At 47.0% G+C, this 60,948-nt stretch overlaps 2 protein-coding genes across 3 annotated transcripts in view; one reads left to right on the top strand and one right to left on the bottom strand.

Moving 5' to 3' along the window:
- Positions 1 to 4,951: 4,951 nt before the first annotated feature.
- STEAP3 (STEAP3 metalloreductase) lies at positions 4,952 to 27,367 on the bottom strand. 2 transcript variants are annotated; one of them, XM_005153779.4, is made up of 5 exons: positions 27,294 to 27,367; positions 15,163 to 15,646; positions 14,181 to 14,708; positions 12,466 to 12,630; positions 4,952 to 6,535 (listed from the first exon to the last, which is right to left on the bottom strand). In XM_005153779.4, the coding sequence occupies exons 2-5, from the start codon at positions 15,643 to 15,645 to the stop codon at positions 6,245 to 6,247; spliced, it is 1,467 nt and encodes a 488-aa protein (XP_005153836.1). In that variant the 5' UTR covers position 15,646; positions 27,294 to 27,367; the 3' UTR covers positions 4,952 to 6,244. The 2 variants fall into 2 exon arrangements, with proteins under 2 accessions (XP_005153836.1, XP_030909276.1); XM_031053416.2 differs by lacking the exon at positions 27,294 to 27,367 and adding an exon at positions 22,721 to 22,771.
- A 33,073-nt stretch (positions 27,368 to 60,440) lies between these two features.
- C1QL2 (complement C1q like 2) overlaps positions 60,441 to 60,948 on the top strand; it is a 2,019-nt gene continuing 1,511 nt past the window's right edge. Inside the window, exon 1 of the mRNA XM_034062130.1 lies at positions 60,441 to 60,948. This exon is cut by the window's right edge and continues 346 nt beyond it. Within this exon, the coding sequence (XP_033918021.1) occupies positions 60,656 to 60,948 (293 nt within the window). The 5' untranslated portion in view covers positions 60,441 to 60,655.

The raw sequence follows: 60,948 nt of genomic DNA, 5'->3' as shown, positions 1-60,948 counted from the left end.
TCATCTTCCTATGGATATGGTATTTTTAGTCAGATATGGGTTGTACCTTTTGTTTGCAAGCATCCTCTCTGTCTGATAACAAGAGATTCTTCCCTTTGCAGTGGGCCAAAAGCAGCTAGCTAGAAGAGTGGGAGTTTTAATTAGTAGTAAATACATTCAAAAGCTCAGTATGACAGATTAATATGAGACTTTACCTTTGTATGTCCATTTCTGCTCCCTGGCAGGTGACTTAGAGTCATGTACCAGGAATGCAACCAAGTACTGTAAGAACTACTGCTGTCTGCTGTCATTTCACATCTTGGCAAGGTTTAATCCTTCTTTCTAACCTAAAGCCTAGGCAACATATTATTTAAGGGCAGTTCGGGAAGCCTTTTTTTTTTTTTTGTTCCAGTGAACAGAGGTGTTTAAAATGGAAGGTGTGATATTGGTCTGTTTTTCACACTACGTTCAAGTCACATCTTTGGTTCTATACATGAATTTGTGTCCATCCAACTGGGAGACATCAGTTTGTTTTAGGGTCATAGCAGCAAACTGGAAATGAAAGGTTAATATCCTAGCAGTTAGTATCGTGGCCATTTCTTCACACTACTCCCCTGATCTATCCCTCACAAATCAAATAATCCTGGTTAGGCAGAAAGCAGATTTGAATCTTGCAGGGCAACTTTGTTTTCTAGAGCGCTGAATGAGACAGCTACTTAAAAGCAGACATCTGATTGTAGATATCTCTTTAAGCCAGCAGGCCAGCATGCAGCAGCTGAAGCTAGCTAATTGCAGATCAGATACAGGAGACAGATAACAAGAGTAACTAACCAGCTGAAGAGCAGCTGTAATGGATCCTCCAGTGTTGAGGCTTCTAAATCTAAAGCAGATTATCTTTCTAGGAGTACAGTAGTGCCACGTTAAGTCTTTGAAAGGTTCCAATAATACTATGGCTCATATGATCCTCATGACTGACCAAACACAATGGTTATTTTTAGTCTTTGATTATGAAAGTACTGGACATGCTCTGCTAACAAGAACTGTCCCTAATCATAGATGGTATCTTCCTGCTGTATATTGTATGCTCAGCTTTAAAATAAACATGGTTCTGTCTTGCACTAAAAAACCTTTTGCAGAAATTCTGTGAAACTGACGCTGCTTATTAAGGCAGAAAATAAACAGGTAAAAAGAAAACCTGTGCGGGAGTAAGGTATCTTGTTCCCCAAACCTGAGGTGGGGCCTGCAGGTCCTGCTAGCCCAGTGCACGAAATCTGAGCTCAAGGATACCACTAGGCTTCTCATGCTCTTTGTAGCAGGTCATGGCAGCAGTGCTGGCGATGTTGGAGGGACTGGAGGAAATACATTATGTTGAGGTGCTGAAGCAAGTGCATCCCCCTAAAGATTTAACTGTAGTTTGATATATCATTTTGTAAGTAAGTCCCTGAAGAGCAAAAAAACCCCAACTGCACTGTTAAAATCTTTGTATTATAAAACAGAAGGAGCGAGAGAACTGTACCTACAGAGGTTAATCTTCAGTACAGGAATTTAAATGAACTCATTAATATCAGCTTACAAATTAGCTCATTAAAATGCAGCACTGCCGATCCTGAAGTTGGTTGATTTGGTATTCCACTTCTATGGAGCAGTGACTTAAGAAACAGAGAACAAATTTTTAGTACTAAACTCCCTTTTTCTTTCCAGTCCCATAAACCCTCATCTGCAACACCTTCTTGCTTGAACTCTGTACCAACAGCACTTTTTGTTCAGTGAATTAGGCTTGTTTGATCCTGTTCTACAAGCACTGTGTAATATCACTGCTTCAGGTGATGTAGTGTATGTCTATACCCTTGTGCCATACCACAGGCACAGGAGCTCTGTAATTGAGGCCCTGGCACCATAGGTCACAGCAATGGTTTGGGTTTTTTCTTTGCCGAGGTGAGCAGCTCCAGAGAGGAGCCTTCAGGCCCGGAGCCAGGGGCAACCCCGCGTCCCGGAGCCTCCGTTCTGAGCGCCGGGAGCCACCGAGGGAGCCCCGACCCCCGCCAGGCCCTGCCAGGGGCGGGCAGCTCCGCTGAGGGGAGCGAGGACTCGCAGGGGGCGGAGCCAGGAGGGACGGCCCCGCCCTGAGCGGGGAAAACCGCGCGGGGGAGAGAGAACAGCGCGGGGCGTGGCAGTCAGGGCGGGGTCGGCAGTTGACGCCACAGCGTTAGTGGGCAGCGGGCCGGGGGGGGGGGGGGAGCGCTCGCCTCAGGGCCAGGGCCCAGTGTGGGAGCTCTGTGCTGCTGCCCCGGCGGTGGCAGCGTGGGCACCCAGACAGAGCCGATCAGAGGGGAGGCTGCGGTGCAGAGCTCGGGGTGTAGAGAGCGCCTGCACTGGTCTGGCGAGGGAAAGGTGGAGAATGGGCAGGGCTGCACTCGGTGAGCCCTGGTGGAGGTCCTGCTGCAGCAGGGGCTGAGCTGTGGCACTCAGTAGCTAAAAGATGTCAGGGGAGCTGAGAGGAAGCAGGCCTGTTTGCTCCAGGCCTGAGCTGTGCAGGGGCTACAGACACCAATCATAGCGCATACAGAAAAGGAGGAGGGCAGTAATCCAGAAGGCTGGGAGCTAGTTATGAAAAATAACCCCAACAAAACAACAAAAAAAGGAGTCAGAGGACAATTAAAGGCAAGGGTCTTCAAAAATCTGATGTCCTCACCCAGAACTGCATGAAGAAATGCACACCGCACCAAATGAACAAGCAGCTGATGCACTAGTAAAGAGGATCACTGCTGGTGCCTCCAGGAAAAAGCAGTGGGTCATAGTAGTGGGTGACTCTTCAGGAACCTGCTTAGTAAGGTTCCATGGGATATAGCCCTAGAGGGCAGGGGGGCCCAAGACTGCTGGTTGATATTTAAGGACCACCTGCTACAAGCTCAGGAGTGTTGCATCCCAACTAGAAAGAAGTGCAGCAGGAGGGCCGGGAGACCTCCTTGGATGGATATGGAGCTGCTGAGGAAACTTAGAGGGAAAAAAGAGGCTTATAAAAGGTGAAAGCAAGGACAGGTGGCCTGGGAAGAATACAGGGATGTTGGCTGGGACGCTAGGGACCAAGTTAGGAAAGCTAAGGCCCAGTTAGAATTAAATCTGACAAGGGATGTGAAAGATAACAGTAAGGGATTGTATAGGTATGTAGCAAACAAAAGACACACTAGAGATAATGTGGGCCCTCTCCGGCAGCTATCAGAAGAACTGGCTACCCTGGATTTGGAGAAGGCTGAGGTTCTCAATGACTTCTTTGCCTCGGTCTTCACTGTCAAAGGCTCTGACCACACCACCCAAATCTTGGAAAGCGGACACAGAGGCTGTGAGAACGAAGACCTTGGACCCACTGTAGGAGAGGATCTGGTTGGAGACCATCTTAAGAACCTGAATGGGACCTGACAAAATCCATCCATAGGTCCAAAGTGAGTTGGTGATTGAAGTTGCTAAGCCACTGTCCACATTTTAAAAATCATGGCAGACAGGTGAAGTTCCTGACGACTGGAAAAAGAGAAATATAACTCCCATTTTCAAGAAGGGGGAAATGGATGACCCGGGGAATTACAGAGTAGTCAGTCTCACCTCTGTGCCTGGCAAAATCTTGGAGCAGATTCTCCTGGAAAGCATACTAGGACACATGAAAAACAACAAGGTGCTTGGTGACAGCCAGCAGTGCTTCACTAAGGGGAAATCCTGCCTGACCAATTTGGTGGCCTTCTATGATGGGGCTACAGAACTGATGGACAGGGGTACAGTAGTTGATGTCATCTACCTGGACTTGTGCAAAGCATTTGACACTGTCCCACATGACATCCTTGTCTCTCAATTGGAGAGACATAAATTTGATAGGTGAACCACTTGGTGGATAAAGAACTGGCTGGATGGCTGCATGCAAAGAGTTGTGGTCAACGGCTCAATGTCTGTCTGGAAATCAGTAACGAGTGGTGTCCCTCAGGGATCGGTGTTGGGACCGGTCTTGTTCAACATCTTTGTCAGTGACATGGACAGTGGGATTGAGTGCGCCCTCAGCAAGTTTGCCGATGACACCAAGCTGTGTGATTCGGTTGATAACGCTGGAGGGAAGGAATGCCATCTAGAGGGACCTTGACATGCTTGAGATGTGGGCTGATGCCAACATCATAAAGTTCAACCAAGCCAGGTGCAAGGTCCTACAGGGCAATCTCAGGCACAGCTACAGGTTGGGCACAGAGGAGATTCAGAGCAGTCCTGAGGAGAAGGGCTTGGGGTGTTGGTTGATGAGAAACCGAACATGAGCCGGCTTCAGTGTGTGCTCGCAGCCCAGAAAGCCAACAGTATCCTGGGCTGCATCAAAAGGAGCGTGACCAGCAGGTCGAAGGAGGTGATCCTGCCCTTCTGCTCTGCTCTCATGAGACCTCACTTGGAGTATTGTGTGCAGATCTGGTGTCCTCAACATAAAAAGGACATGGAACTGTTGGAACAAGTCCAGAGGAGGCCACGAGGATGATCAGGGGACTGGAGCACCTCCTGTGTGAAGACAGGCTGAGAAAGTTGGGGCTGTTCAGCCTGGAGAAGAGAAGGCTGCGTGGAGACCTCATAGCAGCCTTCCAGTATCTGAAGGGGGCCTATAAGGATGCTGGTGAGGGACTCTTCATTAGGGACTGTAGTGACAGGACAAGGGGTAACAGGTTAAAACTTAAACAGGGGAAGTTTAGACTGGATATAAGGAAGAACTTTACTGTAATGGTGGTGAGGCAGTGGAATGGGCTGCCCAGGGAGGTTGTGAATGCTCCGTCCCTGGCGGTGTTCAAGGCCAGGTTGGACAAGGCCTTGGGTGGTATGGTTTAGCGTGAGGTGTCCCTGCCCATAGCAGGGGAGTTGGAACGTCATGATGTTAAGGTCCTTTCCAACCCTAACTATTCTATGATTCTATAATGGTAATTTTCACTTATTACCTTGATAATGATACTCTACCAGCTTCTAGCAATAATGAGCTTTATTTCCATAAAATTTAGGTAATCATACAACTCTACTACTGCCATTAAAGTAATAGTATTGTTTAAGGGGAAAAGGGAAGAAAGACTCAAACGAGATCAGATATAATTATATAGATCGGTTCAGAATATCTTTTATAAACTATGGATGCCAGTGATTAAAACTGGCCTTACTTTTACAGCTTTTCAGTTGGTTCTTACATATCCCAGAGGCACATGGTAGGCAATACAGAAAGTAAAAATATAAAGAGTTTACATTCCAGTTATATATTCTGCAGTAATATATATATCTCTGTGTACATATATACAGAGAGAGAGAAAAACTCCAAGTGCAAAACCAATTTTGGTACATTTTAAGCTAACTTCACTGAACCCCCTGTCCATGTTAAAAATGTGTAGGGAAAAGGTAGCTGAAAAATTCCTCAATCTGCTTCTAAGTGTTCCAGAATCAGAAGTTACATGAACGGTTGTGTCAAAGGTTTTAAGGATCAGTCGCCTACAGAGCCCATTTGAAATGCTGTTCTGCATTTGCAGGAATTGGTTTCAGTCCTTCAAAGGGATGGTGACTGGCTGGACAGTATGTCGGCACAGGCATCACCTGGAGACACTTGACCAGCGTTTTTCTAGAGGCTGTGAAGCTGCAGTTATTGTGGGGATGTTGAGCTGTTTCATCTGTCCATCTGGGCTTGTGTCCATCTGAAAAGCACCATGCTGACTCACTGACAGAGCCAGCTCCTCAGGTAGGTCCAGGTGCCTGACTGCTTCTGCTCATGAAAACCATCCCTCTGCCATTGATGGGAAAGGGTATGTGGGTGTGAAAGTCAAGTAGGCAGAGCAGAGATGCAAAACTAATTCTGCTGGGCAGAAAGGTGAGGTTTTAACCTTGCAGTGACTGTGCCACTTCATATTAAAATAATAAAAGGCATTGAAATTTATGAGAGCAGCTAGGGAATCAGCTGAGAAGTACTGGTCTGGGGAGCTGCCAGACAGCACCTCAAGTGACTGATCTAACTAACAGTCCATCAGTTTCCCATGTATTAGTGCTGCTAGCTCAGCTTTCATGGTCATTTTTAAGGCAATAACTGTCCTAGCAAATTGGCAATATAATTTAACTACTACTGTCTAAACTAGTTTCATGGTCATCCATTTTTCTAAAGTCACCAGATTTTATTATTTTCCCACAATTATACCAAAACATACACATATATAAGAAAAAGAAACATCTTTATAGAAATGTTGATAGTGCTTTGTAATCCTCTGTCACAGCCAGGGCTCCTTTAGACATTGCTGGAGTTCTCCTTGCTTGAATATTCCCCTGTTGCACTGGGCAGAACAAACTTCACATATCTCCCCTTCTCCCAGCCCCTCCTTATTCGCTGAAGTCTTTGCTGGATGCAGGGCAAATTGAAGATGACTTTTGCTAGGATCACAGTACATGGGACAAGTAACGTGAGCGTGTAGGTTGGAGGCAGGTAGAATTTATACTGGTTCTCATCGAAGGCCCTTGACCATCCATATGTGAGTGTGTGCAGAGTGCTGATTACCAAGGCAATAAATCCAAGGGTGGACTAAAGGGAAGAGGAACACATGTTAGTTAGCAGAGAATCTTGTGCCTGGCTATTTTCCTATATTTTTTTTTACATTATTAGTAAATGTACATAGCACAGAGAAAGCAATGAGTATTCCTGCATTTCTCAAACAGAATAAAACACGACTGGAAGCCTTTCCTGGGTAGCACTCCAGACTGCAGTTTTCTTTTTCTAATCAGACGTTAAGTGTAGTATTAGAAACGCAGCAGGAGCTTCCCAGAAGATGCTGCCAACCTGGCTGAGAGGTGGGCTCTGCCTCTGTGTGAAGCAGCAGCCCCCAGCTCCTGTCAAGCACATAAGTGTGGGCAGCTTGCAAATGCTCCTCCCAAGCTGCAACTGCCAGCTCCACTGCCTGCCGGTCCATGGCTGACAAGAGGCTGCTGATTGGCAGGGTGAAGCTTCAGCATCGTGGCTCTGGACCAGCAGTTGGCGCTGTCAGACACTGGTGAAGCTGCAGCTTCACACAGAGCAAAGATACCTTCAGGTAACTGCCATCATCTACAGGGAAATGAGATTGTGGAGACAGAAGTGCTCTGTTCTGAGGTGGGCAACAGCCCCGAAGGTTTTCCTTTTCTGGCCTAGAGATCTGTGTTGGTTCATGAGCCAGTCTGTCACGCATCAGGCTGTGTGATGGACTTGATTCTTGAAATAAGGAGTAAGAGCCCTTTATCATTCAAGGAAGCAGCAAGAGCCCAGCCCCTGTTCTGCAGACACAAATTTACCCCATTTTCAGCTGAGACCATGGTTCCCAAGCACCCAGAGACAATATTTTGCCTGAATGGTTCCAGCTCCCTTTAAGGGTTGCTTGCAAGAGGGGTTTTAATCTGTGGTCCCCTCACTGGTGGTTTCCTGCCACCATCAGTGATGGTGGCCCCTGAGCTTGCCTGCTGGCACTCAACAGGAGCCACATACTCAATTCTGAAGGCATCTTGAAGTGCAAGCCTTTGGTGCTGTGTTTTCAAATAAAAGCTTGGGAGTATTGCTCTGCTGCCCAACTTTGAATGATTGGTCTAGGCCTGCAGTAACAACCAAATTTCAAGATGCCTAGACTGGGAAAATTTTGCTGCTGATGTCCCTAACTTAGGGAAGGAAAGCCTTTACAAATCAAAATACTTAGCTTGGTGTACCTTGGCAGAGATCAACAAGAAACATGGTCTTTCTCAAGGTATGTCCAGGGAAGACATATTGAGGTGCTCTGAGCTTCTCTGCAACAGGCAAAAAACAATCCCTGGGTGGAAAAAGGCTGTAAATACCAGCTTGAGCCTCATCTGGCAGAGCAGAGATGTAAAGCAGAGCAGGAGAAATGGGACAGAGTGAAGTCCAAGGGAACAGATGCTTTCTGCCCTGGGTGGAGGCTGCTTTTCAGCCCGAGCAGAGCTCTATGCATAGCAGACATGTCAGAGCTGGAAATAATTTGTTCCTCTACAGTTCCTCTTTCAACCTCTGCTGGTACTGGGGGAGAGTAGGAGTGGGAATTACTGGGACAAAAGGTGACAAACCATCATGGGTGTTCAGCGACCCATCTTTGTGTGCAGATGGCAGGGTGCATGAAACTAAAAAAGCTAATTGTCAAAAAACGTGGATAAACTGCTGGTGGCTGGAAACAGTACTGACAGCTCCTCAGACAGCAGCAATGGCAATGACAGAGGGGCTGTCTGGTGAGAGCAGAGGGTACCTGGGAAGGGTCCCAGTGCTGATGTTGGCTGAAGGACCTGTGGTCAGCAGGGTCCCATGGCTGCACTCACCAAGCAAGCTGTCGGCCATGTACAGGTTGGACTCTAAGTGCATGAGAAACAAAAGTTTTGCTGATGGCAGCCTGGCTTAGTACATATAGCTCAATATATATTCTGTGTAGTGCAGTGCAGAGCCTGCTGAGCACCCCACAGGAGCTGATTTGCCAACATGCTTAGCCCTGACACCACACTGAGTTTTGAAGCTCTGCTCTTGTTTATCCTCTGCATGCAGATCCTGGCTATGAATCTTACTTTTTTTTTGTTTTAAACAGTGGCAGGGCTTTCCTTTGCACTTTCACAGCATGGACAATGTGGTGCCACCACCCATGTAAGGTGTTACGGCCCTCTGCAAGACAGCTGTATAGAAACGGTATCTTCCTAATTCAGGCTTTGCATGTGTTTTCTATTCTGTATTAACTCTTCCATCTTCCCCATCTCCCTGGTGACTGTGAGGCTCCCTGTGAAGGTGATTCAGTCACATGTGCCTCATTTAGAAATGTCTAGGCAGCATCCAAAGCAAGCAGCCCCTTCCTAACGTAGATACATTTCTGACTTCTGCTGTCATCAGTCCCATGAAGTCATTACCTCCATGGAAGTGGCTCTGGCTCACACTTCGTTGACAGGAGGGTTAGGAAAGGTCTGATGACAGATTCTTTATATCTTGAAATACATAAGCTAATAAAGAAACGAGGTCAATTCAACCTTCAAATTCCAGGAGGATTTCTCAGAATGGGAAGGTGAAGGCAATCATACACATTTTTGCTTCTCAGCCAATTAGAGTTGATTTGTAAATCATTGGGGAACATTAAAGATGTCTCCTATAAGTTGAATTACATATGAATCATTCCTGTTATCTGATGTCTAGATTCTGTACGTTTTCTGTTAAAACAGGAGATACAGGGGAACAATTTAACAATATTTAATTGAAATTTGTATATGTGCAGAAACTACTATAAAAATTAATCACTTTTGTTTCTAAAACCTTAGCAACAATCCAAACAGGATTTTCTGTCCGCCAGGCAACAGATGTGTATTTTAAGAGCATGGCAGTATCCCATGACACTAGTACAGGCACATACACTGCTGCTGGACAATGTCAGACTTGGGAAGCTTCAAATAAGAAGGGAAACAAAGTGGCTCCTGAATTTGTATTAAGGCCCAGCCCTCTCTCAAATGTGGCTCTTGGTGCAGTGTCTCAAAAACTCCAGGCTGTTCAACTGAGATGACAATGAATTGCTGTATTTTGGGAAACATCTGATTGGGGCAGCTGTGCTCTGCATTTTCCCTCTCTTTCACTTTTCCCAGGCACAGGAAGCTATGATGCCTCTGATGCACTGTAAACAGATCAAGTGCTAGACATCCCAAATATTTGAGAAAGCAGCCTCACGCTTCACCTTTTGTATTTACATGCTGCTGCTGTGCATTAATTCAGGGAGGATCACATCGCACTATGTGAATATTAACCTCTAGAATCTGTGAGCAGTAGCTTTATCTGCTTTAATTTCTTCAAGAAACTTATTGAAGAGTAAATACTTTAGAAGAGTCCTCATTTAAAAAAAGCAACCAAATAATAATAAAAAAAAACAACCAAAATTGGAAGCTAACATGCTAAGAGATCTGTAACCTGCTCTTTTGATATGACATTTCCACAGTAGGACACAATACCAGCTGTGCCTCTCCTGCATATGATCAGCTGGAAGCTCATGTTGCACTGTCACACTTCATCCCACAGGGACAGAAATAGGCATGAGTATCTTTCCATGAACTAGGCCAGCCAGTTCCCATACATGGAAGCCAAGAGCTATTTTGGAGCTGACCATCATGTATTTGGTCCCAGTGCTGACATACCCTTAGAAAGATGTAGGAAAAGGTCCCACAGGGCAGATGCAACAGTTGTGTTACATGCACTGGTAGGAGATGGCAGCACTACCTGCCCCAGCAAACAACAAGCAATAGTCCAAGAGGAAATGGCCTCAAGTTGCAGCAGGGGAGGTTTAGATTGGAAATTAGGAAAATTTTCTTCCCTGAAAGGGTTGTCAAGCACTGGAACAGGCTGCCCAGGGAAGTGGTGGAGTCACCATCCCTGGAAATATTTAAAAGATGTGTAGATGTGGCACTTAGGGACATGGTTTAGTGGTGGACTTGGCAGTGCTGGGTTAATGGTTGGACTTGACAATCTTAAGGGTCTTTTCCAATCTAAATGATTCTGTGACAACTTATATATTACATGACACGATGCCATCACCCTCCAGGAGTGCTGCCAGGCTGCTAGGGTAACCAAAAAGAAATGCAGGGGTTTTTAATGCCTCACTCCAGGCTGCAAGGAAAGACTGGGATTCCTGGTATGGGATGCCTAAGCCAGGATCAGTTTATCCAATGACCCAGCAGCTGCAGCTCTCCCCTGAGACATGGCGGCAAGAATTAATATGCTCCTGTTGTCCGATCTGAAAGAGAGGGTTAAAGCTGGGTCTCCTGTCTCCCTGAGGGACAGTCTCCTGTGATCAAACTCTCCTGGTGAGGCTCTTCTACTCAGTGTAAATAATCACTTACTAGCCCACAGCAGGAGAGGAAAAAAGACAAAACTGACTTGCTTGTTTGGTGATCATTTGTGGGGGAAGTGGAGGGAGCAGGCTTCAAACTCCTGCTCTAATGAGTACTGAATTATTTATATGCTGTGGAAGAGCTTCAACAGGAGAGGCAGCATGATAGATATTCACCTCTGCACCCGTGAGCCCTGCCCCCTCTTTTGAAAGTGAGTGCTGGTGTGATGCACAGAGAGGGTCTGCATGGAAGATACAGGGGGATGGGGTCCCACGGGGGCTCACACATGTTGGGGTGTCTCATGGTGTCACTGCTTCAGAATGAGAAGCCTGGTGCATGCAAAGCAGCAGTGATGTAGGAGACACAACAAGGGATTTTAGGGCTATGGGATATGACAGTGACATGGTGAGTGGAATGTGACCTCAAAATCCTCTCTAATGTGCAGGTAATACTTGAGGAGTCATTCCCTGCTATCCTTAGTTAGCTGTAAGCCTGGTTCCAAGCACATGCCTTGGAATGCTGCAGTTAGGGTTTGTGAATGTCCCGCATGGTGGACTCAGGTCACTGAGGGAATTTGGCCCTTGAGAGCTTGGACATTGCTGCAAGTGGAAAGAAGGCCCCTAAACCACTGAATGGTTTTTTGAGAAAGAAAAATTCCATTTCTAGTTTACTTTTTAGTATCAGACATGGTCTTTTCATTCAAATTGAACTCAGTTCTCTGTGCTTCTTGGGCTCTGGCACTTTTATAGACCAGCCTAAGCATTTTTGAACCTGTCTATTGAGTATCTGTGTGCATGCAAGCTCCGCCAAACCTGACCTTCCCCTGCTCTCTCTTCCCAGGTGCATTCCTTTACAGAAACTCACTCTGTCTGAAATGCAAAGGCAGATCCGTGTCTTCCAGCCAACCATCTCCATGGCAGGTTACCTGTCTGCCCTCTACAGCCTGGTGCAAACTCCCCACAGTAGCTCCAACATGTTGTGCATGACTGATACACAGCTGGCTCCAAGGGGGATCTTACCCATGGAAGTGAACAACCCTGCCCTCTCAAAATAACCCAAGGCTTTCTGCCTTTCTACTTTGTGTGACTTAAGGAGGTTTTTAGCTATGAATGGCAGTGCTGCTCCCAGCCACTGAGTGAGGGGTAAAAGGATTCTGCAGGTGGGTGCCACACAGGAAAAGCCCATGCTGTTTTTTTTCTCGAGATCTCTTAGTAATACTGCCAAATGCAGGGTGAGAAACCAAGACATTAAAGACTCCCTACTGCTAAGCCTGCCACTAATCCTCATGTGGGTGCCCATGGCACATTACATTCTACCTTTCCCCCTGAGAGAAGCACCCCATGAAGACAGGGTGAACCCTCAAGGAGAGCAGCGTGGCCCTCCCTGGGACACCTACATCCCTCTGCTCTGCTATTGCTTCTTGGTGTCACCTCCTGAGTAGGGTGTCCATGGCTCTGGGGTGCATGGGGAGGTGTGGAGTGACAGGTTTTGCCCCCGACACTGGTGTGCAGCTTGTACTTGCTGTGCTGGAGCAGGGATGTACTGGGATGACAGGTCAACTTCTACCCTCTGTGGTCTGTGGGAGGGCCAGACTCTGCAAAATCACTCTCTGGCATCAGTAAATACCAACTTTACCTGAATGAAACTGAATTCTCTCCAGTTAAGAGAGTTCGCGATGGATGGAAGTGAAGTGATGGCAAGCAACGACAGCAAACCCAGGGCAATTATTCCAACAGAGATATAAATCTCCATCCTCCAGACTTCCTCCTCTACCCAGATACTCATCTTCTTCTCCACCGCCTGGAATGACAATGAAGGTTTGTTAAAATGGAGTGCTTAGGAATAGATGAGCTGAATTTTATCTGTATTTGTTTTGGTTTTGGAAGCAGGTTTCCTTGATGAACACTTGATCTTATTCATGCCACCAGCACTATTTGTCTGTCTGGGAGGTGTGGAAATGCTGTTCTATCCCACCACCATTTGGCCAAAGTTAGACCTGATTCAAAGCCTACTGGGAAAAACTGCTGAATGCTTTCAGCTCCCGTAGCCTGTAACCACAGCAGCAAGCCCCAAAGTTGCATTTGGAAATAATCAGAATGAGAAGTCAGTTTAAAGCCATGAAAACAAATACAGATGCTTGAATATGCAGTACTCTCCTAATAACTTTTGTTTTAAGTGCATTTAGGGGGGAAATTGTTCATGCTAATGGAAGATGGGTTTTATGCTGCATGGCAGAGGAGCATTTAGAACTGTCCTCTTCAGCCCATTAAATGGGCTTAATTTACTAAACAAAGATGTTGCTACAAAACAGGAGGTAGAGGGAAATGAACACAGGATGTTTGGGATTAATGTGTGACTGTGGCAGTGAAGAAGGACCTGCTCATGGCTGGAGCTGAGAGGTTGGAGATGTTGTTTGATGGATGCTTTGGACAGGTACTGCTGCCAAAACCAGCCATCCTGCTTCTCTCTGCACCCATAGCCCTTTCCCTCTTCCTGAGGCAGGTATCCCAGTAGAGAAAGCAGACTGACTGTAGGGCAGTTCAGTCATTAGATTCCCCACTCGGCTGCACAAAGCTTGTGCCATCACATGAGAGAGTGGGGTAGAGCAGAAAGAAGCCAGGGGCAGGAGAAGGGCCGAATGCCATTTCCTCATGACACTGCTGAGTTGCAGAGCTGGCCGAGTTGCCTGCAGGTAGCACTCTCACACTGGATGAACACTGACAAGAGTCTCAGTAGGGCAGTAAAGTCCTTTTCTATTTCCTCCTTCTCTTAGACTATGACCAGTTCTTCACCATCCTATCGTGAAACACCTGGAGGCATGTTGTGAAGACACACCTTCTACAAAAGAGCTCTCACTCCCCTAATTATGACTTGGTCACTCCAGCAGGTACCTACTGTGAATGTCAGTGTGAGCAAACAGGGCTCTCACAAAATCTAGGCATAAAATTTGAGGAGTACTCTGCTTCCTGCACTACTGGATTTCTCCTAGCATTTTTCCTGCCTCTGCACCAGTCTCAGACATGCTGGGTGCCAGGTACCTCTGGTTTCAAAGGCTTGCTCATGCTTCTGGGGAGCTATGGCACAGGGGAGTTTGATCCTGGTCCTGCTAAAATGCTTGTGCAGCACCCTGCTAAGATGGCTGGTTCTCAGTTTGAATAGGTGCATGCCTGATGCATGGTGTGCGGTTGCCCCATGGAGGAAGAGCTCATAAGATAACAGCTTATTCCCACTGTCCCACCCATACTTTGGAAAATGAATGCAAAAGCCAAGGTACTAAGCCTATTACCCTTCTACACTGAATATGTGTAGAAGATTACTGCAGATGCTGACCTGAAGACTACCCACATTACCTGCTTGACGGCTGTCTCAATTAACTGGTAGCGGTGGGAGCGGCGCATGGGCAGACAGAAGCTGTACACAGCATGCAAAGCTGCACAGAAGAAGCTGAGGAGACCAATCTGCTTTCGGTGCTGGAGCCACTGGTCGAGCCAATCTGGAAAGCGCCTATATTTGGTGCCATAATAGAGCTGTGAGCAGGCTGCCAGCACCCCAGGCAGGTAGACAAGAGACAGCATGACATAGGCCACGCAAGGCAGTGTTGTGTTGACCACCTCGATGGGGATCTTGTACAACTTGTTCTTCTGCTCCCTGATATAAGGGTGGATGACCTGCCGGATCAGGTTGTAAGTGAAGAAGCAAATAAAAAGCCCCAGAGCCAAAAAGATGGGGATTTTCCAGGCTGGCAAGAGGCGCAGTGGAATGTTCTCAATCTCAGAGGCTGATGACATGCAGCCCATATCTACAGGGGTGAATCCCATGACTTGCGCAATTTCTGCTACAGTGCGCTTGGCTTCTTGGTTATTTGAGCAAATCAGAACCTGCAATGAACAGAAATATAAACACAGGACAAAGAGAGATCAGGCTGCTGGGAACAAGTGCGGCAGGAAGGATACTAAAAGGAGCCTATGTTAGGAGCACCATGCTTCCTGGCCGGCTTTCTTATGGGAATTTACCATGGTTGTCAAAGCCCTCTCTCCTGTACAGGCTTCCTTTCACATGTGCATCACCTGTTTGTTTTACTGGTTGTGTTTAGATAAACAAATAATTAAATAAATACTTTTCACTTAGGCAGAGGCTCCAAAGACTACAGAGCATGAAGTAAGTAAGGGTACTTAATTTCTGAGCAAAGAAATGTGGAAGCTATGGGGTGTTCTCTGGATGCCACAGCTAGCACTCAGGCCCCTTCTGCTGGAGCCTAAGGCCATTTGCTGGTGCTACCAGACCTCAGCTGCTGAAAGTTGGGATTTGGCCCTTGTCAGAAGAAAATAGTACCTGTTTATTTCCATCCCTGGCACCTGACTGCAGTGTCCATGCAGAAACCACATTAAATCCCTTGACCACAGTGCAGGCTGGGAACAGGGAAGCCAAGTACTCGGCATTGGATTCTTTGCAATGGTTGATCTCGGTGTTGTTACTAACGTCCACCAGGATCTTGCCCACCAGCACATCAGCCAGGTCACAGAGGGTAGAGTAATGTTCCCTGAAAACTGCCACAAAAATGACATCCGTCTTCTTCACCGCCTCAGCCTGCAAGGTAACTTCTGCTGCGGAAGGGAAGAGGCCAGCTTTTCTCTTTGGATTGCGGCTGCCAACCACCACCTTGAACCCGGAGCACACTAGGCGGATGGCCAACGACCGTGCAAAGTCCCCACTCCCCAGCACCCCAATGGTGCGGCCAGCTGCAGGTGTGATGCTGGGGTCACCTTCTATGGTCTGACGGCCCAGGAGGGGTTTGGCCATGTCTCTTCCAGACATCCTGGCAGGAAAACAAAGGGAAATGCAAGTTCATTGTGAAGCTCTAACAGAGATCCAAACCACATCCGTGGTCATGGGGAAGAACATCACTTGGGCCACTTGAACAAAAGTGCGTGTGGTTTTGGTCCCAGTAGCCCAGGACCCACCATCACTTGGTGGGTGCCAAACCCACCAGCAAGTGAGTGATAATGTACAAGCACCACTGGAGTGGCAAAAAACACCACGATGGGTTGGAAGGCAAAGGGTTTTAGGAGGGTTTCAGGAAGGTTTCTTGGATTTGTGTGATCCAGCACCTGCTGGATACACTCATCCATTCTTTGCTGTTCTTCATGCTGGCATCTCACATTGCAAAGCCAGGGCAATGCTAAAGGCGACCGGGACCAGCAACTCTCAGGCCCCATGAAGCTACCAGGCATCTTTCAGAAAGCCCAGAGCCAGGGGTCCATGGGGATCCCTGAGCCTGCATTTGGGAAAGCCAGATGGGTTGCTTCTGATTTGCAGAAGCAGAATCTAGGCAGGGTGTTTCAGTTGAAATGAAAGTGTCCTAAAAGAGGTAAACGAAGAGAGCTACAGCCTTTGCTTGTTTCAATATTTGGGTCTGGCAAGTGCTGTTTGCTTCAGCTCCTCAATGAGTAATGAGAATTTACTCATGACATTTAAAAATATATTAAAATATGATGGGATTTGCCCATGAAAGATCTTGATGAGCTTTACAAACATTAATGAATTTTGCCCTGTAACACTCTGCTCTCCTTAACGAATTAGATATTGAGCCACAGAGAGGTTTAAATCAGATCAATAAATTCACAGACAGCACACCAGGTAGGCCTGGAAGTCAACAGAAAGTCAGGGAAGTGCCAGGCTGCTGCCACCAGGTGTTCAAATCCGCCCCTTGGCTTAAGGAATGGCAAATTTGCCCTTAAGGAGTGGGAAACAAGACAACTTGGTTTTGGCAGAGTACAGTCTTGCCTTACAGCTAGTCAAGTTCTTTCAAAGTGAAGGTGACCACTTTGATGGGGTGACCTGGTCCCTGGCACAGGCTATATTTTTCACTGGCTTTTGGAAATGTTCTTCACCCAAGGCTTTTCACCATTGGCACAGTAGTGGTGCGAAGGGGAAGGATGTTTCTGCATGAATGGTTACCAATGGGAAACAAAGGGTAAGAAGAAATAAATAATTTTCATCATGGGAATGGGTTGTCAGGAGATTTCCCTGAGGATCTGTGTTGTTCAACATGCTCACGAATGATACTGGAAAAGGAGTAAATATTGAGAAGATGAAGCTTTTGCATTATAATCACTTAGGACAGTCAGTCATTATTGATGAAGAATGTACAGAACTATCTTCTCATTAAAAGTGCCCGAGCACCAAAATTCACTACTGACACATGGCAAAAGCTGCCTATGGGCATAAGCCTCATACCCCTAAATATATGTGCACTTTAATGAGCTGTAAATCTGTTAAGAACACTCAGAAAAATGATCTGAGGGTTGCATTACTCTGAAAATACAAGCTCAGTGCTCCCAGGCAGGCACACATCAAGCAGAGCTTGAGTTACTGGAAGAGAAGATCTCTTGCACAGGTATGAAAATCTCTCAGTCCTGCTCCTCATGAAAAACCTACAAAACACTTTCAACACATAGAAGGTAAAACTGTATGATTCACTATCCTGGATACAAAACAATTCACAGCCTCAGTGACAATAGTGTTTCAGTGGCAGAGGTTTGCCTGCTCTCCTTACCTCTCTCTTGTCCCAGAGACCAAAGATATGTGTGCTTCCAGGAGAAAAAAAATGCCAAAGAAAGACATGCAGACTTCTCCCCTTTAATAACACCTTTCCTCTGCTCCTCACACGTCATGTAGACTTTCTTTCATGCTCTAGATAAGAAAGTCCTGTTAAACTCAGAATTACTCATACTTCACTCTGAAGTATGTTCCAGACCTGCAGAAGGGTTTAAGTGCTGCAAGGTTGATTTGGTGATGCTGGCTGTGTCAGGTTGGTTAACCCAGGCAGCTGCCTGTGCACAAACCCCTGCCAGTCACTAGGATGTTAGTCATCTAGGAATTAGTAGGAAAGGCATACAAAACAACACAGAAAATGCTACTATACCACTGTATAAATCCATACTGAACAGCACACTGCAGTTCTGCTCACTCCACTGCAAAGAAAAAAAAGGGAATAAGCCTAGAAAAAAGCCATAGGGAAAGAGTGGGTGTCACTCTTTCCCTGTCTGGAAAAGGGCTGTCAGCCTGGGAAAAAAACACATGGGTGAGGAGGCAGAAGGGACCACCTGAGCCCTCAGAAGGTGAAGAGCAACCTCACAAATGGAGCTCTGGTCAGTTGCTGGAGTGCGTCATGGAAACACCAGTGCTTTTTGTCCACAACCAGCTGTGCTGCAAAACCTCTAGTGTAAAGTAAAGCAGCACTATCTGAAAATATGTTGGGTTGTTTTTCCTGGCCCCTTATTAAGGGTCTTTATCAAAACCTTGCTGCTTTACTTCTTAGAAACCTTCTTGCTGCGCCTAAATTTATTTGTGACCAGAACTATTTGTTCCAGGGCCAATTCTATTGTTCAGCCTAATGAGCTTTCTATCCTACACACTTCCCCACCTCCTTTTCCACCACCTGTATATGCAAACTGTTATCCCAAAACAGAGAGATGCATCTCTGGCTCTCAGCCAAGGGTAGAGAAATCAGCATTCAGGGTGACAAAGTGGTTGTTACCCGCAGACACATTTCATAATCGATCTAAAACACCTCAGAAGCGCTCCCTGTGCTCCCACCGGGACATGAATTTTGCTGCAAGCTAATTTTATTGTAGTGTGTTTTCTCTGTCCTGTAACTGCCACTGAACATGTAGAGAGATGTTGGCAATGTTTGGAGATAAACAGCTTTGTTGTCTCCAGTTATTTTGATTACAAAGGATGACAGAAGTAAATGGCCTTTGAAGTCAGCAGGATAGTTGAAAAGTAAAAACCCTCAAAATCTTTTATGTGGATTTTGGTGTGATTATTTGTGATGCCTTGACTGTTGGAGCTTTGGAACAGGATCCATTCCTGCCGTACAGCCCTTGGTAGGATGGCAATGTGGTCCCTGCTGCTGCCTGCCACCTGCCATCACTGCCATGCACCAAAATCCTCCCAAGGAAGGAGGAGAAAATCCCTTTTTCACTGTAAATGCACATCACCAAGATAAATGCTGTGGTCTCTGCCTAACAGATGCCTGGAAATGGAGTGTCTGATTAGGCAACAGTTTCTTTCACTTCCGTATCTCTGCAGAGCAGGCAGACCCCCTATCTCATGCTGCTGCCCCTGGCTTACCATGTCTACACTGCTTTTTCTGCACCTATGGGTAATGTGGTACCTGCTTAAAACAAAATGCAAAGCACTGTGGTCAGGATGCTGCAGAGCCACCTGGAAGCAAAGGAGGCCAAGAGTGAATACCCTGGTGTTCAGACACATCTTTATCATGCTGCAGCCTTAGATAAACCTCATTTACTGATCTTCCCTATCAAGGATACTGCAGGCCTTCTGAGTTATGGCACGTGCAATTCAAGATTGGTTTCTCACCAAGGAAGCAACAAGATTATTTAAAGCACAGCACTGGAAGTAAACTAGCTTCAAGACTAACTGGGAAGCAGTACCCTAATTAAAGTATCTAATGCAGTGTAAAGCTGCCCTTCAGCTAGGCTATTAACGACACCCTTGTATCAATGCATGGGGGTGCTGTGTCCAGCTCTAGCTTGCTTGTTGCTGTATGCGGTTCACTGACTGCATTGCAATTACTGCTGTTATTTGCAGGACAATAGCAGTAATGGCAATGAGCAAGATCGGGAGCTTCCCTCTGCCAGAATCCCTACCAAAACTGGCCAGAAGGCTGCGCCTGCCCCAAAGAATGGGATCAGACAGACAAAAGCTGGGTGAAAGGAAGCAGTCAAATCTCTGTTGCCCAGGCAGAGGGAGGGAGGGGCTCTCACAGAAGAAAAACACGGATAATTCGATGTGTTTTGCACCTGAGGCTTGGCCGAGGCTGTTAGCTTAGGCTCAGTGCCAGGCAAACAAGGTTTTTCTGCTTCCCTGCTCACACTGAGGGCCCTCGCTCAGGTTTTGCAGCAGGACAGCAGGATGGGATGGAGCTGGGCTGCAGGAGCCCACTCAGGTGTCTTTGAGCTCACAGTAGAGTCAATCTGCCAAGCAGATCATCCCCCACGGCTAACGGGGAACTAGCTGTCGTTATCCTCTTTTGACAGACTTGGGGGACCAAGATACTTATGACAACAGCACTCCAGCAAGTTTGCCTGGGAAGACCCAGATATCCTTGACCACATCTTTAACAATGAGACCACCTTTTTTGGGCCCCTTTCACTTCCTCTGGTACAACAGGATAGCCTAGCTGTCTCCTGCAACTCGCAGTCTGGAGGTGCTTGAGTTACAAGCCCTGAAGAAGGATGGACTTGTGGTGGCAAGGCACAAGCTTCAGTTCTGGCCAAAAGAAATCAAGACCCATTTCACTGTCTTGGTTTTCAGATTTATCAGATAAAAGACAATGTTACCCTAACTCCAATAAAAAAGGCAGTGTCTTAAACATATAGCTGAGTCAAACTGTGCCAAAATACATAGCAGCAATCTCATAGGGAGCTCCATGTAATGGTCCTGCCCAGTACAACTGGCTCCTGTTTGCACAGAAGCCCATCTCTGAGCTCAGCCTCAAGCAGGCAGACAGACCCAGAAGTACCTTGGCTGACACAATTGCTTTTGTCTTCCCCCAAGGTTAGCTTCTGTTTAGTCTGACCACAACTGAGTCTTGAGTAGCTGTGAATTCAACCTGATGCAGGTCATCATAGAGCCTGCTCTGTGCTTCAGCTTCTGCATTGGGAGTTACTTGAGATAAAGTACATAATTATCACCTACATCCCCTAATGAGCACATAGGTTGAAAGACCAACAAGCCGCATGAGGAATCAGCTGATGTAGCAGAGCACTTGGTTAAGTCATTGCAGAGGAAAGTTGTGCTTTCTGCACCGGGATGGTCCCTTTGGGTGCTGCCAGCCATGACTGCCATCCAGCTCCATGGAGCATGGCCCCACAAACACACACACTGGAGGAACAGGAGTGATCTTTGCCCCCAGGGGACTTTTGGTCTGCATGGAGAGACCTTTGAACCATGAAGCTGCCCTATAGCTTCTGTTTGCAAAGCATCTCCTGCTGTGTTAACCCTTGAAAAACCCCAGCAGACAAGGAGCACTCAGTGCCTAAAGTCTCAATTCAGGTCTTACTGTGAGCAGAAATACTCACTTTTCTGTCTACAGCTGTTTTGTTTCTAGGGAAAATAAAAACATTTAAGACTCTTTTCCACACTGGAATGCCCCTTCAAGGAGTACAGCAAGTACTGTGTACCTGTTGGGACTGGAACAGATTAAAAAAAAGAAAACGGCTTATCCAAAGCTGCTTTAACCCCAGCTCTGGTGCACATTTCAGGAAACTTTTCGGTCCTGCCAGGCTGACTGGAAATAACTCCTCTGCTCTGCAGGAAAGGGAAGGAGGAAGAAAACCAGACTTGCTGCCCCTTTCCCTCTTTCTCATTCCAAAGCAGAAGGAACTCCCCAAGGGCACAAACCAGGAACTGGCAAAGGGAATAAATCACTCTTCAGTATTCAGTCAGAAAAGCCGTGTTGCAAACCTACCCAAGACACCAGCCAGGCCTTAAGAATGAGGAAATGATGGCAGCTGGGCTCCTCCTGCCACTATCCTTTGTCCCCTTCGATAGTGGGGCACATGGGGCATGGAGCACTGGTGAGGAACAGGTGGGTTCACCCTGCACCTGTACTGCAGGGTGGGGAGGTGGAACAGGGAAGACAGTTGTACCATGACTGCTGGGTGCTGAGGTTGTCCCCTGTGACACAGTGGGGACAGATCTGCTGCAGGCTCCCAGGGTTGCTGTGACCCCAGACCTGCTGTGGGACCTGTTGGGTTGCTACATGCTCCCCTGACAGCGCTCTCCACCCTGATGAACTTTGCATTCCCAGGTCCTTATTCCTTCCCCTGCCCAGGGAAAGTGTTTCTGTTAAAACTGAAGCTCCTACAGAGCCCAGCTTTCTTCCCTCTCTATATGTTGATCCAATTAACCTCATTGGTTCCTCTTGTACCCCCAAAGGACACAGCAATTTGCCCCCTTCTTCTCTGCAGACACATTCTGCATCTGGAGAATGAGTTTCACATCTCCATCAGTTTTTCCTGCACAAGTGAAACCCAGCTCTTTCCTCAGAGCTGTTATTTGCCAAGTGTCCAAAACTCAGCCTCTCTTCCTTGTTCTCATTTTTCTTAGAGGACTCCCAGAGCTGCATATCCCAGTCGAGCCACTGAAAGGCACCAGCTGGAGCAGAGATGCCACTTTACCGAAGTGCCACTTCTCTTTCTTCACCCCAGCAGGCTGTTTGCCTTTGCAGAACTGTGTGACACTGTTGACTCATGAGCCGTGGTGCCCATCACCCCACTCTTTGGCTCGTCATGGCCACTGCCTGGCTGGTCACTCACCCAGCGTCCACATGATCAATCTGTCCTACCACACAGGGCATAACACATGTCCTGGTTTTTTTTTGGATCAGATTTCCATTTGCCACAATCTTTAATTCTTAGTCTCTCTAAAGTATTTCCAGTCCCTCACAGCTCCGTATCACCTGTAAATTCAGTACGTGCCTCCCTTCTCCATCACCTGCTAATGAAACATGGGCTGACAGGCGCTGACCTTCCCCCCTCCATACACCTTCTGGTTTAAACATTGATAAATACTGAGGATGTTGGTTTTGGAAGCCAGCAATAAGCCAAAGGCATGTCCTTAAACATGAGATGTTCTTCACCATCATCAAAATTCAAAACCATCTTTCAAAACAGGGAAAGTGGAGGAGAAAGGGCTACCAAAGTTTCCCATGGGGGCAAAATAGCCTCTTTTCCCACAGATATTCAGACATTTTGGGTACAGTTTTCCTATAGAAATATATCAGACTCTGGTCACTTCGCAGGGACAATTTCCCAAGGTTACACAGGCAATATTAATGCTGAGCAGAAAAAACACCCACCTGTGACGTGGAACTGGAAAGCAAACTTTTGGCCTGTTATTTTCAACAAAACTAAGCAGTTACCCAATGATAGATAGTCCCCAAACTCTCCTCTCCCACATTTGTCTCTGAAGGCCAGGGGCCCCTCTTTGCAGTACCACTTCCCTGCAGGAAAGTCCTTGTCTGAAGAGCTTCCTCTACTCTTCCACACAAAGATCTTGCTGCCTGTGCCTGCTGTGTTGACAGACTAATGAGAAGCCTGAGAAAGACCTGCCCTGTAATCAAACTTCATAAAACGGGAATCTGAAAGTGTGGGAAGCCCAGAGTCTTCATTGTAAGACCATGGAGAGCACACACCTGAACCAAAACAGGGAAACAGGGTTTTGCTACAGCAGTGCTGATGCTGACGTATGGGTTATTTCCCCTGCTTGTCATCTCACAGTTATCAAGTGACATAAAGTTGTGGTTTTACAACTTCAGGTGTTCTACTTAAGTCTTATGTGGCTTCTCTTGCTTTCTTTTGGGGTCTTAATTCACTTGCTGTTCTCACCAAGTTAGCGGCTATCTCACTCATTTCTGAGCATTCCCCTCCCTGAAGTGCAGGGAGAGCAGGAAAGCAGGCAGAAGGCCAAGATGGTGGAGGCTTCTCAGGTAGATCTAATAATGCCCTGCAGCCAGACAGGATGGGAGGAGGTGCTCATGACTGAAAGAAGCTCCTGAGCTGGAGAAAATCTCTTCTGCTCTCTTCCGGGCAGTGTGTGTGCTGTTCTGCCAGGAGCTTGAGGGCTTCAGAGATGGTGAAACCTGACTGCAGCAGTCACTGCAGGGAGCTGGCAGGCTCCAGCTGTTTAAAACCTCTTTGTTGCTTTCCAGGAAAGACACAGAAGAATTCCGCTGTGTGTGCATGGAAATATTTGGATTGGCTATTCGTTTGCTGTAGTGACTGTTAGAAGGGTCTCCAAGATCAGCATTCCCTCACAGTTCTGATTTTGCCTCTCCTGGTTACTCAGAAGATGCACAGGACCACATGGGGAGAGAAGAAGGCCCAGGAGGCAGCGTGGGGTGGAGGGAAGATACAATCTATGGCACAGGGTCAGCCCAGCTCCTACTGATCTCGTTTCCCTTCCTTCAGAGCACAGGCACAGCACACAGTGCACAGATGTAGCTCTGAGCCAGCTCTGAATAAACAGAGGAGTGAAAATGGGGTGCTCTTCCCAGGAAAGGTCCTAATGTAGGGCCATGTTCTGCTGCTTCTGCACTTCCCAGCAGCTCCCGGAAAGCACCTGGGAGAGAAGGGGCAAACACAACCGGCTGACCACGTGGTCCTGTTCAGGGATCCAGGTGGCTGGGAGTTATATGGGAGACAGAGACTGAAAGTCAGCTAATTGCCCTGGGGTGAGCACTCTGCCTTCCCCTTCCTGCCCCCATTGTTTGCTTGTGCCTGGCAGGAATGTAAGCCTTTGGTCCAACATTCTGGGGAGTAGAGCTCACTCCATCTTTTCCCTTGTACCAACAGGGGTCTTGCAGGTCAGCCCAGGGAGATGAATACACCTGGACCCTTCAGTTGAGGGACACTGAACCACTGATGTCTTGCTGTCTGGGTGCCATCTATTTTACACTTCTCTCTACTTTTCTTCACTTCTTCAAGTGGGTGAGACCAACAGGAAAGGAGGAAGAAGAAAGAAATGTTACTGACCTGGGAGAAGATGGGAGGAAAAGCAAAGGTAGACATCAGGTGGCTTCACCAGGAAAGGACCACAGAAGGATGATGACTATGGTGATCATGCTGCCTTGTGAATATAGCACTTGTTTTGCCTGAGCAGCCTATGTTCCCTTGGGCAGGTTCAAGACATGCCACAGACATACCTGCTGTGCTGAGCAGAAGAGGTGTCTGAGAAGGAGAATACTGTGGTATAAAGCAGCAGCTGCAGAAGCTTCCAACTCAAGGGTACATTTTCCTTGAAGAGGGATTCTGGTGCACATTTGCACATGTACAGGAGAATGTGTGCGCAGTGTGCCTTCCCCCAAGGACCCCCACAACTTAGTGGGACCCATGTGTGCTGGATGAGGACAAATACCACCTATTTCACCACTACTCAGGTAAGCCATCCTGTGCCAAGCTGTGCTGACTGCTTCAGAGGGAATTAATGCTGTCAGCTTGCTCAGTTGTGTCCATCTGAGATCCCGCTTTGATGGTCTTAAATGTGCTTTTTTAAAACCAGCTCTTACTTTAAGTACCTGAAGCCATACATGTTGGCATCTATTAGTGCTTGCACATGATCATGGTATCAGCATACTTCAGTGGTGAACACATTAGCTACAGACCCTGATTCTTGAAGCCTGCGGTCCACGGGGAGCTCTCAGAACATTTTTTCCAAAGACTACAATGGTGTACTCATAGGAACTAAATGGAAATGCACATGTTACCACAATCAAGGCTTTAGAGAGACTCATTGAAAATCTGAGAACCTGGGAAAAGGACAGAAGGAATTTCTGTTTCAGTTCCTTAAACCCTGGGCAAAATCATCAAAATGTTCAAGTGATTTAGGCCCCAGAGTACCTAACGGCTTTTGGAAATGTGATGTAGGCTCCCACATCGTGCTTTCAAAATGTTTTATCCTTGCAGTTATGCTACATTTCACTTTAACTTAGATGACGATGGGAAACTGCTCAATCCACTGTAGGGCTGCAGGGAAAACTACGAAGATGCAGTAAATTAGAGTATGAAAATAATTAGCATTTTCCTCCATCATGGGCTTGACAAAAAGCTAATTCTAATCAGTGATAGGAAACTTATAAATCTGTGGTATGTGACATATACTAGTTCTTGATGTATATTATTTCTTGCTATGTGACATCTACCACAGCTGCCGGTGCCTTTCCTGCCTCTCAAGGGAGCTGGTGTGGCTGGCCTACTTCTTCCACCATCGGAAAAAATGTGTTTCCCCTGAATCTAAACCTGCTTCTATTTATGGGTGTGATGTTACAAGGTCACAGTCAAAGCACAGTTCCTAACAATAACAAGTGAAACAAACCAAAAACAAAAATAAAAAGCAAAGTAAACAAGCAAAAAGAAAAAATATTATGATTTCCAGATGCTTGTTTTCCTGGGGTGTGGTGGGTTTTTTTTAAACAAAGACTTGTTGAGTCATCAACATTTTCTTCTTTCCAATCACGGAGGAAATCAAATATGTGCAGTGACTATGGGATCTTGTATTTCTGTACAGTTGTTTCATAGTAAATGTGATTTTAGAAGAGAAAACTTAAGCTTGATGGAGGACTAACAAGATTTAAATACTGCATCTTCTCAGCCCTCAGGAGTATTGATGTGGGAGACAATGGCCTTCCTCTCCCGCTGTCTCAATTTTGGTTTCTTGCCACGGGAGGCAATTTTCTCTGTGTTAGTTTTATTTAGAGTACACTGAGGGAAATTATCTGGGGTCCTCAGTATCAGTCTGTCCCCCTGCTTGGCTCAGTGGGGTGCAGGCATTACAAACCCGAACATTCCCCCAAGCTCCCTGTTCATCACTGCCTCATGCACCCCCCAGGGCAAACGTTACACCCTGTGGGATGGTCCTATTACAAAGTCAGCTCTCCAGTTCCTTCACAGCTTTCACCCTTCTGTACTTCAAACCGGATCCCATGCAGTCCCCCCATAGTGTACTCAACCCTTGTACCTTGTGTAAGCTCTGACGCTGCTACAGAACCCGTGTCTGCTCCCTGCTCACCTGAGGGACCATGGGCCCCGGCCAATATTTTCCCTAGTTTTTCTATCTCAGTGCTGATTTCCCCCAGCTGGATAAAGCCACTCACCTCCTCAGAGCATATGCAGAGCTGAGAATGAAAAAGTGAAGCCTAAGTGCAAACTGCCCTCTGCATGAGGGACACAACCTGACTTGCAAATCTATCTACATGTGCCACCCCATCGTACTCAGCAGGACCACAGCACGGGTGTATCTGGACAGCAAAACCCGACCCTGTTCGAGCCGGTCTGTGCCCCGTGCCAGAGGGTTTCCTCCACCTGCAAGGACGTGTTCGGCAACGCCGGGAAAACGCCTCCAGCAGACGCCCCTCACCGCAGCCCAGTACACCGGCCAGGGACGGGCATCCCACCGGCCTTTTACTCCTGATCACAGCATTTGGGACACACCGACACCCTTGGAAATGTCTGGCCGGAACGTGGCCCCAGCCCCAAACCCAGCACTCGCACCAAGGCAGCCACAGCCAAGACCGCCCTGCGGGCCGCTCCAACTGCCGGCTCGGACCCCTTGCCCGAGGCCAGAGGCGGAGCGGCCGCGAGCGGGACCGTAATCCGCTCCCATCTCCGTCGAGAGGGAGCCGGCGGGACGTGGCCCGGACCGAGCGGGCAGTCATCCCGAGCGGGGGCACCCCCGGCTGCACCTCCCTGCCTAGCCGAGCCGAGCCGAACTGAGCCGAGCCGAGCCACATCACCCCCGCCCCGCACTGCAAGCCCGCCGCGGCCCGGCGGCTGCCTGTTCGAGCCCCGCCGCCGCTGGCCCCAGGCCGTGGGCAGCCCCGCCGCGCCGTCCGCGCAAGGGCGAATCCCGCTGTGCCCGTTCCCCGCGGTGCTCACCTCTGGGCGGCGGGAGGGAGAGCGGAGCCGTCCGGTAGCGGTGAGCCGACAACGGTGATGTCAGGCCGCGTGCTCCGCCCTCCTGCCCATGTGCCCGGCGGCGGCCGCCAAGGCACCCGCGCAGCACCGCACCGCTCGGCACGGCACGGCTTGGCACGGCTCCGCGCGACACGGCACAGTTCGGCTTAGCACGGCTCGGCTCAGCACGACACAGCCTGGAGCTGCACAGATCTGCACTGCCGGGCTCACCTCAGGGTGCAGCTCAGCATGGCATAACCTGGCCCGGCTCGGCACAGCCTGGCTTGGCATAGCCTGGCCCAGCCAGGCTCACTGCAAAGCTCAGCACTGCCCGGGCCAGGGTTGAGAGCAGGAGGGCAGCAGCTGTGGCCGCGGCGACAGGCCGGTTCCCCGCTGCGACTGCCCGGATGGCACTGCCGTGCCGAGGTTAAACGCACACAGGCAGGAGGGCATCGCTGCCAGGGCTGCAAGGGGAGGCGGTATCCATTACAGGTGGGAGTTGAAGGCAGACCTTAATTCTCTATTTAGAAGTGCATTTCGGAGCCAGACAGTGTTTCATTTCCACGGGAGGGTGCGGCTTGCTGCGCCTCTCTCCGTGCTATCAGGGGCTGTGCACTTGCTCTCAAAAGCTGTGCCATGGGGCGTGGAGCAGATAATGGTTCTTACCCCGCACCGCGGGGGAAACACCGGGAAAGGAGTTGTCATGTTGCACGCACCCCTAACCCAGCTGCACGGTCCTGCTCTGGTAGACCAGCGGTACCATACTGTTAGGCTGCTGAGAGCTGGCACTGAAAGTAGTGCTTTCAAGTAAAAACACTGGGGCAAACTCGCAGGGATTAAAAAAAAATAAATGAATAAAATCCCTCTGGAAGATTGATTATTCATTAGAGCAGCAGGGAGGGGAGAGACATTATGGGATTGTCTCATCTGTCCCTAACCCACAGCATAGTTGAGGTGATGCTGGTGTGATCCTATATTGAAGTCTGTGCAGAGGGATGTGCAGCCCCTCTGAACTCAGTCTTGTGTGAATGGTTTGGATTGGAAGGGACCTTAAGGATCACCCAGTTCCAACCCCTTTGTCATAGGCAGGGACACCTTTCCTTTAGACGAGGTTGCTCAAAGCCCCGTCCAACCTGGCCTTGAACACTGCCAGGGATGGGGCAGCCACAACTTCTATGGGCAGGCTGTGATTTTAACCATCTCAGCCCATTCTCATTGCTGGCTGGTGCAGATGTCCCCTTTCCTGCTTTTGTGCTGCTTGCAGATGGGGCCCACTGCCAGCCTGGTGTTTCCCAGCCTGGGGTACCCATCACTTCCTACATCCACTACCACGTCAATGGGGTGGGAGATACAGAAACCTGCTAACATGGGAAGGCCATGGGAAAGACGTGGGATTGCTCAGGGATGCATTGATGACTCTTGGTTGCTGGACCTTGTATAAGAGAAAGTTTCAGAGACTAAGAATGTTCAGGCTGCAAACTCTGAGATGCTACAAGTTCCCTGGGTTTGGGGCAGTACTGGAGAGGTGAAAATACCTATTGGCATGGTTAGGAGAAGGTTCATTGGGATGTCTGTACTTCATCATGCCTCAGTGAATTCCATCTGTCAGTCAATGTAGCTGAGAGACCTGGATTACTCCTTACCCCCTTCTTCCCTGTTGTGACCCCTGCCTCCTCATATATGTATCTTAATGATACTTAATTTATATACTGTGATCAGCCCTTTAAAGAGACTGAAAGAAAGAAATTGTTGAACTCTCTCATGCTTTCTGTATCTTGTTACCTGCACTCCTGCATTATGTAAAAGAAAAATTTTGCCTTTTATTTATAGAGCCCATAGTCATTGCCTTGTTTGCCTTGGTCATTACAATTAACCTTATGTGATTCCCCTTTGACCTTTCAGGTCTCTGCAGTGCTGCATTAGCACCATTTTGGTCTCCCTCTGTCCCTTTCCCTTGCATGAAGCAAGGCTATTTTTCAGGTTTATGGTAATTTCCTTGGTTAATGACCAGCCCTCTGGGATTCCTTTATCCTGAAGCACTGAAATCTACTTTTCTTCCTTTCCATTTCTGGGGTTTTTGGTTGTTTTTTTTTTTGTTGTTGTTTTTTTTTTTTTGTTTTGTTTTTGAGATTTCACTTCATTTTCCTAGAATACCAAACTCTGGATTTTTTTTCCCCACTATTTTCACCAGAACATCATCTGCTTTTCCTCCTCTCTGTCACAAAGAAGTGATTAAAAATGAACACACACTGTATACCTGTCTCCCTCTTCTCAAACCTGTGGCCAGCCCTGTCCAGGCTGTCCATCTGCTGGATGGTTTGAGTCCTGCAGCTCAATTTTTCCTGCAGGTGCCTCGGTAGGTAGTTAAGGCCTCCCCAGCTTCTGGTCTGTGACTGGCTTTACTGGTTGCTCCAGAAATGCCCTTGGGAGTCTGATGGGGTGACCTGTTACGGGCTTGCAAGGTGGCTTCATTTCATTTCTACCCAGAGCTACCCAGTGTTTAGTGTTTGTGCTGGACTTGGCCAGTGTTTCTGTGTGCTTATCTGTTGATTTCTTTCCACTTCCCCTTGCTGGTCCTGAGCAAGGTTTTCCCTGTGTCATATGGACCTTCCTTCTCCCAGCAGTCGTCCTACCCAGCCCGTCATTGTGGTCAGAGCTGCAGCTCTCCCGCAGCACCATCTGTGTCCCTGTGCCCAGCTAGCTGTTCCCCTGCTGTCTCCTCAGCCACAAAGCCACCTGTGCCCCCTCCTCCCTGGCCTTCCCCGCTGTGGAGCCGGACAGTTGCTTTGGATCTGCCCAGGGCTGGGGCTGGCAGGCTCCACTGGTGCCCATGTGCCAGCTCAGTGTGGCATGGATGAGCAGATGAACCTTGGCAGCTCCTGGCTGCCGGGCCAAGGAGCCATGGGGAGCCCTCACATCCCACACTGTGTCTGGCCACTCTTGCTGGGATGCTCAAACCATCCACGGTGGCTGCATAGAGGGGTGCACAGGGTCAGCTCACCTCCTAATCAACAAGGTGGGACACCCTTCCTTGTCTCAGTGTGTGCCCAGGCTTCTCTGTATCCAGATACCAAGATGATAGTCCCTGAGCCTCCTTGTGATGCTTTCCTCTCACCAATTCCCCTAGGCACATCACAGAGGTGTATGTGCCAGCCCAAGGGCTGGTGTGCACTGGAGGCCATGAAGAATGCAGCAGCAGCAGCTGCACCTGAGCAAGTACACTGTCAAAAGCAGAGCCCAGGGACATGGTCTCACCCTGCCACCAACATTGCTCCCCTCTATCGGCTGTGTATTTTCTGCTGAGGATCCAAAAACACCAGGGAAATGTCCTCCTGAGCAAACTGGCAGCACAGCGGAGTGCTTGGAACTGTCTGTAGAGGGCTTATGCACACCTGGGGTACCTCAGATTCAGCTTCTGGCTGGGTGCTGTGCCTCCCCAGGGGTCTGCCAGCATCCCTTAGGGGTCAGAAAGCTCAGTTAACACGGTGCTACCAGAAAGCTGTTTCCTGCTCCTCGTCAGTTCCAGGAAGGTGATCGCTTTGTCAGCTGGCTGTCTTTTTGGAGAAGAATGTCATTTATCAGATCTTCATGAAGCAGACCTGGTAGAGATGCTCCACGGTGGCACTGAGAAAGCGCCTGTCATACAGGCGCCATCTAGTAGGAAAAGGAGAAAAAGACCGAAACCGTATGAAGGTAAATGCTGAAATGCAGTTTCTCTCAAGGGAACAGCTTAATCCAACACAAAACTGCTCTGGGGCACAGCACTAATGTTGATCCCTGCAGGAGAATTCCCTGCTTGGGAAATGATGAGGCATGGAGATCCCTAGGCTGGAGCATGGCTTATGCAGGTTGGGTCCTGACTTATTGGATCTTAAAATAGATTTTGACATAAAGGATCATTTCCAGACAGCTTTTGATAACATTGTCAGGGATGGATTTGGTTAATTAGCTGTGTGGGTTAATTGCAACGTACAGGTTTGTGCTGCCGCCTTCAGCTGTAGTGGGCAGCAGATGCTCCTGTTTCCAGCACTGAAGTCATCCCCTCAGCTGGAGGTTTTACTTACTGCTAAAAACTTCTCTTTTCTATCCCTGCATGTGTGAATTCACATCATGGAAGCATCCATTTGGTCATATCACATGATTTTACCACAAATTCCACACTGCTATCATCATCTTTGAACAGTCATATGGATATTCAATATGATTTCCCAGACCTAGGGGATTTACCAGAGAAAGCCTATCAAAATCAACCCCTCCCAGGGTGAAATAAAAGGAAACTAGAACATCAACTTGCTTTAAACAACAACAAAAAATAATTATTTTATAACAATCCCATGATTTTTACACCAGCTTGACTCACCTTTTCCAGTGTGGGAAGGAGATAATGCTGGGTGTCTGTTATCTGCTGCCCCTGAATTCCTGCTGGCAGGCAGTCTGTACTCCACTGCGGGTACATGGACACACATTCCCATGCAGCAGGTACCTGCAACACATGTGTGATGTGGAGAGTCCTTCTCAAGGCATGTCTCCCTCTGGCCTTTCCCCTTCGTGTTCCCAAACTATTGAGAACCAGAGGCCAGGGATGCTGCTGTGCAAGGGACATTGCCTAAATGCCAGGTTCTGGTGGCTTCACCCTTCCAGGGACCATACAAGCACCATTGCACTTTGCCCAGAGCAGAACCTTTACTCATCACCACTTTCACAGATAAAAGCCTGAATTAATTAAAGAAGAGAATAGAAACCACTTTGATTTCCAGAACACCAGAAACTCCTAATTATCACAGTCCCCACAAGCGCTGCTATAATTAAGGAGTTATCACTGTTTCCACTGCAGACCCAGTTTCTGCAGGGATTTACAAACAGTGTCTATATTTTCTGCTTTTGGTGAAGTACAGTGACTCAAGACATGGATTCTGGTTCCAGGTGCATCCCTGTAAATCAGCTACAACACCATCGAAACAACATCTAATTCCCCCATGGATTTCTTATTAGAAATCCAGAGTCCCCAGTGACAGCATGATACAGACAGCGTCTGCTCTCCAATTATACTCTGCTTATGCAAAATAATAAAATTGGTGGCCTTTTTCTTTGCCTTCTGGTCTTTCAATTTTTGAAATACACTTGAGGGCTGCTTCTAGCTGTTTATCATAACCAGAGAGAATAAGCATTTATTAATATTTAAAAAAGATGGCAGAAACTGAATGTCTCAGCTGATCACTGGTCCTCTGGTTCCTGTAACCTTTCCAGAATCTCTGAAAGCATCATGATGATATCAGTGGTGAAACAGCCAGGGTTTGCTACAGCAGCAAAACACCCTTAATGCAATAAATGAGCAAATCCCTCAGGAGCATCTCCCCAGCAGATGCCAGGTCTGGCAGCTGCTGGGCAGGGCAGGGTGTTTCCAGCTGCCTTTTATACACTTGCATAGGAGAAGTGGCAGATAAAGGTGTAGTTGACAATATACATCACCTCTGCATATGTTAAAATTTATGCTTTGGCTGCTGCAGCTTTCCTGACGTTATCCCTTTTCTAAGTGTCGCCTGAAGTGTGCCCACTGCCAACAGTTTTCTTGCTGGATGGCTGCTTTACCACCTCTAAGGTGGCTGGTTCTCCTGCTCCCTGGGTGCTTCACAGCTGACGACAAAAAATCTTTCTACTGACAGCTGCTTTCCTTCTCTGGTGAATGGCCTTGGTTTTCCTCAGATCCCCGCATCCTGATCAGGGGGGAGATCGGGCTGCAGAGACCCATGTGAGACTGCAGAGTTGGTGCAGGAGGGATGAATTTTATCCAGTGTGGGCTGCGCTTATGTGTGTGGAGTGCTGAGTGTCCTGGGGAAGGTTCTGTCAAAGGGTTTCTCAAGAAAAAACATATGTATACCTTGGAGCTATCCTGTGGCTCCATTGCGGGCATTGGAATGTACTTGAATGTTGGACACTTGAAATCAGGAGTCTGACTTGTGTCTGAACTCTCCCAGGTACTTGTAACCCATGTTTGACAACATGCTTTTCATGAAACATTTCCTTTTATCCCTGTAGAAAGGCTTAAGAGGTAAAAGCTGTGTTTTGAAAGGTCACTTCAAAGAGCAGAGGGGTGCTCCTTTCCCTCTAACCTGACACTGATCAATGAAGGTGGAAAGCTTGCTCCAGCCTCACCATCCCATGTCTCTAAGTTTCCTCCCTGCTCATTGGGACCATGAACACCCTGATGTTAAGCAAATCAGCTTACTGGTGAAAAACATACTCCCCCCTCCCAGCAGCGTCATTTTAGTAGCCACTGCTTGTATATGCGCAACAAAGATGAGCTTCAGGATCAGAACAAGCCATGGCTCTGCTCCTACCCAGTTGTCTTTGCGGGAAGAGGGTTTTGTTAAGCACGTCACCAGCTTGGAAAAAAAAAAAAAGGAAAATGAAAGGAACAAAGGCAAAATTTGTCCATGTTAGACATGCAGGGAAATATAGGAAGTTAAGAAGATCACAGACAATTGAATTTAATTGAAAAATAAGATTAAATAAGACTTGAGTATGAAGAGCCAATTTGAATTAAAGAAGTAAGCTGATTGCCTGAAGAAAGAAGTTAGGGGATGAAAATGATTCTATTTTGTGTCTGTGTTGCAGCTCTGTTTATATCAGGATGGCTTAACACCCCCTCCACCAGCAACTACACCCCATGGTGGCTTTATGCTCAAAATTACAATTTGTTTTTGAGACCATCACAGTGCATTTGGAAATGGGGCTCTCACCTGAATCTGAAACTATGATTCTATACTATGAATCTATACTATGAAACTATAAATCTGAACTATGTACAGTAAAATGGGAGAACATCTTTAACTGCTGCACACCTGCACTTTGTACATGCATAAGCCAGTCACAGCCTATCATCTATGCCTGCCCATTGTCACCCATCACTGCCATGTGCTTCATTCCCAGCCTTGGTACCTGCCTGACTGGCACCAGCTCCATTCCTCTGCCATCCCGAGAAAAGAGAAAACCCAGACAAGGATGTGTTTTCTCCAGTGCTCTAGGTGAGAGCCTGAGCATGGTGGTGCACCTTCTGCAAGGTGGCCTGGTAGCACATCCCAGAGTGGAGCAATAACCTGCCCTGCACCCCAGAGATTATAATCTGCCCAGTATTGCATGAGAAGCTAATTTCTGAGCAAAACCCAGCTGTGATTTTGATAAACGGGCTCTTGCTCCTTCTGCTCAATATTTAATTTAACATAAGAGCATGAGTTAAGTTCAGGGTGTTGTTAACCACAACTCTGAGATAGAGGGGAAATTACCAATATGGGAAAGTGCAGTCAGTATTTCATGGCAAGGAGTAATTGAGCTAACAGCTGACATATGGAGTTGTGTGGGCAAACTAATTAAATTTTACATCTTCCCAAGCATTTGTGAGTTTTATAAGTGTTGATTTATATATTAATTAAACCTCAGAGTGAAATAAAGAGGACATAACTATACTGAAAATGTGCCCATCAAGAGGAAGGGCTTCACTGTATTTTCAAACAGATACTGAAGTACCTGTGTGAGTCCCCAGCTCAGCTCAGTGGCGGCAGAGCAAGCCAGGACCATCTCCCAGCCCATATGGCTGGTCCTACACTGGCACAGGGTGCTGAGCACCCAGTTCTCAGCATGCTGCTGGACATCCCTTCATCCCCAAGGGTGCCCAATTCCTCTTCTTTACTAGCAGGAGCAAGCTTTGTGCTGCCCAACAGGTTGCTATCTCCCTGGTGGACTGCAGAGCACATTTCCCACTGATCTGGGTACTTTGAAAGTAGCTAGTGAGAAAACTAATATGTGACTTAAATATATATCTGACCCATTAGCATGGCATTAGTGGTGGTTACAACATGCCCTGGGATGACCTTGCTGAGGATATCTGGATTTGCCTTATTCATGTGATTTCATCTCTAGAGGGAACTGGGGTTGTGTGTGTTTGCAGCTGGACAGAAGGACACCTGGAGCATATATGATGGTCACCATTGTTTTCAGCCTGGTTGATGCTCTGAAGCAAGGTCACTCCTGAAGCTACGCAGTCAGTCGTGCTCCTCAGGGTTTGCACCCTGGGATCTTGGGCAAGGGCCATTTCTGCAACTCAGAGAAGATTTGGGTCCAGTGACAGTGACATGTCCCAGATTGCCCAGCCTGGGCCCTTTCTCCTATAGGCTGTGGGTGTGCTCTCCTCTGCTGACACATCTCTCTGGAGGTCAGTATACTTCTCGAGGTCTGTTTGGGTGAGCCCAGAGGCCAGTTCTGAGTTGACGATGAGGCAGCAATGGAAGGTGCAGGGCTGCCTGGGGGTTTCTGGCTGCTCCTTACTGCCCTGTATGGTTTATTCCAAGTGGATATGATGCTTGTAAAACCCTCTGATTTCAAAACAACAACAACAATAATAATAATAATAATGAAGAAACATTTCTATTCTGCTCTGCCATGCTGTAGCACTCACATCTATTTCTATATCCTGGTTCTGGCATCCTGATGCTAAAAAATGAATCTACCCTTTATATTCCTTATTATTGATGGGTTATTTTTGCCTCTTTTGACTGGAGAAACAGGAGCCGTTTATGTCAGCAGTGACACAGGATTCAGAATATATTAGATTTTGGGAGGGAAGTGGAATAACAGCTAAAACATGGGTATTAAAAGTCCCTTAAATTTAGTAAACTATTCATAACAGGTACACAGCTGATATTCAAATCTATCAAAACTATGAAATAGATGGTAGCTATATTTTAAGAGCCATTCTGTATGTCACCTCACCATCCCACCTTCCCTCTGGGGACTCCATCAATCTTGTGGGGGCTAGTAATTCCTGTTTGTGGTGTCAGTGATTAATATCTTGACCCACTGGAGAGCAAGGATTACAAAAGCTTAATGTTTGTGTGCAGTGCAAGTTAGAGGTTGCTGGGCCAGGAGCTACCAGGACCGGGTTGGAATTAAAATGGGAGGGAAAAGAATGACTGGTGCTCAGTGTCAACTGCTTTTAAGATTCAGTGTACAGGCAACTGACTTCTCAAACCCTGCAAAAGTACAGTCCACTGCCAAATATTTCCTGTGGGCTCTAACCCATATCTGAAGAAAGACTCACTATGTGAGAAGCAAACACCTACTGAAGCCCATGCCCATTCACCTGGATGTGATTGAAATGTACTCATTGTGCAGGAATAGCCTTATGGGAATTTAAATCTGTGTGGGAGCTTGTTGTCTGGGCTCTGAAGCTCAGCTTTTGCTGCACGTACATGCTTGTGTTTGGAGGAGACCAGGGGCTAATCCACCACCAGTGATTAAGCATCCATAATTAAATGGCTGACAGCATCTATAGCAGGACTCAGGGTATTGACAATCTCTGGAAAATGTGGGACAAGCAACTTCTTGATAAGGATAACATCACTCGTGGTCAAACAGACCTGTATCAATCTACCACACAGGTTCTCAAAAACATTCAGCAGCAAATACACCAACCCATTTTCCTCCCAGTTCAGCCTGGCTATTAATACATCCAGGAACAACTCATATTTCTCTACACAGCATTCCATTTCACTGGCATTTTTGTTATGAGAGTACAATGTGCCTCAATTTGTGAATTCAAATAATAGAGTACAATGTGCATCAATTTGTGCATTCCTCATCTACAAGTCAATGTAGCTAATACAACACACAGCATCTTGCATTTGGTGGATTCTGGTTGTTTTGCTAGCAGTGCCAATACATTAAAACTAGAAATGTAACCAGCACAATGACTTTTAATTTCACATAATAACAGGACTTGTAGATCTCCCCTTCACATGGTATTAAATCAGACTGTTAGAGTGCTTTGGAAACAACCACACACTGTACAATGGAGAGGCAGAGCTGGCAGATCACCTTGAAGCTCATCTAATTTGATGCTGCTGGAGTATCAGAAATCATCCTAAAGGTCCTTTAGTCAATGGGGGCTTTTGCATAATGTCACAGGTGGAATCAATAACAAACCTAGGGGACTAAAGAGATGAAGCAATGTAAAATCTAAGCAGCCTCTGTCCTCTGCTGCCACTGATTTTGAATTGGCCCATGCAAGGCTGCTCTTAGGTGTCCTCCATAAGTGCCATTTGTCCTGCCAGAGCAGGCAGACAGTCTGATGCCACAACCATTTCTGGGGTCGGGGCTCTGCAGGAGGTGGGAATGCCTGTCCTGGGTGGCTTCGCTCCTCGGCATCCTTCAGCCCCCAGTGGTGTCACTTGTCTTTCCCTGCATACTCTCTGCCCCTAGCTGGTTTCAGAGAAATGGGGACAGGAAGAGATCTTTTGATCCAAAATAACATTTAAATAGGAAGTGAAAGGTCAAGGCTTCCTATGGAGTAATTTTGCACACAGCAGCAGGAAACTTAAGGAACGAAAGACCCATGTCATGAAGCTACTGGTCAGTTCCAGGTAACATGGCCATGGCCTTGGGCCACCTTCTGGTTTCTGTTTCTTCTCTGTTTTTTGCAGACTGGCCTGTCAGACCTCACTTACCACCAAGACCCATGAGCAATTTTAAAGATGCTGTTAGCTGCCCCTATTCCTCCTCTGTCCTAATGTGAAACCTGTCATCGCACTCTATCAATGTGCCTTTCTGCCTGGATCGTATATGAGCTCTAGATTGCTACTGGTAGGCTGGATAGCCACAACAATCTTTAGGAAATTTGTGATTTGGTCCTGGCATATTTGACAGATAACACTTGAAATACAAATGTCAAAACGCATTTAGGTTTTTTCCCTTTTCTAACTCGCCCTGAAGAAAATGCAAACTCTTCTTGACAGAATCAGTTCAGGAGCCTCCTCTAAGCCAGGCCCTGAGTGTTAGGAGAGTCTGCCTCTTTAAGCCATATAGATCCATCCCTGTTGTATAAAAAATACTTTTTACCCAGAGGCAGAATTACTGAAGAAAATCCTGACGTGATTAGACACCACTCTTCAGAGAAAAAAGCAAGTATAATATTAAAGGATAAATGAGATGCTGCATAAACTGGCAGTATTTAAATGACTTGGTATCGCAGTTCTGAAATGGCAGTTTGGCATAAGGACACAAGGAAGGACTGGAATATTTTCTTCATACAGCTGTGCAGCTATGTTGTAGCCTGAATGTGTTCTGCTGGAAGCACTTGCAGGTGCTGCAGATGCCCAGACCAGCTGACATGGGGTATGTTTGGGCTCTGAACTGGTAAGGTTCATAAACACAGGCTTGAAAAATTGATAACAATTAATAAATAAATCGATAACCATTTATGGATGTGCTTTCACATACAAGAAGTCCTTCTGCCTCAAATCAGTATAATGATGTCAGTTAAATGATTATCTTATTTACAGTATCTAAGAACCTGGCCCTCCATTCTATTTGACAATACACAAGTTAAACATAAAGCCAGGGTCTGGCCCCAGAAGTGCATAGGGTGAATGTGAACAGCATAGTTTACATATATGTGTCTACGCTAGTCAGCAATAAATAATTATGCATATTTAATTTTATTAAGTCAGTAGATTTAAGCATAGCCTTAAACACGAAGCCCCATTAGGGCCTTGATTAGGAGTATTACTGAACTGTAGGGCCTGTCAGCAGTGGTATGCTGAGAATTTGATATGTAAATATCATCAGGTTTACACTTAAGTCAGAATATTTTTAAAGTCAAGATACTGTGTTAAGTAATACTCCATGCATGTATATAGTTATACATAACAGTGTAGAATCCCTTTAACCTTCATCCATATCATGTAAAAAGGCTAAGCCTGTAGCATGTGGATAACCACAGCCCTCACTGGTTTGCATAGGTTTTGGGAGGCAGTATGAGTATTTTGTGTTAGATCAGATCTCAGATCTCAGCTGCGGCTGAGGCTGCGGGGGCCATTGTCCCAGCTGGGCGGCAGGCCGCCCAGGGTCTGCACGCTGGCCTTCTAGATGAAGCGGAAAGTGACCACGGAGCTATGTCCTTCCACGGGCGCTGTCGCCGCCGGGCTGCGGCTGCTCAGGGACGAGACCCCCAGGCTGGGCCGGCCCCGCCGAGGGGTGCAGGGGGCTGTCAGGGCCCTGTGCCTGGGCAGCTCCCGTTGCTGAAGGGAGCCGCCTCGGCCGGCCTGCGGGCCAGGGAGCCGGTGCTGTTGTAGAGACCGAGGGGGCAGCGGCGGGTGTCGGGCGCCAGGCCCTTGCGCAGCAGGGCAGGCGGCCGGCATTGAGGCTGGGGGTGAGGCAGCGCGGGGGGCTGCACCTCCCGTCCTCGGGGCTGCCCCCTGCCAGCCAAGGACTGCGGTCCACCCCGCGGGAGCACGGCAGGGGCGAGGTGCCACAGCCCTCCTCGGGATGGAAGCGGACGGGTCCCCCCGCCTGGGCTATCCCGATGGAGGAGGGCAGGGAGGTGTCAGGTCCAGAGCCCTGCTGGGTGGCACGGGCACAGCAAGGTGGGTTCCCAGCACCCCTGAGATGATGGACGGGTCGAGGGGCGACACATCCTCAGGCAGCCCGGCAGTGCCGTCGCCGCCGCCGCATCCTGCGTGCCGCTGCTCCGCGCTGCCGCCGGCACAGTATAGTACAATACAGCACGGCTCGGCTCGGTTGGCCCCGTCGGACGCGGCGCAGCGCGGTGCGGTGCAGTACGTTATGGTGCGGTACAGTACAGTACAGTCAACTCTTGGGACCCTCCTGTCACTCCAGAAATATAGATGGGTTCCACCCCTTGACAGCTCGATGGCATCAGGGATCTCAGATCTGATCAGCTTGGATAGCTCTTGGGAATATGTGTGATTAACCAGGCCAGCCACAACATGTCACCAGCACTCCACACAAGCAGCTCTGCTACTGCTGGGGAAGAGGGCCAGGGGAAGAGTTGGCAAAGGGGGAAAGCAGTGCACCCTGTAGCTGGAAGAAGGAAAAAGAGGATCAAAGGACAGAAAAGAGACTTAACAGCAGGATGATAGGAGAAGAAATTAAGATTCCAGGAGAAATTATTGCAAAGCCGGTAAAGTTAGTGGCAGGTCAGGTAGGAGCTGCCCTGCTTGCTCATGGAGCTGCGTGGGCACAAGGAGAGATACTGTCCTAATCCCTAGGGTGCCCTGGCACACCAGCACTGGGCTTTGCAGGCTGCAGCTTGAAAGCACTTGTTTCTTCGTCTTTGCTTTCCATTTTAAAGCTCTGTTTCTCCTGCTCATACTAAGCCTCACCTGAGCAGAACCAAAACCACTCAGTACACTGATGAATTCCCCTTCCTGGTGCTAGGTCAAGCAGTGGGGATGACAGTCAAGTGCATGTGCCACCTCTTTTGCAGAGTGGATGCTGCATCTGAGAATGGGCCAAGCTCCTGTGTGTCCTTTCCTCTGCAGTCCAGGGGTCCCCTCTGTCCATGGAAACCACCCAGTCAGGTGGCTGGGTGTGGATTTAGCTGACTACTCTCCCACGACTGCAGGGAGGGTGGTTGAGGCTGTGCTTAGCACCAAACAATGGGTATTTCCCAACAGAAACACTTTGCCAGAAACACAATGCATGAAAATAACGGAGCCTTGGCAACTAAATGCAAGTGTAAAGAAAATACATCTCAGTGCAATGAGCAGAGAGCCCTCATAAAGCATGACCTTTGTAACAGGCTAGTAATCGTTCCTTGCAGATTCCTCGCAGAGTTTGCTTGTGAGGATCAGGAAATGTGGGCTGTCCAGGATCCCCATGGCCAAGCATCATATGCATGGAGTGACTGCTATAGCTCTTGTGGCTCTCAGATGCCTGCACCAAGTCTCAAAGCACTGATGGGGATCATGGGCTTCACTTGGGGTCCTGATGGGTTTGGAAGGGAAAAGATATGATCCAGCCCTTCCCAGCCCCATAGTGGAGTTCCCTTCTTCCCTCCACAGACATGCCAGAGTCACCGGGACACATCACTGCTTGCCCAAGTGGCATGGGAGACAGTCCTTCTGCAGGCATCTGGAGGTGCCCAGCTCTTCAGCTTAGCATGACCACATTGTACGTGCTGATACCACTGGAAACATGGCAGGGGTGACTACCAGACATTGTCTGTGATTTAATCAAGCATAATGCATTAAGAAACAGAAAAAAGGATTAATCTCTGTGGATTTTCTGTCTTGGTGCTACTGGGTTATATATCTTTAATTCCCAATTTACAAGATGATATACAGTTCACCTATGGATGTGCAACAGTGTGTTCAAAATATACCCTTTCATGCCTTTATATGGGGAGAAAAGCTGTGACCAGGGAGGAGAAAACCATTTCTGACAGACTCTTAAAGGCTTAAATTAACTTGCCTGGCACTACATGGATTTGGGGACTCTGAGGAAATTGAGAATGATTTGGTGAGAAGTGTAATGTCGAAGTACAGCACTGCAGCACATGTGATGTCAGGGTATCCCACTGGGCAGTGAGGACCCTGGCAGCCTGCACCAGGAAGGGTGTAATTCCACTGCCAAGAGGCCCAGCAAAGAGGCTGTGTGTGGGCTGGGATCTCTCTGTAGCTGAGGTGAAGGCTTGGGCAGCCAAATTTATCATGAAACATAGCCTGAGAAGTGTAAGGAGGTGTTCTGGCTCTGTTTTTCATAAAACTCTTTTTCTCTAATATGAGCTACTAAATACAATCATATACTGAATAGCGAAGTGGTGGATGCAGCAAATAAAAGCAGGGACTGTTCATGCTGTCCGATTACAAGTGCCTGATTTAAAGGCTTGGTTCTGGGGTCTTTCTATAGACTATGGATGGATGTCCCTCCAAAGGATCCCCCAAAACATCACAGCAGTGATGTGAGTGCTCTGAACTATTCTCCTTCAGTGATGTGAGTGCTTCTCCCTGTGACTCTGCAGAGACACTGTTTGCCTGTGATCCCCAGGAGGAAGAAAGTCATTTCCTTGGTGTTCAGGTGCATGCCTTGGTTTTGCAGTTTCTGAGCTATTTTTAGTGGTGTGTGCTTATCCTGATACCCAGCCCTCCAGGCTGCCTGCGCTGTGTCAGGCTTGCTTGCTGTGAATGTACCAGGGTGCCTGACACAAGCTCAGGAGGCTCCACACTGCCAGTGTAAGGACATCAGCCCAAAAGCAAAGCCAGCTTCTGGATCACACTACCGGAAAGGTAAACCCAGAGGTTTATGGAATGGTGTGTGCAGCATGGCTGGCCCAATTAACTTGGAAAAGGATTACCAGTGTGACACTGGGATGCAGCTGTGACAAGTTCAACCCCTGATGGCCAATGTGTAATGTAGTGCTGATATGTATGCTTCTGCTAATATACAAAGCATCCCAAATTGTCAATGAATTAATGAAACCAGGAGGAGGAACTCTGTATGGGCAATTAAAACATTTAAGTCAGCACTGATTTAAGGCCAACATCTCTTACACATATTGGAAGAAGGAGAGGAGGATTTGAGACTCAGCAGTGGACTGCTGCAGGTGCTGAGGGTTTTGGGGTGGGAATGGCCACAGTGCAGGATTCATGTTTCCCCAGGGATGTTTATAAGGAGACCCCGGAGGATGTTGCTGTGCTAAAGCAAAGCGCAAGCAGCTCACACAGATGAAGAACAGACAATGACAAATCTGGAGCGTGTTGTCTCTCTTTTTATGTCTGTGTTGGGGACAGGTTTTACAGCTCAGCTCCTACTGCAGAGCTGTCGCTCAAAGGGAGCCTCTCACAGCTCTGCGTATGGGCTGAGTGATGTGCAACTGGTGCCACTGCCAGCCTTCAGACATGTCACGGTCCCCTGAGCAGCAATACAGGTGTTTTGGTTTCTTAAAACAAGGTTCAAGTCCAGGAGAAGCTCTCCAGTGACATCTTGACAGCAGATCCTGTCTTTCTGTGGCACCTTGATACCACAGCTGGAGAACTGTGCTTACCTGTGCCCAGCTCCCTCCCTTCTGGAGCAGCCTGTTGTCTGCCCTCTGCCTCTCAGTCACTTTGCTGACAACCAGTGTGCCAGGAGGCCAAAATACAGGGATTTGGATAATAAAAGCTCCTTTTCTTTCTTCTCCTTCTCAGGGTCCTGTCAGCTGAGTCACAGCTCTGTCTCCTGTGTTTGCCTGGCCATGGGGCTGAGCACGAACTCATGAAACTAAAATGACCAGTGAAATGTCTTGTCACTGCAGCAGTGTTTATTTGTTAGTTTATTTATTTTTATTATTTTATTTCAAAATCCTGTTTTTTAATTCTTGCAAGACATTTGCAAAAAGATTGGCTATCTAAATGATCAGGCACTTGATCCATTAGATCTTAATTTTAAAATACTGCTTTGGAAATGAACACTCTCAAATTATTGGGAGTATAAAATGTTTCCCATTTCTCCATCATAAATTAAAGCTATTTCTCACTTTGATGCTGAAGCACCTAAACCAAGATTTGTCAAGCATGTATATCACCCTGCCTGGAGAACTGTAACTGGAGTTGGATCTTTGTTTGCACTGAGGTCAAGGGCAATTTCATCTGTCATACCTTCATCACCCTAATCCCACAAGCAAAACCTGTGGAAGAAATAAACATTGAGGTTTTCCCCTTTGTATTACAGTATCACCTATCAGCAAGCAGCCACAGTGGGATTACAATGGAGCCCCATAGCCTGAACTCTTGCGGAGAGGGAGATGAATAAACCAACAGCAGCAAACAGCAGTGAGGTGTAAAATAGAGCCTGGAGCTGGAAAGAGCAAAAGGTACCAGTTTCATCCCCCTCTGAGTTGCTGTGGGCACAGTGGTGATGTCCTGTGTTTTGTCAGTCTTCTGGTTGTGGAGAATTGTTCCTCCTTTATGCCCTCCAGTGTAACTGTAGCTGCTGGTGCAAACCTTGCTGTCTTGCTTAGGTTTTGCTTTGCTACTTTCTCTGCTTGAGTTCCTTGGAAGCTCCAAAAGGAGTCAGAAGATGGATTTAACTTGGTATTTTTAGGGGATGGCTTCACCAATAGTGGCATCGGGAGCCTTGTCACATGGAGTCAGAACACATGCTTTGCTATGGAGGCTGAAGTGGGCTAGAAATTCATGCATGGTTGAATAAGACAGTATGAATATACAATATATATATTCACACAATATGTAGATGAATATACAATAGGATTTTGAGGAGAGGTCAGGGAGTCAGGTCCTTGTGCTGTACAGCCTTTTTCCAAAGTGCCATCTGCCTTTTCTCTGTGCTGAAGTCACAGAATGATGGGATTTGTTGTTTGCAGTGTCACAGCCCCTTACTTAACTGGGGCAAGCTCCCTGTGTTTTAGGTGTTCTGTAAAACACTGCCTTAGTCTAAAACTGCATATAATGAATAACAAGGATGGTACTGAAATCAGCTAAGAGGTGCCCTTGGACCCCATCGGACTGTCAGCAAACAACCAAGACATCAAATGAACCTGGGAGCAGAGCAGCTGGGACAAGATGGGGGTCTGATCCCACATCTTTGAACTAGCTGAACTTCATTTTTGCATCGTGTAGTACACAACCCCTTTGACAAGTCAATGAGAAAAGCCCACTCTATCCTTTTAGCACATTTGTTCTATGTATTTTGCTGTTAATGAGGACAGGAATCAAGGTGGGATTTTGTGGTGGCTCTGTGGGGCTCACAAGGGTGCTTCCACAGCTGGAGCCCCCCCCATCACCTCACAGGGCTGTACCACTGCACCAGCTGCAATGTGTAAGCAATTAAAACTGCTCAGTAATGCACATGGATTGCTTATTACATTTTCCACCCTCTTCTTTTCCATTTTTATTAGTGTTAAGCAGGCAAATGCAGCTTTTGCAGAAGTCCTGGCTGGGAGTCAGTAAAACCATCCAGTCCAACCATCTGTCTAAATGTGTTTGTAGTAAAATGCTGGCAGTGTCAGCAACTGAGAGCATGGGGATCCTCCAGGCCTCTCCCTTAAATGACATTTTCAAAGGCAGATCTACATATACACTACATCAGACATTGTTTAGAGTGCACACATGAAATCCCTGTTAAAAGAATCGCATTCACTAATATTTTCCCTCTATTCATTCTGGGTCAGTGTGCATTATAGAAGAGGCAGAGATGACCATGTTGCACAGTTTGATGAGATAACAGCAGAGGGAAAACAGATGAGTTCAGAGAGACAGGAGATGGGAGATGCTGAGCAGTTTTGTAGAGCAAGGTAAGATTTGCAGGATATCATTCAAAATAATTGTGAAAAGCATAACTGAAATGATGGAAGCAGAACAAAGCTGAAGATCACATTTTTGTGGCAAAACGTTACTTTTAGCTAACATTGACTTGATTTGAAAGAGAGTTTCAGAAGAGTAAATAATAAATGAAATATGAACATTGTTTTCAGAATTCTCTCTGATACAGAATGACGTAGAAATTAGTCCTTATCGTGTTGTAATACAGACTGATGTCTAATTAAGATTTCTAAACATTTTTCATTAAAAGATTATGATTTTATTTGACTATAACTTTATCAAACATTAGCTATTTGCAGGGAAGTTTTTCAGCTTGTGTATGGAAACCATACATATTGTATTTGCTTGTATGCAGCAATGCAATTTTTCAGCTAACAGAATGCAGTTATTCTTGGGAATAAATTTAGAGAAAAGCAGGTGATTTTTCTATATTCTAGAAATTGCTAGTCGATTGTTTTGACCAGAAGAATCTCCATGCTCTGGAGTGGAAGCCCCAAGTCTGACTGCAGAGGTGCTCTCCAGGCTGTATCATTCCTGTGTAAAACCCTAGTCTGGGTGAAGTGATAAACCTAAAAGAGGGAAGAGAGCCCAGCAGCTCCTTTCCTGAGGGACTCTGCCAGGGCCCAACACAGACCCTGTGTGCTGTGTGCACTGCTCCAGAGGATGGTGGGAGAAACCAGGCTTTCCCCCTCCTTGCCCATCCTTTTGGGATGCTGGGTGCAGCCTGGGGACTGTCTTCTGGTGATCTCTGTTGCAGGAGGGGGGATACTGCTGTTTGTGGAACAGAAGGATGAAAGTGTTAAATGAGGATCAGGGGCTAGATTTGCCGTAGAGGAAACATTTCATTGGATTTGGGCACAGTGTGAGGAGGTGCGGAGCCTGAAGAGCTGGGATAGGAACTGGGGTATGAGAGAACCAAGATGGAGGTGGAGCAGAGAGGATGGAGAAGGGAGAACGGGGGTGAGATACAGCTCAAGTAGGGAAAATGGTATTAGATGGGGAGCAACAAGAAAAAAAGCAGAAATGGTGCTAGTGAGGGTGGAGGAGATGGCCCAAAAGCCTGTTAGAGAAAGCTCCTCCAAAGTCTGGAGCTAGCCCTAATTTGCCTTGGTTGGAGAGAGAAGGGAAACCCACTGAGAAAGCCTGGTTCATGCTTCCCTCTAGGGGCTGGTTCTCTGGTAGGATGCACCACGTTCTGCTCACCATCACCCAAAGTGGCAAAGTCTGGGCTCTGAGGTCTAAATTCCTGCTTCTGCTGGCTGCCCTCACCCTGGACTGTCCGGGCCCCATGGGGTGAGGACAGTTCCTCATCAGCAAGCTTTAGAAATCCTTCACTTTTAACCATCAGAGGAAAAGACACACTGTTTGACTTCAAACATATTTCCAGGGGCAAGGTCTCCCATGGCCAGGCCAGAGACTCTGCCCAGTGTCATTTGATTTCCTCCTGCATTTGCATTACATGATGGGCTTCAGGGATGCTGACTTACAAGTTTCTTTTGCAAGAAGCCAGCCCCTGTCGAGGCTGTTTTGCCCAATTGTGGGATGTGGTCTGAGAAGCCAGAGGTGCTGGGGGGACCAGTACCAATTCCCCTCTGACAGCTGCATGGCAGTGACTGTGGGGAGAGGTTGAAGGAGATGAGTGGAGTGATGGTGCTGGAACCCACCAGAGCAAGATTTGCTGGAGCTCATTTACTGTCACCTCCAGTTAATAACCTCAAGGGGGTATTTTAAGGTTGCATTTGTTAGTATCTGTAAGAAATTAAAATGCTTCAGTGACACAGCTGTGGAAAAGTACAGGATGAAATTTGTGCAGGATTTAGATGCACTGAGTAAGATATGTTGATTGATGAAGAACAGAAGCCTGTATTCCAATGGATTTGTGCATTTTTTCCCCTCCATCACCTCCTCCCTCTGTATCACAAATGCCATCCAGTGAGTGGCTGGCTGAAAGAGTCCTCACCTGCCAGAGATCGTGCAACTGTTGGGAAGACTGTCTCCTCTCATCAGAGCACCAATTCATGCCTCTGGTTTCCATGACACTTGTCAGAACACAGCTTTTTGAAGGACATTGTCACAGTTTGGTTGAAATTGAGGATTTGGGGGAAGCATTGATGGAAAGACAGCATGATTACTGAAGTGTCATCTTTTCTTTAGTAACTTGGGTAAAGATCCTCCTCATCACCAAGGAATGAACACCATCCCATCCTGGGAGCCCCAGGGAAACCCTGCTGTCCTCAGGGAGTCCTGCATCTTACTGGTTGCACACAGGCAAGGACAGAAGAGTGTTGCTTTGCCATATATTTAATGTAACATATATAACAAGGATAAGGAGGATGCAGAGCAAGTTTTTGTAATGTTTTTTGTTAGACATTATTTTCTTCACATTTTTTGCTCTTTATAACATCATTGTGGGGTCAGCTGATACCATAGTGCTGGTACCCATTCAATGGAGTCAGATACATGATTTTGGATTGGGCCCAGTGACTTGAAACAATTTTACTCCTGATGTAGACCAAAGAAGAATGTAGCTATGAAAGTCTATAAATAGCAAGAGCTAGGTTCTCACTAAGTCTATACTATTTTTTGTGGCATTCACCTTGCATAAATAAAGACATTTCCATAAATAAAGAGAAAACTTAATAAGCCTCAGAAAGGTTAGACTGTTTCCACTGGATTTTATGTCTGTTGCATAAATCCTCCCAAGTAACTCCATACTTTGTGCAGAGATAATTTTTTATAGTATAAATTCTATTAACACTCTCATGCCATATGTATCATATATTAAAATGAACAGCCTCCTGCACTCCCAGTAAATCACTGGCATCCATCCCTGCTTCCCAATTACATCAGCATGGATCCATTGGGCAGAGTAGTGGTGGGAGGTCAAGTGTGGAGGTTTGGGGCTGCATTCAGCTGCAAAACCAGCCTGCCTGGGCTTCATCCCTGGCTGTAGTGTGTTCCTTCCATAGAATCATAGAATAGTTAGGATTGGAAAGGACCTCAAGATCATCTAGTTCCAACCCCCCTGCCATGGGCAGGGACACCTCACACTAAACCATGCCACCCAAGGCTTCATCCAACCTGGTCTTGAACACTGCCAGGGATGGAGCATTCACAATGATAAAAGATGATTGCTGTGATCCCATGGTGGAGATGCTGGACTCATTTCATTGGCTTCTCTTCCTCTCCTCTCCTCTCCTCTCCTCTCCTCTCCTCTCCTCTCCTCTCCTCTCCTCTCCTCTCCTCTCCTCTCCTCTCCTCTCCTCTCCTCTCCTCTCTCCTTTTTCTGTTTCTCTAGTTTCTCCCACAAGGAAGTACTATTATTAGTGTTATTTAGCGAAGTGTTGTGCAACCTGCTGGTCACGTTTCTTTTGATGCAGTCCAGGATGTTATTGCCTTTCTAGGCTGCAAGTGCACATTGCCAGATCATGTTTAGCTTTTCAGCAATCAACACCCCCAAGTCCTTCTCCCTGGGGCTGCTATTGATCCAGTTTCCTCCCAGCCTGTATCTGTGCTGGGGATTGACCTGACACAGGTGTAGGACCTTGACTTCACATTGTTGAGCTTCATGAGGCTGGCATTGGCCCACCTCTCAAGTATGTCAAGGTCTCTCTGGATGGCATTCCTTCCCTCCAGTGTGTCAACAGAACCACAAAGTTTTGTGTTGTCAATAAACTAGCTTTAACTTAATAAAAAGTGATTACAAGTGCATTTAAATAGAGCACAAAGTTGCAATTAATTCCAAAAACTTTGCCCATATAAACGAGTTAGTTGTTACTAACTCTGGTTCCAGAACAACAGCAGAGCCCACATTTTGCTATCACAGGTGCTCTACAAACATAGAGTCAGAGACTATCTATCTGGAATACTCTAGGTTGATAATGGTCTTCCTTGTGTCTGTGAAGATCAAAACTCCATAAAATAAGATAAAGTTTCTTTGCTCAACACAATCAGTGGCATGATTTAGCAGTTTTGAAAACTGGTTTACTTTGCACAGCAGGAGCAGAGCAAAACACCACATTTTCAGTTACGGTGCCTTGCAGTCTTGGAATTGATGTCTTTTACTCATTCACTTCACATAACTATACCCTTGCCATTTTTCCTTCCTTTGGACAGAGCTCTTGGCTTTCAGACAATTCCTGCAGACCCTGCAGCAGTTGTGTCACCATAAGATGTGTCACTCATACTGGAAGCAGTCAGGTTTGAAAACCAAAGAACTGCCTGACTTGCATCCTAGGTGGAGCAGAGAGTGAATGAACAGACAGGGAGGGTGATGTAGGCAGATAATGTCTTTTAGTCTGAAGTAAGTCTTAATGTGGTTAAAATCAAGACTTAGATACAGCTCTTGATGATGCTAGTAGTAAATACTTGTGTGTGACTCCTCAGAAAGAAGTGGTCATCTCGTTTTCTGATAAAACAGGTTTACAGAATGAATGCTCCCCTTTTCCTAGATGTTTCAAAGTGAAGTCAGATAAGGAAGGAGCTGTCATTTTCTTTTTTGAGAAAAAAATGAGATTAATTATATTGTGAATTGAATTGTGAACTCAGAACCAAAAAAGATCCATCTTTTGTTCTGAGTTTGCATAGAACTTTGCAAAGAGGGTTACCAGTGCATGACAAGCTTCCTGGCAGCTACCAAAGCATGCAGGACTCATATAATAAAGGGATAAGTGATAGACAGCACACTTTTCTTTTTGGCAATAACCAGTTGTGTCACACAAATATAATTTCCTTCTTTGTGTGTGTAGAAAAGAAATAAACACCTTATATCTCAACATTTAAAAAGTTTTATTGTTCTTGCACATTATATTCTTGAGGTAACTAGGGAAGATTGTTCCTAACATTGCAGGAACATCCAAAACACTGTAGGACCACTACAAAACTTTGCTGAACAGAGAAGGTATCAGTTGGTCATTGCCAGTGAGGAAGCTGAGACTTATTAGGGTCTGGTACAATTTATATCTCTAGTAAAGACACTGGTGATAGGATAGGGAACACTTATTAAAAGCAATAGGTGACAGCTGGCAGGCTGAAGGAGAGGCTGAGAAGACCAAGTAATAGTGGAAAATCAAACATGACATGGGAAGGAGACCAGAATGTCATTCAGCAACACAACAGGGATGTGATGCCTTCAGGGATGTACAGGGCACTGACTGCTCTTAGAGTAAGGATTTGTGGGTAACGGGGATCACAAGCTGGATAAGAGTCAACAATGATGCGCTGATTTGAAATAGATTAATAGAAATATTTGGCCAAAGACTCCTGTGCCCCATTTTGAGCACTGCACATCAAAATCCATGTGGACCATGGAAGAAAGCTCAGGGGAAGCAGTGGGAATGATCAGAGCTCTGGGAAAGAGCAGCGAGGAAGAAAAGTGGAATGGACAGAGCTTCTTTAAGGACGGTAGTGACCCAGGAAACCAAGCTAGCAATTGTCAAGCGTGTGAAAGGCTAACACCAAAAGGAAGGGAATCACTTGCTATCTCTGTCTGTGATGGATGAAACAAGGAATCAGTCCTAAACTGCAGCAGAGAAATTAAGATCAGATACTGGGAAAAGTTTCTGATAGAGATTATGAAGCATTGTACCGTTGTTTCTTGGTGAGGTTGTGAAGTTTCATCCCTGGAGAGATTTCAGTGTGTTGAACATTGATCATGCCCAAAGGCAGAGACAGCAGTGGAGCACCCACTTTCTAGAGATGCCATTGACCTTCTCCTGCTGTGAGTTACAAGAGACTGGCCTTGCAATTAAGGGAGTGGCAAAAAAAAATTGGATTCATGTTTAGATCTCAGGTGTGCCAGATTTCCTTTGTGAACCTTCCTAGACAGAGAGTAGTGTCTCAGAAGCCATGTGAACAGAGGACTCTACCTCCAAGGATTCTTGTTTCTGTCTTGTAGGACTTCCTGGTTTTCAGGGAAATAGTGTCTGCTGTCACAGTCACTAGCACATTGCGGACCCATTCTCAGAACAGGAATTAAGGTGTCACTTGAAATCAAATCTGTAAGAATAAACTTTAATTGATGAAAATATGTGGCCATCTGGGACATTACCTTTTCTGTCAAGCATAAACTAGATGGATTTAATATTTACTTAATCTACAGTTTCGCCTGTGGAACATAGTTACAAAAGTCAGCAGGCTTCAGACCCTACCTCATAGGGTGAACGCTTCTGGCTCTCAGAAGTCCTTTAACTCACACCAGGCTTTTCTTCCACACCATGTAAGGCATGGAGAACGGCTTGCAGCCCTGCTGCCCTTGGAGGAAGATGACCAGCCGTTCCTTCTGTTATTGCCTCTCCTTCTTCCATGTCCCTGTGGTCTGCAATTGGCCCTGCTTGCTTAGCAAGAGATGGCTGGAGGTGGGCACTTTGGGAGGGCTCTCCTCCTCCTTCCACCTGTTTTTCATTCCTTGACTCACTGGCTTTAAGCTGTAAGCAGTGACGTGACAGCTGAGTCATGGACGCACCACCTGGATGCTGTCAGCATCAATCTCTCTTATAAGGATCATAGAAGAACAAAATAGAGAAGACTGTTAGGGCTTCTCATTCATCTTCCTGCCAGCGGGGCACCAAGACCTGCAGTGCAGTCTCTGGCTTTGCCCAACCTTGTTCTCAAAATCCCAAGCAGTGGGCATCCACTGCTCTCCCCTAGGAACCATTCTGAGATTTAATAAACATATTACCAAGGAAAGCACTGCTTTTATGCAACTATTATTTAGCCTAACTTTTACTTACATGAACAAGTAACTTTTTACTAATATCCACATTAGAGGATTTTTTCTTGTGAGGAAATTCAGTAACGTTGCAGGATTGCAGATTTAATGTTTTATTTGTGTTTTATTTAACAGTTTTAAAGTGTCCCTGCAGCATGCATTGTTGTACAAAGTGGATGAAAAAAGAAGATATGTAGTCTATGCCCTGGAGAGCTTACACTTTTCATTCAAGCAAGATACAGTGACTGAAAATGACAAGTAACAAGAAGGCAGGACAAGGGTCATACAAGAAAGGTCAGGATGTTTCTAAATAAAGCCTATTGTTTTGCTTTTAATTTGTGTTTATATTGAGAGCTATCATAGATGGCTACATATTCTGGAACAATTTCACCATGTTTTAATAAAACACTTTTTTTAATCTCATAAAGCCATCTTACCTACTTTCTTTTGGTGCTTATTTAAAGCTTTTTTTTTTTTTTTGGAAGTCTGTGATTTTCTCTCACAGTTACTTTTTCTGTCAGCTTAACCAAGCTTTTTCAAAAGCAGTTGTCACAGTGTGGTTATTAATTTATTGAGTATCCCAGAAGTACAGGAGCTTGTCCAGCTGATCCATACCACTGTGCCAGGCTGATTCTCCTTGACCTGTGTCTCTGTCTCCTCTCTAGCAACACCCTGAATTACCATTACTCCAACCAAACTGCTTCATCTGGGACTGTTTGTCTGGATATAACAAAGCATCTTGTCTCTGCACAAACCCTACAGCTGCATCTGTTGGGTGGAATGATCCCTCTTCATTGGGCACCAATAAACCACAGCAAAGCACCACAGAGCTGGGCCATCTGCCCCACCTTGCCCATATGCCTTCTTCCAGCTTGTACACCCTGCTTGCTGTGTGTTTCCTACACCCAGTGGAGGTGTAAAGCCAGTTCCTGACATCCTTAGCTTAGGGTCTCCAGTCCTCATATCTTCCTCTTTGTGCTACATGATTAACAGAGGAGCACATTTAATTCTGGTGGGCACAGGGTAAAAGTTTATCCTGGTAACTGAATGTTATTCCAACAGATGTCCATTCAACACCATCTGTCACACCTGTGGGTTTGGCTAATATTTCTTACTAATTTTATTCTTGTCTTTGCCTTCAGGAGACAAGTTCTCTCAGGTACCTGACTACAATTTCAGTAAACTCCCAGAGGGAAGCCCAAATGCACTTCAAAAATATTTTGAATATGTGTCTTTCACCCCGGTGAAACCAGCTGCCCATGCACATCAATTCCCTGCAGCAGTTTTCCCTTCACAGAATAGAAATAAGCAGACCCATGGTTGCATATGGAAATTTTGTTAAATTTAAACAAGGGATCTGTATAAATGGGCTGATTTCAGTGCTCTGACCTTCCAGCCTCCCCCTTCTCTCTTCTGAAGTCATGAAGGCTTGAGAATTGAGTCCTGCTGGGTATTTCAGAGGGTTTGGAAGGGAAATAGGTGACTTTCAGCTGGAGAACCTCCCAGCGGTCTGGTTTTATATACCTCCACCTTGCTGAACAGCTTGGCCAAGTGCACATGTTGTATTCAGAAGGCAAGGGGAGGATCTCTTTCTTCTACCGGACTTCCAAATGTTACTCTTGTGTTTACCATAAATGTGCTTAATTATTATTTCATTATTTGTATTTTGTATGAAGGCCCTAGCTCAATTAAAAAAGCAGGTGCTTTGTTATGCTTGGTTGTATAGATAGCACAGAGTTATTCCAGCAGTCACACTGGAAAAACAATAGTTATTTAAGGAGACAAATTGAGTAAGACAAATCTGGGGCCAACCTGTTTCTCCTCAAGCAGTTTGTAAACATACTAAGAGAATTAGGAGACTTGAATTTGCTCTTGCTGTGACCCAAATTCCAGCCTTCAACTGGGTACAGGCAAGCAAGCTTGTCCTCTTCAGTTTAATTAACTGGTTTTAAGCAAAACATCATTAAAACTGGATAGTTTGATAGGTGATGTTGCTCAAATCCTGCCTTTTGTTAAGGGCAGTTTTGTTTCTCTCTAAAAACTACTTTAGTTCCAGCTGAAGACCTGCTCTGGGTATGGAGAGCTCCCCAACAACCATCACCCCAGCTGCCAGGGCCAGGTATCAGCTGCTGCACCCATATTGTTCCTAAAAATTCCTGGGGACATGAGCAGCCATATGTGTTTGGACCAGGCATCTTCAGCATCAGCTTCAGTCATTGTCTGGTTTTAATGTTCCCACAGAATTTATCTAAGCTTTGATGAATTAACTTCGGTGTGTGACCCTGCTCTGAGAGAAGGCAAGGGCAAAAGTCCCACTGGGTCGAAGTGGGAAGCAATCTTAGTACCTCTGTTTGATCCTTCCCAGAAAATATAGGTTGAGTTCTCCTGAGTTTGTTGGGCAGTACCTGTTTTGGGGATGCGAAAGCACTTGGCTTTCACTGATTCTCTCCACACCTTTTGGTATTCCTCCAAGCAGCACCCTGAAGGCAGCCCTGGGGTATGTGAACTACTTGCTTGTAAACAGCTAAACGCATTTGCCCAAAAACACTGTTACAAAGAGAGAGACAGCAGGTTTTGTCTTCCATGTAATGGAAGTGGATATGGTAAAGGCCAAACAGCAGCAGTTCACAGTGATCGAAACATATTATAAAGCCTTTCCAGCTGCAATGTCTGTGGATTGTACAAAGACTTCCCATTTTGCAGGATCTGTTATAGATACTCTGTCAGTATAGAGGGCCTGATTCTGGCTATATGGACCAAATTTCAGGCATTGCTACAGCAGCACAAGCTGCTGTGGGCTATTGCAACTGTGTCTTATAGACAGTAAGACAAGAGCCAGCTCCTGTTCTTGTCCATCTGGGTCCATCAAGTGGGAATAAATTTGGCATTGTGCTGTTAAGACAAGTACTGTGGGAAATCCCAGTTTATGTCCAAAAGAGGTGTGAAGTATTTGTGGGAAATGATGGCAATTAATAGAATAAGCCTAACCATTTCTAAATGTTTCCCTCTATTATGAAAAATAATCAGTATCATTAACAGATTAAAATTTGCTTTCAGTAAGAAGTGTGAACATTTTTGCATAAGGACTATATATATCATGTCTACATACAACAGAGGTATGTCTGCATACAACAGATGTCTACAGCAACTAGACATTGAATACATGGAGTTCTGGATAGTTAATTCTAGCAATGAGAAATATCTGTGAGTCTTGTGGTGTGAGAAAGGCAATGAATGAAGCACGTCAGAGGATCAGAGGGTAATGTCATCCATAACGTATATCAACCACAACCAAAGACTGCAAACCAAAGCTACTCATTGGGATGGGTGAGGGTACTGACACAGGGTAAAGTCTGCACCTTTACTCGCAGTAATCTTGATTTCAGCTTCTTAAAAGTATTTCACTAGGGTTCAGGAAGTTCTTAACCAAAGAATTGCTGGAGGTTGAGAGAGAATACCAGGGAAGCATCACCACAGACTTTGATCTTGACAGTTTTGCTCAAGGCCTGAGCTGGTACAGCTCTTACTACATTTTCAAATTTAGGGCCAAATCTGAAAGGAACGGAAAGAAGATATTAAAGCAGAATTTAAGCACCTAAATCCAGCAGTGAGATAAGAAAGATACTCTTGGCTTCTGACTAATCCTAGAGGCACCTAACCCAGCAGATAGCTACTTTCAGTCTCCAAGACCCTCAAATGTACAATAGCAAACTTGTGCAGATGCCCAGAGCCACCACCACCTCGGTAGTTCTGAGTCCTGCTTGTGTCTTGCCAGGGTTACTGTTTTAGTCAGGGGATGGTCCAGCTTTTGCCAGATGTGGAGAAAACTACGTGCTTCAGTTCATGAGCTAAGTTTGTGCTGAGGATTTGTAGCTGAGAAGAGGAAGGGGGAAGGGGGGAGGGAAGAAAAAAGACAAAAGAGAACCTTCTGTGAGAAAAGAAACACAGTGCAGAAGAGTCTTTAGCTCAGCAGTTGGGATGATCCTTCAGGAAGGGGAACTGTGCCTGCCAGAGCCACCTTCTCTATTTCACACTGCATTTGTCCCTCACTTTCATAGCTGGAATTCACAAACAGCTCTTGAAAGAAGACTGAAACTGCAGATCAGGTAGGTGCTCTCACCATTGAACTCAAAATTATATTCACCTTTGGTCTTCTTCTCCTTTTAGCTCAATGAATCTTTAATTCTTTTTATGGAAAGAGGAATAGATTCAACCTAATGGCATGCAGTGCTCTCTTCCCTGCTCTCCCTATCTCCCCTGGGTAGCTTGCACCCTGTAAGATTGTGGCAGCCTCTCAGGGAACACAGGTTGGGTTTTCTCAGGTAACAAATCAAGCTGAACTCAGACCTCCTCCTTGTCACCCTGCTGACAACCTCCCTGTGAAATAAAGATGGCCAGCCACAGCCTGGAGGAATGTGCTGTGTTTGCCTCCTGAATGGACAGACTATGGTTGTACCATGCAAGGTGGCTCAGCCTTGGGGACAGGCATTTTTTGAGAGCTCAGCCCTGAGCCACTTCAGTCATCAGCTTGCTTTCTCCATGTCTCCTGGGAGGGACCCCTAACCAGCCTGTGGAATTATTCTTCCTTCCTCTGCCTTTATAAATATTTCACAGTTTTTACAGCAGAATAAATCCTAAAGAACAAGCTGAAGATCAAACTCATAACACTCTGCATCTGGAAAGCTAAGTCTATTCACTGGGAAGACTGGAAAGATAGTTTTACAAACCAGGTCAAAATCAGCTAAATGGTGAAACACTGGAACAAATCTTCAACATCCCAGGCTGGTGTCCTCACCTCTACCTTGTGTATATTGGCAAGTGCATGCAATAGTTGTGAGAGGCCCAATCCAGCAGACACTCTGGAAGTGGCTACAGGAGGTGGATCTGATGGAGGTGGATCTGATGGAGCATAAACATCTTTTGAATGTTACTAGCAACCCAAGCTGGCTGTGCTTTGAAACAGAAATTAAGGAGGAGGTAACTGATGGAAATTCATGTGCCCCTGGAATTTTGGAGCTTCAATGTGAAGTGTTGAGATTCTTGACTGTCTAAACTTGGGAATTGTGCCTGATCTGTCAAATGCTTCCCGGAGTGGCCAGGTTCTTGAGTCCTCACAACACATCTGAAAATGGAGTTTTGAGTTAGATCCACACAGACCTAAAAGGTACTTAACCATTGCTTTGGCCAACAGCAGCAATCACCAAAGCTCCTGCTTAGCTGTCATCTAGTGCCAAGGTCCAGATGTTTCACCAGGGATGCTCTGTGGGTGCCTTCATCTCTTTCTCTGGGCACACCCAACTCAGATACTCTGAATCTTGCCAGCCCTGAGTAGCCTGCAATGGAGCACCAGCCTCACTCACTTTTTGAAAGATACGAAGTGCCTAACTCTAACTTTGGTACTTGCCACCTCACATGAAGGAATGTACTTCCTTGTAAGGCAAGCAATACTTCAGACACTGCCTGATTAGCTCCTTGTGCTGATGTGATGCTTCCTATTGCATACAGAAAGCAGGCACCTAACAGCATACAGCTTGTATCAAAATTGTAAACTGGAAGTTGCCACATACTGTTTGCAACTGTATTGCTAAATACTTCCTAGCAGAGCATCAGTGGGTGGTAGGAGCTGCATTATAGATCGCTGTGCTACTTGTTGGGGCCCAAAATGCACTACATCAGTCAGCCAGTAGCTCCAGGCCTCCAGGAACATCGAACCTACTGGAATTATACATGAAAGTCACTCTGTGTTTACCTTAAGGCAATCTGATGGAGGGATTAAATAGGTGGTCAGTCCATCTCAGCACATCACAGAGGAGTAATTAAATCATTCCTAAACAAAATTACTATAATTTGACACCTAACCTCACTGTGGATATTTCTGTAATCTTCTCTGCCTGCTTGTTCAGGTGCTCAATTGTTCATATTAAGAACTGTGCTGATTTTGTCCTACTGAAAGCTAGAATATGTTTTTTCTTCGTTGTCTGTCCTTGTTGATCCAAGAGAGTAACAGACCCCGTCGCATTAAATTATTCTGGCTTTGCAGAGGGGCTGATGGGTCTCTCCCTGTGATATAGTTCCCAGCACCAGTTGCTTCATTATAAAAGTGAGTTAATACAAAGAGGGAAGTTGCAACAGTGCCCGAATGATACAAGAATTTTATTTATTTAGAAAGAAATTTAATTATTCAGAAAAGGGTTAGAAATGCTACAGTGTGGCTGCTGCCTTTGTGGAACAGGAGATTAAAAAAGTCACGTTAGGCAGGTTTGCACAGCTCTGGGGGAATCACGAGGACTCACATACACAGGGAGAGCTGAGCCAGTGACAAATACTAGAAAAAAAGGTAAATTAACAGAAGCTTAAGTAGGGATAATCAGCAAAGGAGTGCAATTTATTTGTGAATTTATTTGTATTTACCACAGTTAATATATGGAAAGTTATACCAGGGCTGTAACAGAAACAACTATTAGAAATCATTTTACAAAGCTTTAGACAAGTATGGGGGCTTATAATAACACTGTGGGATGCAACTGGTAATTCAGAGGAGAGGAAAAGGACTTACATCTTTATCACAATCTCATCTCTTAAAACATTTAGGTGCATTGTGTTAAGTAAGAGACACGGTTACTTTAATCCGGCTATCTATACAATTCTCAGGGAAACGTTTTCATTTACAGGGCTAATTTCCCTTCCAGCTTCAAATGCATAAATGTGAAAACGGGGCTGAATCCTGATCTCAGTAGCAGCAGAGCAGAGCCCGAACAAGCCCGGGAAGAAATGCTGGATGTACACAGGGATGTAACTGAGATGAGATCTGGCATTGAAGTGTGTGCATTTCAGATGGAAAACCTTGATATGCCCTCCTTAAATTTCAAGGAAAGCTAACAAAAGAGTCCCGAGTCCTTTTAGGGCACTTCTGCAGTTCTCGGAGGGAGCCTGTATGTCACCACTTGCATGTGATGCCTCCAGGCCATCAGCTTCAAACAAGCTCTGGATCAGGCTGAGCGGTTTGCTTCCTGCGACCTGCAGCTTTGCTCTTGTAAGATAAACCAGATAGCCTTCAACTCGGGTAAACCCGCTGGAAATTCACCTTTCTTAAGCATCAAGGGAGCGGGGGGACCCCGAAATGTTGCCCTCAGAAAATCTGTGTAATCATTGTACCACTCTCCTCTTTCTTTCCAAGACGACTGTTTAACCCACCACTATAAGATGCTTGGGAAATAACTCAGCTTACTCTCCAGAGGGGATATCCCTGTAGGCAGTTAACGGTGCAAAAAGCTCCCGCTGTGACTACCACCGTGCACTCAAAAAATCAAAGGCAATTAATCTCAATTTCTAAACAGGGGGGAAAACCGCTTGATTTGAACCAGTTATTACACAGGGAAACTTACAGAGTACTGTGCTGTAACCCAGCCTGAATTTTGCTAAACATATTTCTTCCTATGGCTGCCTTTCCACCCGGGCAAATCCGCTTGCTTTCGGGAGATCGGGACGTGTATAATGGATTTTAGTTACACTTGAATGTGTTGAGGACCCAGATCCACTCGCGACCTTGTCCCGCTCGTCTTTGGGCCGCCGAGGCTGGAGGGGGGAGGCTGAGGAAGCCACAATGAACACGCCGGGGCAATCTCTTGCCTGCGCGGGGCTTTCCCCGGCACCCTTCTGTAGAAAGCGGTGCGGCTCGGAGGCGGGAGGGAGCTCACCCTGCGGGACGGGGGGCTCCGGCCGTGGCCCGCGCAGAGCCGCAGGGACCGTCCCGCCGCGGGCAGGGACGGATGTGGGGTATGGAGTGATATACAGATGGAGTGATGGGATGGAGGAAGCAGTTTCGAGTGGCGGGTGCGTTCCCGACCGTCCCGGTTTCAGTGTGCTCACTTTACGCGGTACCCGCAGGGACTGTGCCGGTGCCGACCATCGGGGGGCCGGAGAGCCCGGGGATGTGCAGGAGGCACCACCGCCTCTCCCCTCCCCCCGGCCGCTCCGCCCGAGGGGCCGCGCAGCCACCGCAGCTCAGGGCGGCGGGAGGGCCGGTGGCGACAGACAGACGCATCGCGGATAGCAACGGCTGTGGCACCCCGAGCCCCCCCGAGAGGCTCCGCCCCGTCCCCCTGCGCCAGGCCCGGCAGGTGGGTCCGCCCGTCCCGCCCCGCCCCGCTCGGCTCCGCTCCCCGCACGTCGGGGCGGGAGGACGGGTTCCTCGCGGTGGCGAGGGGCAGAGCCGGGCAGCAGCCTCGCCGGACGGACGGGGCGCAGCGTCCCCTCGGAGCGGAGAGGGGCGGCGGCGGCGGCTGCTCTCGGCGGCGGCATGGCGGGGCGAGCGGCCGGCCGGCGGGCGGGCTGAGGTGGGGGCCGGGCGGGGAGGCGCCGGCGGCGGGGTCTCACCGCCTTTTCTTGCCGTCCCCCCCAGGGAGCGGCCGGTCCCCCGCGCCACCATTGCCTCGCACGGCAAGGAGGACCTGCTCGCCGTCGCCGCCCGGCTCTGGCAGCGGAGGCGGCGGCTGCTGGCCGCCGCTGGGCTCGCCCTGGCCATGACCGTCGCCCTGCTCGTCGCCTTGCCCCTGCTGCTGCTGCAGGCGCCAGCTGAGAGCGGCGCCCACTACGAGATGATGGGCACCTGCCGCATGATCTGCGACCCGTACAGCGGCGGGCGGCCGCCCGGCCCCGGCAGCACCGCCGCCGTGGAGGCCCTGCAGGACCTGGGCGCCAACCCCCCGCCGCCCTTCGTTCAGGGACCCAAGGGAGAGCCTGGCCGGCCGGGCAAGCCGGGGCCCCGCGGACCGCCCGGTGAGCCGGGTCCGCCGGGTCCGCGGGGCCCGCCGGG

This window comes from Melopsittacus undulatus, chromosome 4 (genome assembly GCF_012275295.1).
Source record: "Melopsittacus undulatus isolate bMelUnd1 chromosome 4, bMelUnd1.mat.Z, whole genome shotgun sequence".
In the NCBI taxonomy this organism is placed as follows: Eukaryota; Metazoa; Chordata; class Aves; order Psittaciformes; family Psittaculidae; genus Melopsittacus; species Melopsittacus undulatus.
Note: the sequence above shows the minus strand (reverse complement) of the source record. Positions and strands in the feature narration are given on the sequence as shown.

Coding starts and splice junctions, on each gene's coding strand:
- STEAP3 (XM_005153779.4), bottom strand. CDS start 15,645: ATGTCTGGAAGAGACATGGCCAAACCCCTCCTGGGCCGTCAGACCATA. Junction 14,709..15,162: donor CCAGGGATGGAAATAAACAG/GTACTATTTTCT, acceptor TGTTCATTGCAG/GTTCTGATTTGCTCAAATAA. Junction 6,536..12,465: donor GAGAATTCAGTTTCATTCAG/GTAAAGTTGGTA, acceptor TCTTCCCTTTAG/TCCACCCTTGGATTTATTGC.